At 37.6% G+C, this 51115-nt stretch overlaps 1 pseudogene; it reads left to right on the top strand.

Moving 5' to 3' along the window:
* Positions 1 to 29037: 29037 nt before the first annotated feature.
* Positions 29038 to 31455, top strand: LOC112860425 (non-receptor tyrosine-protein kinase TYK2 pseudogene; annotated as a pseudogene).
* The last annotated feature ends 19660 nt before the right edge of the window (positions 31456 to 51115 follow it).

Raw genomic sequence — 51115 nt, 5'->3', positions numbered from 1 at the left:
GCTGTATTTATGAAATATTTATGAATATATTTATATTATATTTGCAAAGTTGTAAAAGAATTCGCGCATGGGAAAAATGGGTAGAAATATGGATAGTATAGGCAAATTGTATTCAGTCCTATTCATTATTAAGTATTATTTCAAAAAAAATATGTAAGTGATAATCATGCAGTGGCAATTTGGCTCTTAGCATTTGCAGTTCACATACCTTCTTTGGTGCCACATAGTTGCACACTGTCCTTGTTTTCCATATCATGAACAATTGTTGAACCTCTTTTCGTCCTCCCAGCACCCAGATCTCACTTGTGTCTCAACTTTGGGAAATATATTTGAATATTCACATCGTGTAATAATTTGCAGCATAGAATGCTTTGGGAAACAGCTATGTAATTCTTTTTTAAAGCTGGTGATGTCATAACCTTACTGGAAAAAAATGAAGGCAACTTCTGGGTTTGTCCTAGCAACATGATTTACTATGCAGTGATGCATGACCCCTTGAAGAAGGTTAATATGGAAGATCACTTCTGGCTGACAACATGATTCTTGTCAGGAATCATTGACGTTTGTTTCTGGTTAGAGCATCTAGAGCATCTAACTGCCTCTGCAGGCGGTCATAGGTAGAAAGCCATGATGGCACAAAGAAAACTTGGGAAGGACAGGTCATTTCAAACCACATGACTGAGATGCTAAGCAAATATGTGAAATTGGTGAGTCTTACTTTTATCAAACTAATAAGCGTTTGGCCGTTACTTATCTATTTTACTTTTGCTACCCCACTGCAATAGTTTCTTAGGGCTGCCATGATGAAGTACCACAGACTGGGTCACTTAAACAACAGAATTTTATTTCCTTGTGGTTCTGGAAGCTGGAAGTCCAAGAACTAGGTGTTGGAAAAGATTTCTTCTAAAAGCCTCACTCCTTGGCTTGTAAATTTTCTTTCTCCTTGGCTTGGCCATTTTCTGTGTCTTCATATGGTCTGCCCTCTGTGCTAATTCCTCTTCCTTGAAAGACACTGGTCATACTGAGCCCACTCACAGGGCCTCTTTTTACCTTAACTCTTAAATGCTCTGTCTCTAGATACAGTCATATCCTGAGGCACTGGTGATTAGGATTTCAAAATATCAATTTTAGGCAGACACAATTCAGCCCCTAATGGCCAATATATTTAAAAAATATATTTGATTTCCAGTAAATGAGCAAACAAATGGGAAAAATGATATAGAATGGAAATAATTTCAGGCACAGTAGGAAACCAGAGTGATATAGTGAAAAGAGGTCTTTTGGCGCTCATAAACTGGGATTATAATGGGTTATCTTTTAGACTAATCAATACTTATAATATCTTCCTTTTAATTTTTAATAAGCAGTCCCTGGCCTTCATTTAGGAATTAATCAATGTAAAAAAAGGCTTAGAATTTACATGGAGAATTTTGTCCATTAGTAATAATCATACATAACTTTTTAATTACATTACATGTTTACCGTTACAAAAAATATATATGTACATATTATATGTTACATCTGAATATAATATACATTTATTTTAAATGCAACATTTGTGCTAAAAAAGTATTAGATCAACACATAAGAATGAAACTGTGCTATACTAAATATAATCTAAAATTGCCCTGTACCAAATTCTATCACTAACTGGAAATGTACTATGGAGCAAACACCTTTGCCTCCATGTTTTACTCTCTTTGTAAAATTTATCTGTTGCCCTTCGTGTTATCTAGGTTTCTTATGAAATTTCTTGATACTTAAGTTCTAGCTACAATTATAGGAAGTCTATTAAATTGTTTACATATTGATTACATAAATTTTTGAGAATCATAAAAATCTTTAAGATAGAATGAACAAAAATCTTTGAACTATGGATTTGATTACTTACTTTGGCTTACCATATACCACATCAGGAGAGCCAGGCAAACATTTCTTAAGACATAATGTCAAAATGCCTCAGCAAGACAATGGTAGAGGTGTGCATAGAAAGAGAGAGAAAAAAATATTGGAGCCCAGATCCTGAGACAGAGAAGGAAAACAAGTGACAGGAAGAAAAGGTTGGAAGGGTGTGTCAGCCTTTGTCTTTAAAAGGAGGACATTTTCAAAATCCTTGGAAAAGTTTTAGTAACTTAAGGTATTAAAATGTGAATTCTTTGGGCACCTGGGTGGCTTGGTTGAGTGACTGATTCTTGATATCGGCTCAAGTCATGACCCCAGGGTAGTAGGGTTGGTCCCCGCCATGGGCTCCGTGCTGAGCTTGGAGACTGCTTAAGATTCTCTTTCTCTTCCTCTGCTGCTTCCCAGCCCCTCTCAAAAATAAAATAAGATAAAGTAAAATGGAAATTCTTAAGAGCAGGTGTAAAAATGCGAGCATATTTGAGGTGGGAACCAAAGTAAGACTAGGTGTGAAAAGAGTTACTAAGATGTCAGTAACATTAGTCTGCTTCCTAAGCAAAAAGAGTGGGAAGGAGATAATTTTATAAACTCATGTTTGAAAATTTCTCTTGACTCCTCTGCTAATTCATAGTCTACCTAGCTACACAATTGTCATTTAGATTTTAAAAAATATTTTGAAGATGTGTTCTATCATATTCTGGCATCCAACCACGCTGATGAAAAATAAGGGTAAATGTATCACTCCCTCATTTTATGCAATATAAGTTTTTTTGTGATGATATTCAGATTTTTTTCTTTTCCTTTTTGTTATTAAATTTCACACCAACATGTCAAGGTGAGTCTTTTGTCATTCTCAAGACTAGACACCCAGAATGTTCTTTCAATATGGAGCCACAGATCCTTCAGTTTTTGGAGATTGTCTTGTATTAATTCTCTGATGCATTCCTACCCTGTGTTTTTTCTTGTTGACTCTTTGTGGGATGTTTAATAGTTGATTGGAGGCACTGGGTTTAAGAGTTAATTGCATTATTTTTTAACTATCACTTTCTTATACTTTATCCCATTTTCATGATTATCTTTCCATCTTCGTCTTCCAGTTCTTTTTTTCCTTTTTTTTTATTTTCGTCCTTCCAGTTCTATTGGTAAACTTTCTAGTGATTTTTTTTTTTTTTTCTGATTTCAGCAGCTTGTTGCTGTGTTTTTCTGTTCCGTCTCTTTCCTGTTATTCTGCTCTTGTTTGTAGATAGTTTGTTTCTTTACTCTTTACTATAATGTTAATTTTACTACTTTCTACAGTTTTTTTGGTAAATTTTTTCTCTGAAATATATGTATCAAATAGAGTAGGGAGAAAGAGAGACATAGACGGATATTTTAGTTTATTCTATTTTGATTCAGGTCTCATTCTAGTTTTTTGCCATATTTGATATGTCCAAGTCCTGACACATTTCGAGACTGTCATGAGAAGACAAGTTCTCAACTGTGCTACAACATTGGTTGTCTAGTCTGCAATTTTATACTTAGTTTCATTCATCACCATTTCATTAGCCATCCAATAGTTTGCCCAAAATGCTGATCGGATAATAGACAATATGCCATTCTATTTTATTGTGGCAATGCACACACACAAACATGCCCACAAATAATTACATATGTGTAATCTACGAATATTTTTTCTATAAATACTATATATATATTATTTATAAATATGTATTCCCTTATCTTTAAATTATTTAATCATTATAACTTTTTGTCTCAGTATGAAAGGATCTTACATATATAAATGCAATCAGTCATATTAACCAAAAACTTTGAACAGACAACTGATCATTTTTTTCTCTTATATTCATTGTTATAAAACAGATTTGGTTTATATATGTACACATGCACACACATACACACAGAAACATATATGCAATCACATGGTTGATAATTCCAATTTGCAGTTAGTTTTGGACCTCCACTTAATTCCTTTATTCAAGTCCCTTATATTTCTTAGTGTAATGGATTTTCATAAACAACCAGTCAGACTCACTACATTTCTGAAAATGACTTAATCTTTAATAAGAGTTTAATTGTATTTTTTAAATTGCACTTTAAGATTAAAGAAATAGAAGGTAAGAGTGTCCAAACAACTTGTGCAAAACCAAAAAATAGTAACCTAATGGGTGCAAACCTCTTCAATTATGAAGTTTAAGTAAATCTACTCTTGGTTTCTATTCTGCGGTTCTTTCCACTGTTTTTCCAACTCCTATGCTGTTATATATTATATTTCATCGATGAATGTAATTACCACAAGTTTTTGGGAATTCTGGACCATATTGAAACATATTATTGTACTTCCTTACAAAGGAGAAAGAACCTAGGCATCATTGATTCTCATGTCAATATCTTAAGAACCAGGGTTTTAAGACACAGTAGTATCCTACAATTCAGTAAAAATATTATACCATTGAAAATATTCATCTATCTTACCAAGAAACAATATATTTACAGCTATATCAATTTGTACTTATTTGTGAACATCCACATTATGGTCTGTGTACTATTCTGGCCTTAACTTTCCAAAACTTTTTGATCCAATTATGTCTATTTTCCCTTCTTTTCACTATTGTACACCTTAGTCCTTATTATCACTTAAATTTCCAATTTTAAATGCAAGTTACCTACGCCTCTTCCAATCCATCATCCAGTAAACATGGTATTTGCTTTGATTAAAAATTCCAATATGCTGTCCTTGAAAATTATCTGAGGCAATTAGCAGTCCTCTCTTTCTCCTCTGTCAACATTTTATTTTCTTTTTTATAAATTATTTAAGGTTTATTCAACTTTGAGAGAGAGACAGAGACAGAGACAGAAACAGAGACAGAGACAGAGCGTGAGGGGTGGAAAGGCAGAAAGAGAGGGAGATACAGAATCCAAACAAGGCTCCAGGCTCAGAGCTGTCGGCAGGAGCCCAATGCAGGGCTTGAACCCCGGAACTGGGAGATCATGATCTGAGTAGAAGTCTGACGCTTAACAGACTGAGCCACTCAGTGCACCTGCTGTGTCAGCATTAAAAAAATATATATGATAACAATATCAGAAAGAGCTGCTAATCACTGAACATATACTCTACCAAAATACATGCTACAAACATTTAATGCTCACAGTAACTTCATGAGTTATTATCTTTATTTTACATGAATGTAAACTAAGCTTAGATGTTTATATTTTATATAAATTATATATATATAAATATTTGTTCTATTATATTGATCTGTTCACACTATATATTCATAATCCTCATTTCTTTTTTTTTCTTTTTTTTAATTTTTTTTTTTTAACATTTATTTATTTTGAGACAGAGAGAGACAGAGCATGAACAGGGGAGGGGCAGAGAGAGAGGGAGACACAGAATCCGAAACAGGCTCCAGGCTCTGAGCTGTCAGCACAGAGCCCGACGCGGGGCTCGAACTCATGGACTGTGAGATCATGACCTGAGCCGAAGTCGGACGCTCAGCCGACTGAGCCACCCAGGCGCCCCCATAATCCTCATTTCTAATTCTCTTAACCTCTTCCTGATAAACTCTTTCATTACATCACTATTTTACTGTTGAAATAACCTTTTTACAAAATAAACTTCTAAAATTACCGAGGCAGGAAGTACCTGGGTGGCCCTGTCGGTTAGAGCCTGGAGCCTGCTTTGGATTCTGTGTCTCCCTCTCTCCCTGGCTCTGCCCCACTCATGCTGTGTCTTCCTGTCTCTCTGTCCTCAAAATTAAAACATTAGTTTTTAATGATAAAATAAAATATAATCACTAAGGCCGTACAGAAAGCTCCCATGTACTCCACACCCAACCATACTAATAACACCTTATATTAGTTTGGTGCATTTGTCATAATTAGTGATAATATTCACACCTTTTTATTGAAGTTCACACTTTAAGAGTTTTAAATTTTTGCCTAATGTACTTTTTCCTTTCCAGGATCCCATATTCCATCGCACATTACATGTCGTTATCAGGTCTCTTTAGGTTTTTCCTGGCTATGATAGTTTCTCAGATTTTTCTTGTTTTGTTTTGTTTTTAATAAGTTTGAAGTCTTGAGAATTACTGGTCAGGTATTTTGTAGAATATTCCTCAATTGGTCTTTGTCTGATATTTTTCCCTCATGATTGGACTGGTTACATGAGTTGAGAGGAAAACCACAGAGGTGAAGTTCCACTCTCATCGCATCATATCAAAAGAACACAGTATCAAAATGCTTTACTACTGTTCATTTTAAGCTCAATCACCTGTCTGAGGTGGTTTGTCAATTTCTTCAGTTTAAATTATTCATTTTTTCCCAAATCCCATATTATACTCCTTGGAAGGAGGTCACTGTGTGCAGCCCACAGTTAAGAAAGTGCAAAGTTCTGCTCCACGTTTTGAGGGGGAAATTATCCACATAAAATGTTTGGAGTTTTTCTGCATGGGATATTTGTGTGTCCTTCATTTATTTGTTTCACTAGCAATACAGAGGTGGATATAATGCTTTGGTTCATAGTCCCACACTACTTTATTTATAAAACGATTTCAGTTAGTGTCTGTGCCATTTACAAATCCTCATTACTGCTTACTTTTTGTTTTGGTTTATTTGTCTGTTTGTATGTCTTGAACACTTTCTTACTTTTTACCACTACAAACTTCAGGCTCATCTTGTATATTTCTAGCCCTTGATCTAGAATCAGCCTTTGCTCCAAAAACCTTGCTTCCTTTGGTTGCAAAATTATATTGCAGTCAAAGATGTGGATGTTAAGTTGCTCCATATATATATATATATATATATATATATATATATACACATATATATGTATATAGCCCTTATATATAGCCTATATGTATGCATATAAATGGCCTTCTCTCTCACTTATATGTAACTTCTTACTCCAGCACTGAAAAACGTGCTTTCCAACATTTGCTATTTATTTACTTAAGTGTTCAATTCCAATACATAAGTATAGTTTGTCAGAATTGATAACCCATATTCTTGGTTATTAAAACAGAATTATTAGAGTTGTTTTACCTTTAGTCTTGTAGACCCTACTCATTTCCAGGGTGACTTGGGTCCCAACCTTTTCACCCCTACTATGTTCAGTAAGTTTATTCTACCCATTTGTTAAACAGATTATTTTGTCACACTCTTCATTCAATCTTTGGATCCTCTGTCTAAAACTATTTTGAAATTTTTCATATATTAAGGTTTATTTTTGCTGTAAAGTTCTATAGATTTTGACAAATACATGGTCTTTTGTATTCACCATTACAAGCCCATATAAAATAGCTTCACAAATTAAAAAAAAAAAATCCCTTGTGTTTCTAAATACTTAACAGCTTCCTCCCTGCCTCCTGGAAGCCACTGATATGCATACTGTCTTTATAGTTTTGCCTTTCCCAGACTATCACATAAATGTAATCATGCAATGTATAGCCTTTTCACACTGAGTTTTTCACTTAGCAACATGGAGTTAAGGCCCAATCCTGTCTTTGTGTAATATATATATATACATATATACATATACATATATATATATATATATATATATATATATATATATAATAGCTCATTTCCATTTGTCTCTGAATATCATTCCATTTTATGGATGTACCACACTTTATCTATTACCTACTGAGGGACATCTTGGTTGCCTCAAGTTTTTTTGCAATTATGAACAAAGCTGCTATAAATATTTGTGTACAGGTTTTTGTATGAACATAAATTTTTCAAATCACTTGGGTAAATACCTAGGAGTTCAATTGTTGGGTTGCATAGTAAACGATATGCTTTTGAAAGAAGCTGCCAGAGTCTTTTCCAAAGAAGTTATGCTATTTTGCATTTCCCCCAGCAATGAATGAAATCTTCTCTGCTATTCATTCCTAACAATACTGGTATTAATTTAGATTTTAGCAATTCAATGCAGTGGTATGACATTTTTTAAATTTACATTTCCTAATGACAAATTATATTTAGCATCTCTTTATATCTTTATATGCCATCCAAATCATTGGTCTTTTTTGGTAGGGTGTTTATTCTATTTTTTTTTTTTTTTGGTCTAAATTTTTCATTGTTTCTATTTCTTTTCCTAGTGTTTGTTTTTAAGAGATCTTTGTGTATTTTGGATACAAATCCTTTATGAAATATACAAATATTTCTCCTAGTCTGTGGCTGGCTTTTTAATTCTCTTAAAGCATCTTTTACAGAGCACATTTAATTTTAATAAAGTCTAATTCATTATTTTTTTCTTTCATGGGTGATGCTTTTGTCATCTTATTCCAATGTCATCACCAAACCCAAGATCGCTTAGATTTTCTCTTATGTTTCCTTTAAAAAGTTTAATTATTCTGCATTTTAATTTTAGGTCTATAGTCAATTTTGAATAAATTTTCATAAAAGCTAGATTGTGTGTGTTAAATATATATATATATATATATATATATATATATATATATATATATATGCTATATTTAGAATATAGACTTTCAGTTGTTCCAGCACACCTTGTTAAAAAGTCTATCTATTCTCCAATGAACTGTGTTCACCCTTTGTCATAAATTAGATAATTGTATTTGTGTGGGTATGATTATGGATTCTCTTCAGTTTCATTGATCTCTGTGTATACTCTTGCAAAATTAAGCTTATTTGATGACTATTACTTAATGTAAGTCTCGAAATCTTGGGGGTGTGAGTATTCCAACTCTGTTCTTCAGTGTTTACTATTCTAAGTTTTTTCCTCCTTCTATGAACTTTAGAGCCAGTTTGTTTGTATCTACATCTAGCTTTCTGCGATTTTGATAGAAATTGCATAGAATCCATAGATCAAATTGGAAGAATTAACATCTTAACAATATTCAGTCTTCCAATCCATGACACAGAATTTCTCTCTTTTAATTTAGATGTTCTTTGAGTTTTTCATAATGTTTTTGCAGTTTTCTGCATACATTTCTTGTACATAATTTATTAGTTTATATCTAAATATTTATTTTCTGTGTTTTATAACTAGTACTTTTTAAACTTTAAAAGTCTCATTGTTGCAGATATGTAGGAAAGCAATTGAATTTTGTTTAAATTGAATGTGTATTCTGTAATCTTGCGATATTTGCTTATTACTTCAGGAGTTTTTTCGTAGATGATATGGATTTTATACATAGACATGTCATATTCCAATAAAGGAATTTTTATTTCTTCCTTTCCAATCAATATATTTTTTATTTATTTTTATTATTTTATCTGCTAAGCATGTCACTGTGATGTTGAACAACCATGGTGACAACAGACATTCTTCCCATGTTTCCGAATTTAGGGGTGTGTAACCATTGTGTAATGCCAGATAAGTATTTTTTAAAGATTTTTTTTTTTTTTACCAAGTTGGGAATATTTCTTTTCATTCATGTTTGTTGAGATTTCATTTCATTTTATTTTGTTTATTTTTTTATTTTAGTTAATTTTTTTATTTTTTTTTTGTTTCAAGTTCTTATTTAAATTCTAGTTAATATATAGAGTAATATTGGTTTCAGGAGTAGAATTTAGTGATTCATCACTTACATATAACACCGTTGCTCATCCCAACAAGTGCGCTCCTTTAATGCCCATCACACATTTAGCCCACCCCCACCCACCTTCCCTCCAGCAACCCTCTGTTCTCTGTAGTTAAGAGTATATTATGGTTTGCTTCCCTCTCTTGTTTTCAAACTTCCCTTATGTTCATTTGTTTTGTTTCTTTATTTCACATATGAGTGAAATCATATGGTATTCGTCTTTCTTTGACTTACCTATTTTGCTTAGCATAATACACTGTAGCTCCATCCATGTTGTTGCAAACCGCAAGATTTCACTCTTTTTGATGGTTGAGTAATATTCCTATTCATATATGAATATATGAATTATTATACACACACACACACACACACACACACACAACACTACTTCATCCATTCATCAGTCAATGTGCATTTGGGCTCTTTCCATAATTGGGTTATTGTTGATAATGCTTCTATAAACATTGGGGTGCATGTGTCCCTTCAAATCAGTATTTTTGTATCCCTTCATATTTGCTGAAATTTTAAAAATCATGAATGGCCGTTCGGTTTTGTCGATTTTTTTCTACATTAAATTTTCTTTATCAAATTACATTTTTTTGTTAGCCTATTGATATGGTGGGTTATAATGATTAATTTTTGAATGTTGAAACAGCCTTGAAACTTAAATACATCATACATGTTTGTGGTAAATACACATCATCCTCATATCAAAACCAAAATTGTCATTAAAATATAAGAAAAATACAAAATCTTAAATAAATGTTAGCATATAAAATTTAATTATACATAAATTATAATAGCCTTTTTCTCCCCCTTACTTTACGTCATTTCTGGATTTGATATTGGGGGTAATGTTGGACTCATATAATAAATTAAGTATTATTACTTCTTCATGTCTATTCTGAGAAAAGATTGTGTACGATTGGTATTATTTTTTCCTTAGTTCTTTGGTAGAATTCTCTTGTTGTTGTTGTAAGCTTCTTAATTATTAATTTAATTAACTTAATAGATACAGTGTTATCCCGGTTTTTTTCCCTTGTGTGAATTTGGGTAGAGTACAATTCTGAGAGAGAGGGAAAGACCATATTCACACAATTTCTATTACAGCGTATTGTTAAAAATGTTTTTATTTTGGTATTGTTTTTGTTAGTCTCATACTGTGCTTCATTTATAAATTAAACTTTATTATAGGTATGCATATACAGAAAAAAACAGTTTTTATAGAGTTTGGTACCATCTGCCGTTTTAAGCATCCCTTGGGGGTCTTAGAACATATCCCCCATGGGAGGGGAGGCTACTGTATCCATTTTATCATTCTGATATCTATGTATCTGTAGTGATGAACCCCCTCCTCTCCTTTCTGATATTTTCCATTTGTAGCTTCTCACTTTTTTCCCCCTGATTAGTCTGGTTAGAATTTTGTCAATTTTATTGATCTTTTCAAAGAACTAGGCTTGTTTTTTTGTGGGGTGTTTTTATTCTCTATTTCTACTTTTAAATTTCATTGATTTGTGTTCTATTTTTAAAATTTTGATTCAGTATAATTAACTTACAGTTTCATGTGTATAAGGTAGTGATTCAACATTTCTATACATTACTCAGTGCTCAGTACAATAAGTGTACTCTTAATCCTCATCACCTATTTCATTGATTCTTGTCTTTCACTTATTTTAAGCCTAAAGAATGTTTTTCCATAGTTCTCTAAGAGAAAGCTTTAGTTTTTTTTATTTTGGATCATTTCCCTTTCTAATATATACATTTAATATATTTCTCTCTACACACTGTTTTCACTACGTCTCTTAAATTTTGATAAGTGGCATTTTGTTTTCCTTTAGTCCAAAATATATATTTAATTTTTCCTAAAACTTCTTCAATACATGTACTACTTAGAAGTGTTGCTTAACTTCCAAACATCTGAGGATATTTACATTTATATTTCTATGACAGATATATTTCAATTACATTGATGTTCAACTGAGAACATTTTCATGATTTAAAAAAAATGATTAATGGGGCGCCTGGGTGGCGCAGTCGGTTAAGCGTCCGACTTCAGCCAGGTCACGATCTCGCGGTCGTGAGTTCGAGCCCCGCGTCGGGCTCTGGGCTGATGGCTCAGAGCCTGGAGCCTGTTTCCGATTCTGTGTGTCCCTCTCTCTCTGCCCCTCCCCCGTTCATGCTCTGTCTCTCTCTGTCCCAAAAATAAATAAAACGTTAAAAAAAAAATGATTAATGTGTGTAATACAGATTTAAAAAAATGAGTGAAGTGTGTATTACAGCCCAGAATGAGGTCTATACTGGTGACTGTTCCATGCGACCTTAGAGTAATGTGTATTTTACTCTATCTGGATGGAATATTCTATAAATGTCAATTAGAGAGTGTTGATTGATAGTAATGCTGAAGTCATTTATATCTCTACTGATTTTCTTCCTGCTTTTTCTAACATTAATGAAAAATGAAATGCTGAAGTCTCTGATAAAATGAGTAGATTTTTTTTCTATTTTTCCTTTAATTTCCATTAGTTTTTGCCTCATGTCCATATTTAGTGTTATAGATTTTCTCAGAGAGTTAACTCTTTTTTCAATGCTGGGTAAATCCCTTCTGTATCTCTGCTAATACTCTTTGTTTAGAAGTATACTATGTCCATATTGAGATAGTTACTCCAGCATTCTTTTGATTAATATTAGCATGGTATATCTATCCCTATCCCTCTACCATTTCCCTCTTATCATCTTGGTTTAAAGTAGATTCCTTGTATATATCAAAAATAATTGTGTGTGTGTGTGTGTGTGTGTGTGTGTGTGTTTAATCCTCTCTGATAATGGCTAACCTTTAGTATGTTTAGAACGTTATCCTGGAGCCCTTACATGTGGTGGGAGGTGTGGAAGATGGGGAATGTTCTATAATCTTTTAATCTCAATGTTTAATGAGACTGTCTCAAGTCTGAGACCTTCATCAGTATTTGTTCAGTTTCATAGCTTTTTTTTAGATCACCTGCTCCATGCCTTTCCGTGTTTTACCATCTAATTTTTGAATGTTTTTAATTTGTTGCATGAAAAAAATATCCCATGCTGTTATATACTTGCATATATTGTTGCTATCATTTTCTCCATATAAAAATATATAGTTAATATAAGGAACCATATTTGCACTTCACTGAAATAAACTAGAATAAAATTTAATGGATGAGACCTTAAGAAAAAAAAAAAACATTTGAGACATTTAATTCTCATATTTCTCCACATGAATTTTTAAATGTGATTGCTTATGTGTGTGTGTGTGTGTGTGTGTGTGTGTGTACCCTTGCATACATACACGTCACTCAAAATATTGCGAATGGTATATCTATCATTTCTAAATCCAACATTTATAACTGTTATATGCATATTTATTCAACTACAACAATATAGCATATCAAGTTACCATTTAGGAAGGTAATGTGAAGATAGTCTTTTTTTTTAAACAAGTCATTAAACTGATGGACACAAAGAATGAGCAGAGAAAAAGTCCAGCCTTTCCTCATTATAGTTTATAATAAGAGTTTATTATAACATACCTTAAATTCTTGAAACAGTGAAAAGGTCATATGCAAAATAAAATGATAAAAATATTTTAGGTTTCCAGCATATGAATGTTCCAGCAGTAGACAGAGAAATGGAGAGAAATGTGAAATCGTTACCTTAAAATTCTGGTTCATTATGGCATCTGTAAAGTAGCTTGATAAGATAAAGTCACATTCAGAAAGCATATTGCAGATATACTTAAATCTACTGTTCTTAAAAGGATGTTACATTTTGGCTCAGATCATTTGCTCTCTTACAAATATTACAAATACAAATCAAGTAATATGAGCAATTCACAAAGCTTAGGGAAACCTGTAGAGACATCATGCAGTTCTTCAATTAAGAAAACTATTTAGACATTAGTCTAATTCTTATTTCCATATGTATATACACTAAAAGAAGATCTGAATAAACATTTAGTGGTAACAGAATGTGTTTCAGTCACAGCTTTTTGTCTTCATATCTTTCATTTTATCCACGCAATCCCTATGAAATTATTGCCTCTCATTTTTTTTTATATATGAAATTTATTGTCAAATTGGTTTCCATACAACACCCAGTGCTCATCCCAAAAGGTGCCCTCCTCAATACCCATCACCCACCCTCTCCTCCCTCCCACCCCCCATCAACCCTTAGTTTGTTCTCAGTTCTCAACAGTCTCTTATGCTTTGGCTCTCTCCCACTCTAACCTTTTTTTTTTTTTTTTCCTTCCCCTCCCCCATGGGTTCCTGTTAAGTTTCTCAGGATCCACATAAGAGTGAAACCATATGGTATCTGTCTTTCTCTGTATGGCTTATTTCACTTAGCATCTCACTCTCCAGTTCCATCCACGTTGCTACAAAAGGCCATATTTCATTTTTTCTCATTGCCACGTAGTATTCCATTGTGTATATAAACCACAATTTCTTTATCCATTCATCAGTTGATGGACATTTAGGCTCTTTCCACAATTTGGCTATTGTTGAGAGTGCTGCTATGAACATTGGGGTACAAGTGCCCCTATGCATCAGTACTCCTGTGTCCCTTGGATAAATTCCCAGCAGTGCTATTGCTGGGTCATAGGGTAGGTCTATTTTTAATTTTCTGAGGAACCTCCACACTGCTTTCCAGAGCGGCTGCACCAATTTGCATTCCCACCAGCAGTGCAAGAGGGTTCCCGTTTCTCCACATCCTCTCCAGCATCTATAGTCTCCTGATTTGTTCATTTTGGCCACTCTGACTGGCGTGAGGTGATATCTGAGTGTGGTTTTGATTTGTATTTCCCTGATAAGGAGCAACGCTGAACATCTTTTCATGTGCCTGTTGGCCATCCGGATGTCTTCTTTAGAGAAGTGTCTATTCATGTTTTCTGCCCATTTCTTCACTGGGTTATTTGCTTTTCGGGTGTGGAGTTTGGTGAGCTCTTTATAGATTTTGGATACTAGCCCTTTGTCCGATATGTCATTTGCAAATATCTTTTCCCATTCCGTTGGTTGCCTTTTAGTTTTGGTGGTTGTTTCCTTTGCTGTGCAGAAGCTTTTTATCTTCATAAGGTCCCAGGAATTCACTTTTGCTTTTAATTCCCTTGCCTTTGGGGATGTGTCGAGTAAGAGATTGCTACGGCTGAGGTCAGAGAGGTCTTTTCCTGCTTTCTCCTCTAAGGTTTTGATGGTTTCCTGTCTCACATTCAGGTCCTTTATCCATTTTGAGTTTATTTTTGTGAATGGTGTGAGAAAGTGGTCTAGTTTCAACCTTCTGCATGTTGCTGTCCAGTTCTCCCAGCACCATTTGTTAAAGAGACTGTCTTTTTCCATTGGATGTTCTTTCCTGCTTTGTCAAAGATGAGTTGGCCATACGTTTGTGGGTCTAGTTCTGGGGTTTCTATTCTATTCCATTGGTCTATGTGTCTGTTTTTGTGCCAATACCATGCTGTCTTGATGATGACAGCTTTGTAGTAGAGGCTAAAGTCTGGGATTGTGATGCCTCCTGCTTTGGTCTTCTTCTTCAAAATTACTTTGGCTTTCGGGGCCTTTTGTGGTTCCATATGAATTTTAGGATTGCTTGTTCTAGTTTCGAGAAGAATGCTGGTGCAATTTTGATTGGGATTGCATTGAATGTGTAGATAGCTTTGGGTAGTATTGACATTTTGACAATATTTATTCTTCCAATCCATGAGCAGGGAATGTCTTTCCATTTCTTTAAATCTTCTTCAATTACCTTCATAAGCTTTCTATAGTTTTCAGCATACAGATCCTTTACATCTTTGGTTAGATTGATTCCTAGGTATTTTATGCTTCTTGGTGCAATTGTGAATGGGATCAGTTTCTTTATTTGTCTTTCTGTTGCTTCATTGTTAGTGTATAAGAATGCAACTGATTTCTGTACATTGATTTTGTATCCTGCAACTTTGCTGAATTCATGTATCAGTTCTAGCAGACTTTTGGTGGAGTCTATTGGATTTTCCATGTATAATATCATGTCATCTGCAAAAAGCGAAAGCTTGACTTCATCTTTGCCAATTTGGATGCCTTTGATTTCCTTTTGTTATCTGATTGCTGATGCTAGAACTTCCAGCACTATGTTAAACAACAGTGGTGAGAGTGGGCATCCCTGTCGTGTTCCTGATCTCAGGGAAAAAGCTCTCAGTTTTTCCCCGTTGAGGATGATGTTAGCTGTGGGCTTTTCATAAATGGCTTTTATGATCTTTAAGTATGTTCCTTCTATCCCGACTTTCTCAAGGGTTTTTATTAAGAAAGGGTGCTGGATTTTGTCAAAGGCCTTTTCTGCATCGATTGACAGGATCATATGGTTTTTCTCTTTTTTTTTGTTAATGTGATGTATCACGTTGATTGATTTGCGAATGTTGAACCAGCCCTGCATCCCAGGAATGAATCCCACTTAATCATGGTGAATAATTCTTTTTATATGCCGTTGAATTCGATTTGCTAGTATCTTATTGAGAATTTTTGCATCCATATTCATCAGGGATATTGGCCTGTAGTTCTCTTTTTTTACTGGGTCTCTGTCTGGTTTAGGAATCAAAGTAATACTGGCTTCATAGAATGAGTCTGGAAGTTTTCCTTCCCCTTCTATTTCTTGGAATAGCTTGAGAAGGATAGGTATTATCTCTGCTTCAAACGTCTGGTAGAACTCCCCTGGGAAGCCATCTGGTCCTGGACTCTTATTTGTTGGGAGATTTTTGATAACCGATTCAATTTCTTCGCTGGTGATGGGTCTGTTCAAGCTTTCTATTTCCTCCTGATTGAATTTTGGATGAGTGTGGGTGTTCAGGAATTTGTCCATTTCTTCCAGGTTGTCCAATTTGTTGGCATATAATTTTTCATAGTATTCCCTGATAATTGTTTGTATCTCTGAGGGATTGGTTGTAATAATTCCATTTTCATTCATGATTTTATCTATTTGGGTCATCTCCCTTTTCTTTTTGAGAAGACTGGTTAGAGGTTTGTCAATTTTGTTTATTTTTTCAAAAAACCAACTCTTGGTTTCGTTGATATGCTCTACAGTTTTTTTAGATTCTATATTGTTTATTTCTGCTCTGATCTATATTATTTCTCTTCTTCTGCTGGGTTTAGGCTGCCTTTGCTGTTCTGCTTCTATTTCCTTTAGGTGTGCTGTTAGATTTCGTATTTGGGATTTTTCTTGTTTCTTGAGATAGGCCTGGATTGCAATGTATTTTCCTCTCAGGACTGCCTTTGCTGCGTCCCAAAGCGTTTGGATTGTTGTATTTTCATTTTCGTTTGTTTCCATATATTTTTTAATTTCTTCTCTAATTGCCTGGTTGACCCACTCATTCGTTAGTAGGGTGTTCTTTAACCTCCATGCTTTTGGAGGTTTTCTAGACTTTTTCCTGTGGTTGATTTCAAGCTTCATAGCATTGTGGTCTGAAAGTATGCATGGTATGATTTCAATTCTTGTAAACTTATGAAGGGCTGTTTTGTGACCCAGTATATGATCTATCTTGGAGAATGTTCCATGTGCACTCGAGAAGAAAGTATATTCTGTTGCTTTGGGATGCAGAGTTCTAAATATATCTGTCAAGTCCATCTGATCCAATGTGTCATTCATGGCCCTTGTTTCTTTATTGACCGTGTGTCTAGATGATCTATCCATTTCTGTAAGTGGGGTGTTAAAGTCCCCTGCAATTACCACATTCTTATCAATAAGGTTGCTTATGTTTATGAGTAATTGTTTTATATATTTGGGCGCTCCGGTATTCGGCGCATAGACATTTATAATTGTTAGCTCCTCCTGATGGATAGACCCTGTCACTATTATATAATGTCCTTCTTCATCTCTTGTTACAGCCTTTAATTTAAAGTCTAGTTTGTCTGATATAAGTATGGCTACTCCAGCTTTCTTTTGGCTTCCAGTAGCATGATAAATAGTTCTCCATCCCCTCACTCTCAATCTAAAGGTGTCCTCAGGTCTAAAATGAGTCTCTTGTAGACAGCAAATAGATGGGTCTTGTTTTTTTATCCATTCTGATACCCTATGTCTTTTGGTTGGAGCATTTAGTCCATTTACATTCAGTGTTATTATAGAAAGATACGGGTTTAGAGTCATTGTGATGTCTGTATGTTTTATGCTTGTAGTGATGTCTCTGGTACTTTGTCTCACAGGGTCCCCCTTAGGATCTCTTGGAGGGCTGGTTTAGTGGTGACAAATTCCTTCAGTTTTTGTTTGTTTGGGAAGACCTTTATCTCTCCTTCTATTCTAAATGACACACTTGCTGGATAAAGGATTCTCGGCTGCATATTTTTTCTGTCTAGCACACTGAAAATCTCGTGCCAATTCTTTCTGGCCTGCCAAGTTTCAAAAGAGAGATCAGTCACGAGTCTTATAGGTCTCCCTTTATATGTGAGGGCACGTTTACCCCTTGCTGCTTTCAGAATTTTCTCTTTATCCTTGTATTTTGCCAGTTTCACTATGATATGTCGTGCAGAAGATCGATTCAAGTTACATCTGAAGGGAGGTCTCTGTGCCTCTTGGATTTCAATGCCTTTTTCCTTCCCCACTTCAGGGAAGTTCTCAGCTATTATTTCTTCAAGTACCCCTTCAGCACCTTTCCCTCTCTCTTCCTCCTCTGGGATACCAATTATGCGTATATTATTTCTTTTTAGTGTATCACTTAGTTCTCTAATTTTCCCCTCATACTCCTGGATTTTTTTATCTCTCTTTTTCTCTGCTTCCTCTTTTTCCATAACTTTATCTTCTAGTTCACCTATTCTCTCCTCTGCCTCTTCAATCCGAGCCGTGGTGGTTTCCATTTTGTTATGCATTTCATTTAAAGCTTTTTCAGCTCCTCGTGACTGTTCCTTAGTCCCTTGATCTCTGTAGCAAGAGATTCTCTGCTGTCAGCTATACTGTTTTCAAGCCCAGCGATTAATTTTATGACTATTATTCTAAATTCACTTTCTGTGATATTATTTAAATCTTTTTTGATCAGCTCATTAGCTGTTGTTATTTCCTGGAGATTCTTCTGAGGGGAATTCTTCCGCTTGGTCATTTTGGATAGTCCCTGGCGTGGTGAGGACCTGCAGGGCACTTCCCCTGTGCTGTGGTGTATAACTGGAGTTGGTGGGCGGAGCCGCAGTCAGACCTGATGTCTGTCCCCAGCCCACTGCTGTGTCCACAGTCAGACTGGTGTGTGCCTTCTCTTCCCCTCTCCTAGGGGCGGGATTCACTGTGGGGTGGGGTGGCCTGTCTGGGCTACTTGCACACTGCCAGGCTTGTGATGCTGGGGATCTGGCGTCTTAGCTGGGGTGGGTAGGCAAGGTGCACAGGGGCAGGAGGGGCAGGCTTAGCTTGCTTCTCCTTAGGTGTTCCACTTCAGGAGGGGCCCTGTGGCAGCAGGAGGGAGTCAGATCCGCTGCCGGAGGTTTGGCCCCGCAGAAGCGCAGAGTTGGGTGTTTGCGCGGAGCGAGCAAGTTCCCTGGCAGGAACTGGTTCTCTTTGGGATTTTGGCTGGGGGATGGGCGGGGGAGATGGCGCTGGCGAGCGCCTTTGTTCCCCACCAAACTGAGCTCTGCGTCAGGGGGCTCAGCAGCTCTCCTTCCCTTTGTCCTCCAGCCTTCCCGCTTTCTGAGCAGAGCTGTTAACTTATGACCTCCCAGACGCTAAGTCGCGCTTGCTGTCGGAACACAGTCCGTCAGGCCCCTCCGCTTTTTGCAAGCCAGACTCGGGGGCTCTGCTTGGCTGGCGAGCCGCCCCTCCGCCCCGGCTCCCTCCTGCCAGGCCGAGGAGCGCGCACCGCCTAGCCGCCCTTCCTACCCTCTTCCGTGGGCCTCTCGTCTGTGCTTGGCTCCGGCGACTCTGTTCTGCTAATCCTCTGGCGGTTTTCTGGGTTATTTAGGCAGGTGTAGGTGGAATCTAAGTGATCAGCAGGACGCGAGGTGAGCCCAGCGTCCTCCTATGCCGCCATCTTCCCTCTCTCCTTATTGCCTCTCATTTTATAATGCAAATACAATTTCTGAACCTAATTAAACATACCTGTAGTCACATTGCTTGTAAGTGACAGTTCTGAGGAGAAAAGTAAAACCAAGTAACAACAGCAACAAAAACAATGGTTAAAAACCTTCCCAATTTCGTACCTTGCAACGAACTATTTCTACATAAATGTAAAGAGATATATATGCTCTCATGTCTGTTTTTTTTTCAATATTAAAGATGCTTGACTACTGAAGTAGACCATTCTGTCAAAAGAATTCTAATCTTCGAGAAAATCAGTACATTAGAAAGTAGACCTTTTTCCCCCACAGATATCATGTCACACCTAGTAGTTCTTTCAAAAGGAGAATTCATTTTCATCAAATTTTTATTTATAACATTTGAACCTTTTTTTTTTTTTCACATGTGAAAACTGAGGCACTGGGAAGTTATATAATTTCCCATGGTCTCAAAGCTAATAATTTTCAGAACTCTGATATGGACATTTGTTAGACTGACTTCGATGGTTAAGCTCTTTCCATATCATTTCTCTGTCTCTCCTTGACATACCTAAGCTTGATAATCCTTTACTTATCTCCAGCCTATTTCATTTTCCATTCCGTATGGAAGTTGTTTTAAAAATATCTGCTAAGTTCATTTCCAATCACTGCCACACAGCACTTCTCCTCCTACATATCTCTGCAGAAATTCAAGCTTCCAACTTTTTTAGAGTGACTATTAATTCTCTTCGTTCCACATATTTTCACTCATTCTTCTTCCCTTATCTCATATCTTACAGGCACTATTTACACAATTTTCAGGAATGCTAATACTACAGTGCCTTGTTTAAATGCATAATCTTTGCGACCTACAAGTGTTCTGGAATTTGAGGAATGAAGTTCCAAAGAGTACAATTTTCAGGTCAACATACATTTTATAATTCTTTTTCTTATACAAAGTGACTTACTTATCTTTTGTTTTCTTTTGTCTATTATCAAGTTGTCAAGAATTTCAAGCCACTCTAAGCGATGATAATACACGTTTAGAGTCTCTTGAGTGCCTTCATTGTCATTCATTCATTCTTTTAAAAATATTATTAATTGCGGACCTAATTTGCACCACTTAGTAAAAAAGCTACATGACAAACTTTATACTTACATTTTGTTTTTTATATAATTTATATAGACAAGGACAGATAGGTTATAACAACTTTTGAAAAAAATGTCTTTAATTTTTAGAGGTATTCAGCCCCCCATCATAATTAATATATATCCAATTGTGCATTCTTTAAATTACCACATGGTGAAAAATGAGCCATTAAGACACGCTTTAATGTAACCCTCTTTATTTTCTGAGCTGTCAGGGTCTGGCCATTATGATTACTTAATAAATGTCACTAGAGCATTTAAAAATAATTTTGTTCTTGGATTCATAGTAAATTGTTACAGTCTGCACCAGAAAATTCACTGTTTTCATAGTTGTATAAAATGATGGGCTCACTTATCTAACCAGATGTTAAGTTCATTTTCAAAACAATCTACAGCAGTGTAATAATCTTTTAATTTAACCATTTTATTTTTATATGATGCAACATTTCATCCAATTAGTTGGCATCTTTATTTTTGTTATTATTCAAAATTCATTTATCCATATGAGAAATATTTGTTGATGATATACTCTGGCTACACACTACACTAAACATTGGAGAAATAAAGTTGTGAGAACATTCACATTCCCTGATTTCTGGGAATTTAAATATATGTATATGTATGTATATATGTATGCACACATACACACACACATATATATATATATTCACACATACACACACATATATATATGTATGCATCAAATAACTATATAAAACTGGCACTCTTCTAAGTTTGGAGACTTCAGAAAGGGAGATTATCTATACTTTATTTTCATGATAACTTGATCAATTGCACATTTTCCTGTATGCATAGGACATCTGCTTAGAATACGTAAGAGGTAAATTTTAAGCATCATGCAATACAATCATTGTTTATGAATCATATCATTGTATAATTAATGGGTTCCAATTTCAGTTAATTTTTTCAGCCATGAACTTTTTTCTTTCTTTCCATTTTTTGCTTATTACATATATATTTTGGTAACCCTTCCATTCGGAATATAGTATACATAATATCAACTCATATTATATCCATTAATGAAAAAGAAAGCAGATTTTAGAAACACAAATAAAACAACTGTCTGATAACTGTCTTCGTCCTTAGATCCAAACTTTAACAGATTGGACAAATAGCAAACAAAGCAGTGGATTTTGACAAGAATATCTGAACAGGAAATTACGAGACTACCCTATGAAGAGAGTTTGATATCTGATAGCCCCTCAGTTCTTCCCAGCATCCCAGCAATTTCCCTTTCCTTGTGTTTTGAGAAATTGCCCAAGAACTTTTATAGTGGTAATATTTTTGATAAAAATATATTTTTTGTTCAATGAAATTTTGAATTTTAAAAAGTTGATAGAAGGGTGCCTGGGTAGCTCCTTGGCTGAGCATTTGACTTCCACTCAAGTCACGATCTCATGGTTCATGAGTTGCAGCTCTGCATTGGATTTACTGTTGTCAAAGTCGAGCACGCTTTGGATCCTCTGTCCCCCCCACCTCCCCGTCAGTCCCTCCCTGGCTCTCTCTCTCTCAAAAATAAATAAAACATTTTTTAAAAAGGTAAGTAGAAGCACCTGTTCAGCCTAAGACAAAGTAATCAACTTTTAGTTATAGAATTGCAGGTACCAGTATGCTGGGTGTGTTGAAGAGGTGAAAAATTTTTCCATAATAGTAAGAAAGGATTTCCTGGATCCCTGGTATGTGATAAAAAGCACTTTTACTGACTCTGCATGAAATGTCTATAATGGATGAATCTGGGAAATTGTAACAGTAATGACACCCACTGACATACGCATCCTTAGATCCACACCCTGGACATTGTCTGGGTGTGACTCACATGTCTTATGTGACATAATGTCACCATTTGGAAGTTTAAAATGTAATGTAATCTGGGACTTGAAGAGTACTTAAACATTGGGACATACTGTTTTCTCTTGTTGCCTTTTGAATTGGTCACCATACGAAGATGCTTGGGTTGGTCCCCTGAAAACATGTGACCAGTAGCAAAATCACCAGTTTGATAAGAAAGACTGTCATGACCACCTAGTTCAAGTTGAGTCTTCTGAAATTGCAGTCTCATGAGTGACTGCAGGAAACCATTTGAAGAACCACCCAGCTGTGCCCAGGCCAAATTGCTGACCCACAGAATTGTGAGGAAATAAAATGTTATAAGCCACTACATTTTACAGGAGTTTGTTATGTAGCAATGTATTGCAAAGATTTGCATTTAGATAGATTGAGTCACAAGTTCAATGTGACTAGCGTGGGATAAATGTTATACTAAATAGCATCTGCACATCACTTTATATGTAACACGTCTTCACGGTAATTGTTTTATTTGGCCCATGACCTTCTAAATTCTTATTGTGTTTTGTTGATGGTGTTCATTTGTTTCCTGCCACAACATAGTCCTAAATAACTAAATACAGTGTATCACAAAGATAGAAAAAGTACGAAGGGACCACTCAGCAGAATCAAAGATATGTGCTAGGCTTCAATAAAATAAACGCATTTATCATTTTTGGCAGTAATTAGAAATCCTTTTGGCAAATCATTTGAATTATTTGTAGGATGGTGTTTGAGTTCGTTGTGGGTAATAAAAAAAAAACAAGATGTTTTAATATACAGACTAAAGGTATTTACATATGTCAACACTCAGATATTTGATAATAGCTCTTAGCTCTTGTGGTATGCTGAAAAACGTTCCCCCCGAGGTATTCCTAGACTAATCTCTGGCAGCTGTGAATATTATCTTATTTGTAAAAAAAAATTTGCAGATACGATTAAGCTAAGGATCTGGAGATGGGGGCTGCCCTTAAATGCATTGACATGTCTCGTCATAAAAGGCAGGCAGTTGCAGATCTGAAAAACACAGAGGAGGAGGCTATCTGCAGGCTGGCTATTTGAAGATGCCAGCCTTAAAGATTAGAATTATATGGCACGGGCAAAGAAATCAGGAAGCAACCAGAATTGAGAAGATGAAAGGAACAAGTTCTCTTCTAGAGTCTCTAGACTAGAGGGAGTGCCTAGACCTTAATTTTGGCCAAGGGAAATTAATTTTAGACGTCTGAACTCAATAACTATAAACAGAAATTTTAGTTGTTTAAATCTACCAAATTTGGATAATTTGTTATAGCAGCTATGGAAAACTAGCGGAGTTATGTTCTATTAAAATAATTAATCAAACTTTGAATTATCTTTCAAATTTACATATAAAATTTCCAAAATGGATTCAACCAATGATTTGTTAAGGTAAGTAAACAACAGCTTGTGAACATAAAATGTTAATAACCTGGATTATTCACTATTGTTTTAGTGTATATATAGAAAATGTATGTGAATGTCTTAGGTTCCCTTTCAATGCCTATCAGTAATAATAAGTTCTGAGTAAGAGACACATTTAGGTGGTGAGTCCAGTGTGAGATGAATTATAACCACAATATTATTACTATAGATTTTCAAAAGTATTTTCAGTGCATGGGAAGCAAAAATCAACTGGAAAGCTTTCACTGGGAAATATTTTATTTATGTTTGGAAAATTTACTATGGCTGGTAAAAGGAAAGTATTCTATAAGCAAAGAGTGGAATCAGGGAATATAATCAGGAGATTGTTATTTTAGACCAGGTAAGAATGATATTACATTTAATGGATATACCATGAATAGTATTTGTCTCCAGTTGTTGAAAACTTGGGTGATTTCTGTCTTGGGGCTATTAATAAAGCTGCTATGAACACTACTTAAAAACCTATTGGGTTCTCTGTTTTCATTTATCTTGGGTTAATCAATAGAAATGGTAAATCATAGGGTAAGCACTTTTTTAATTTTATAAGAAACTGTCAAATAAATTTCCCAACGATTATATTACTTTAAACTCCTAATACTCCTTCCCTTCTTTATCTGAGATTTCATTAAAAAAGCATAATAGCCGGGGCACCTGGGTGGCTCGGTCGGTTAAGCATCCAACTTCGGCTCAGGTCACAATTTGTGAGTTTGAGCCCTGTGTCGGGCTCTGTGCTGGCAGCTCAGAGCCTGGAGTCTGTTTCACATTCTGTGTCTCCCTCTTTCTCTGCCCCTTCCCTGCTCATGCTCTGTCTCTCTCTGTCTCAAAAATAAATAAACATTAAAAAAATTTTAAAAAAAGCATAATAGCCATATTTTTGTCCCACAGTTCATAAAAGTTTATTATTATTATTATTATTATTTCCACTTTCAACAGTTTTTCTTTCTGTACATCAGTTTGGAAGATTAACTCTTTCTCTGACTTCAAGTTTATTGATATTAATAGTTTTAGTTTTTTAGTGTTTGTTTAACCCACAGTGTTTGAAGTTTTCTTCAGGGCCTATATCTTCTCTCAAGAAATTTCAGTAAACTTATAAATTATTCAGGAAATTAAATTATTCACTGGGAATTTTACTTATTCCTACTTTCCATTTCCCAATTGAATTATTCTACTTTTATTTTTTTATATTTAAAAAAATTAAAACCTGATCACATTTTAATGTGATAGCTTTTTTTATGCTAATTGCACCATATTTGTCATTTCTGGACCTTTCCCTATTGCCTGGTCTATCTCCTGGTTATAAATCAAATTTTCCTGCATTTTTAAAACTTTGGTTATTCTGATTATCTGCTGAAGTTAATGGATATTACATTTTTATGTCTAGATTTTGTAGTCTTCTTTAATAGAATATTGAGTTTTATCACATTATTCATTTAATATATTTGCAGACATCACATATTTTTGATGCTCATATTTAGACTGTTAGGACGGGCATATTGCCTTTACTTCAAGACTAGAATAGTATACTTCTAACCCATGTTATTTCAGGGGTCTCTACTGAATATCTATGGTTTCCTAAGTGTCTCTTAATTCTGACTGCATAGAACTCCAATATTTCTTTCTTTTTTTTTTTTGAATTCAAATATTTCTTAGCCTTATACGAGTTCCACTGGTGTACAGTTGAAAGTTACCCAATAATGTTCCCTGGCGTAGTTTTGTAAAGCCTTAACTGTGTACACACCGTTTTGTGTTGTAAAGGCTGAATGGGACTCTTTTTCAGATTCCTGGAAATCTTTCTCTCTCAACTACCTTTTATTTGGTACTCTGACACAAATTTCCCTTTATTTCCATTCTATGGCTTCTTAATGCCTTCTTACTGTGTTCTGCTCCCCAAAAGTGCCTCTAAGCAGAAAACCTGGATGATTCAGGAGTCTACTTCATTTTGTTTTCCTCCCGCAGGGAACATAGGCTTACTTCCTTTTTCCCCCCCTTCTGTCTGAAGATAGTAATTTCTCACATTTTATCTTGTTTATAGTGGTTTATGGAGGAGGAGGAGGGCTCATCTGGTGCCAGTTATTCTACTGTGGCTGAAATAGCAAGTCTCTGAAATAATATTTTTGAACAAGTAACAAAGAATGGATCCTATGCATGGGGAAGGGGTTAGCCTTAAATAGGATCCAGAAAGACTAATCCAGAAGTTTTGAACACTTACAAAACCCAGCATGCGATATTTTCTTATAATCCTCCTCTCCTTTCTTTTTCTGTTTTGTTTTGTGTTGTGTTGTTTTGGGGGATGGGATGGGTCATCTACTGTTCCATGCCACAAGCCTTCTGACAGCAACACTAACTTCCTACCTTTTTTGCCTTCCCTTTCAGATCCAGTATCCAATTGTGTAGATATCTATGTTCTTAATCTACCTGCCACTTTCCTTGCTTTTCATTGCAACTGTATGAGCACAGGCTGTCATTACATCTTGACTAGATAATATATAATAAACTCTAACGTTTTCACTTGCTTTAATATTCTACTAACAAAGGTAATGACATTAACACAATATATTAGTCTGTCCAGGCTGCCACAACAAAATACCACAGACTGGGTGGCTTAAACAACAGAAAATCCTTTTTTTCACAGTTCTGGAGGCAACGAGTCCAGTCAAGTTAGTTCTTGGTGGAGGCAAGTTTCCTCATTCATTGTTCTAGTTCTAGCCTTACATGGCCTTTCCTCAACACCTGTATGGACAGGACAGTGGGGGTGTGGGAAGAGCCAGTTTTTGATATGCCATTTTCCATAGAGACTAATCCATCAGATCAGGGCCCCATCTTTAATTTTTTTTAACGTTTATTTATTCTTGAGAGAGAGAGAGAGAGAGCAGGGGAGAGGCAGAGAGAGAGGGAGACAGAATCCCAAGCAGGCTCCAGGCTCTGAGCTGTAAACACAGAGCCTGATGCAGGGCTTGAACTCATGAGCAGTGAGATCATGATATGAGCAAAGTGGGAAACTTAACCCACTGAGTCACCCAGGTGTCCCCAGTGCCCTACTTGAAGACCTAAGTAGCTAACTGGGGTTAGGTCGCCAACATATGAATAGCGGGGGTGGGCCCAATCAGTCCTTAATAGACTACTACTAAAATTAAATGTATAACACCATTAAAAATATCAATTTAAAACTAATATTAAGTATTAAGACTTTCAACAATGGCTGTATATATGAAAAGCAAAACCCAAAGTTTCTTCCAATCTGTTCTATGATATTCCTTTACAGTTTAATTTACTGATTGGTAGCCTAACAAATCATTTCTTCCTACAGATTTGGGACATGGTACAATACTTTCATTTTGCAAATCCACCTAGTAGACATGCACATACACAGATAGATATAAGGATACATAATATAAAATCTTAGATATATTAGTTATATACATTAGATACCAAATATGTAATTTCTGTGTCTCTATATATCATTACCAGAATAATAAACTGATTAGGCTCTAACTTTCAGATAACATTGGGAGAGGTAGAAATTAAATTATCTTTCCATGTTTACAAAGTAAAGCCTTATAAATTGACATTCATAATCAGAATTATTTCTGCATGTTTCTTGTTACCTGAACTCTGTGATAGATTATTACTAACTGAATGTGATGGACATCATCTGAGTTCTACATAATTTATCATTGCCTAAAAATTCAAGGGCATAAGAGAGGAAGGTGCTGAGAATACAAAAATCAGGCGTGTGCTTATCTGGCATGGGTCTCATTTTACGACGACAGGAAACATTTTATAAAACCAGAAGTATATAGCATTTTGTCAATAAAAATTTATAAAATAGAGAAAGGAAAACATTAAGGGACTTAGAAGAGTATCTCAAGGAATATATTGAATTCTAACCATTAGTTTAAGAAACTATGAAACTAGAAAAAAGTACAGAGATTGATAATGAATGAATTTTATTTTAATTCCCATGTAATGTATTAGAATAACGACAGCTGAGGAGTTAAGGAAACAATCATGATTAATCGCAACAATTTATTCAAGAAGTCATAAACTTCATAGATAACTTCGTATTTCATAATTTTACATTTCCACTGAGATTATTTGTGATAATTATAAAATCACATGCTATATATATAGATCTTGATATATTTTATGAAGTGGTAATAATGTGATTTACACAGGTGGGAGTATGGACCCCCCAATACATGTATTATCTGAACTATATATCATATACAGAAAGAGAGAATGCAATGGTTAATAAATGCAACTGAGGCTAATTAAATGTGTTCTTCGCACAAAAAAACCTAATTCTCAAACTATCATTTATTCTCTTTAAAATACTGATATATTATTTAGCTGAGAGCATTATATAAATTTTAACACTTTACAAACTAATAATATTACATTAACATGTTTTAAATTTTGATCATTATTTGCAAATGCTGATTGTCGTTTTCTCCTTATTCACCATCAAGTTATTAAAAGCAAATCAGCAGGGCGGTGGCTGCCTGCGGCTGGGGGCGGAGTCTCAGGAGCCAGGGTCCCCAGGCTGTGCTGAACGCGTAACGTGCAGAACTGCTTAGAGATGTCATAACCATCTTTTCATGGCAATGATCTCTGCATCTCCATTTTCCAGTGGGGAAACTGAGGCCCACTGAGGTCCAGGAAGAGCCAAGATTCACCCCCTGGTCTGTGTGACCACACCTGCCTGCCTGGTGATTTGGGGAAACCTAGCCAGCTGTCAAGCGCATGCCTCTGTGCCCTTGGGGTGCCACCACCAGGGACAGCAGGCCTGATGGGGTTGGTGTTATGGAACCTGGTCTGGATCTCCCAGTGGAAGAACCAAGTGGCACTCGGAGATCTTGGAAGGCAGGAGGTTTATTTTACCCCGTTGGGCTTAGAGGAGATCGGTCTCCAGAGGTCTGAGTCCTGAGCATAAGCAGAGGGGACAATTTATTATTTATTATTATTTTTATTTATTTATTATTTATTTATTTATTATTATTTTCTTATTATTATTTTCTTTATTATTTATTTATTTATTATTGTTTTATTATTTATTATTATTTATTATTATGATTTTACTTCCTCATTAGTAGTAAATTGGCACCCTCACAAGAGAGGTGGGAAGAAAAACCCGGAAAGGGAGTCTTGGGGCAGGGACTGGGATGCCCCTATCAGTCCTATGGACCATCTTACAACAGATTTTTCCCTCTCAATGGAGCTCACCCACTGCCATCAGGGGAGGCCTGAAGGTCCTTCTGCACTGGGCTGGCCCTTACAGCGGAACCCCAAGGCCACCTTCGACGAGGCCACACTGACCGTAGAGGCGGTCTAAACCCACATCATGCACACCGTTGGCATCACTCCAAGTTTCTTCAGTCTCTGCTCTGCCAGATGCCCAGACCCAGATCTGGCTGCCCCCAAAACCCATCTTAGAGTTTTCCGAAGACCTGGCAGTGTACTTCCCCTGAGGTTCTATTTCTGGAACCGGCTTGAATCCTTCGGAGCCTGCTGTGTGCGGCTGTGAGCCTACAGAAGCCAAGTCTTGCTCAGAACCGGCAGAGCAGGGGTGCGGCTCCTGAACCCAGCCTCCTCTGAGTGACTCTTTTGGCAGGGAAACCGGGAGTTTGTGAACGACCTCCCTTCTGTGAATGCGTCACTGTACGAGCTGTCCAGCCCAGAGGAGATCCACCATTTTAAGAACCAAAGTTTGGGCGTGGCCTTTCTGCACCGATGCCGCCTCACTGTCTGAGACGGGGTCCCCCCTGGAGAAGGTGGCCAAGAAGTTTGCTTTCAAGGACTGCATTCCACGCCCCTCCGGCTGCACATCCAGCCGCACCACGTGTGGACACCGCCGTGCCTGTGCAGCATTTCCCGCAGGTTTGCGTGCGTCCTCCAGCCAGGCAGTGCTTCCCAGCAGGTCAGGTCATCAGGGTCAGGTCCCTGGCCACACCGCAGCGGGTGGCACCCTGCTTTGGCCCGGAGCGTGTGCCTGCGTGCCACCTGGAGCTTGTAGCCCCGGTAGCAGAGGAGAGCCCGTCCACATCCAGGACAGAACCTGGACCTGAGTTGGCCACCAGACTCCCCCACTCGTGAGGTTCCAGAGACAGGCACTGGTGGCATCCACTGGCAGCCAGTACTGGCAGAGGGTCCCAGTGGCAATGGCAGCAACAGGAATCCCCATGCTGGCCCATGGGGGAAGGTCCAGGAGGTGGGTGACAAGCCAGTGGAAAGGCCTCAGGAAGTGCCAGAGACCTATTTCTGTGACTTCCAGGATGTCACCCACACGGTGCTGAAAGAAAGCCACAGCAGCATCCACTGTCCGGACAAGGGCCTGGAGCTTCCTGGGCCGTGGCCCTGTCCTCGCTGTCACCGGTACACGGCTCTTTCCCCCGACAGCCGACCCCAGCCACCACCTGTACTGTGAGGTGGCTGCTCCATGGCTGGAGATGAGCGTCCAGGACACTATCCGTGGACCCTTGGTGGAGCCATTCGCACTGGCCAAGCTGCGGCCCAAGGATGGCCTCTGCTTCATCCACTGGAGCACCATCCGCCTCGCCTGCCTCATCCCACGGTGGCCCAGGGTGACCAGGCAGCCGACGTGCAACACTGGCACCTGCGTATGCTCCCCATCGAGCTGGGGCTGGGACGGGTCCTTCCCCAGCTTGCAGGAGCTGCCAGCCGCTCTGCAGGGCTGCTTGTTGCGGGCCGGTGACAACTGTTTCTCCCTACACTGCTGCTGCCGGCCACGGCCAGGAGAAATCTCCAACCTCCTCATTGTTCCAGGGTCTCCGGCCCACACTAAGCCACTCAACCTCAGCCAGCTCAACTTCCAACGGGTCTGCCAGGATGACATCACCTGTCTGTCCCAGTTGGGCCAAGGCACAAGGAACAGTGCATATGAGGGCATCTTACGAGTGGGGGGGGCAGAAGCCCCAAGGAGGCCACGGCAGATGGTGGGGATGCCCCCATACCCAGTGGGGGCCATGGGCTGGAGCTTCAAGTGGAGTCAAGGTAGCCCCCACAACATCGCCTTGGCCTTCTACAAGACAGCCAGCCTCATGAGCCGGGTCTCCCATGTGCACCTGGCCTTTGTGCATGGCATCTGCAGAGGCAGCTATGAGAACATCCAGCGTATGTGGAGTATGGGTCCCCGGACATGTGGCTGGGGTGGAGTGGGGCCACCTGCCCGTAGCCTGGAAGGAAGCAGTGGCCAGCACCCTCAGATACTTGGGTGGGTGGAGCGGACCCCCTGGATAGCCCCCGAGTGCCTGTCTGGCAGTGCCAACAGCTCAAGCATCGCAGCTGACAAACGGGGCTTTGGTGCCACCTACCTGGAGCTCTGCTTCCATGAGGAGGCCCCTCCAATGGACTGTGGCCCCTCTGAGAAAGAGTGTTTCTACCGGAAGCAGCACTGGCTTCCTCAGCCCTCACACCCAGAGCTGGCCACACTCATCACCTAGTGCCTGACCTAGGGACCGGCTCAGTGGCCCTCCTTCTGCACCGTCTTGCACAGGCTGTGGGCCCAGAGTGAGCCCCAGCCCGTCACTGGGACCCCTGCTTATGCCAGCGCTGTGCACTGAAGTTTCTGCACAGTGAGTGAGCGTGGGTGCCCGTTTTGAATTCACTTACGAATGCACAGATGCCTGTGCTGTCCTTAATGTTTTACTTGGGGAGAGCTATGACCTCTTTGGACAAATTAGGCCCTTGCGATTTATTTATTTATGTATTCATTTATTTTTGCTTTTGTTTTCTCTCTTGATGAAATACCCTTTACCCAATCGAATAAACAAGTAAACAAATAAAGCAAGCTAGGAGTAAAATGTCTAAATGAAGATCACTACATCTAGAGACATGGCACAAATGTGTTAGATAAGAAAGACCTTGAGGGCCACCTGGATGGTGGAGTCAGTTAAGGGTCTGACTCTTGATTTCGGCTCAGGTCATGACGTCATATTTAGTGAGCTTGAGCCCCACATTTGGGCCATGCTGAAGGTGCGGAACCTGTTTGGGATTCTCTCTCTCTCTCTCTCTCCCTCCCTCTGTGTCCCATGCCTCTCACTATTCTTCTCCCTCACTCTCTCTTTCTCAAAAAAAAAAAAAAAAAACAAACAAACTTGCATTTTCATTAAATTTCTAAATTTTATCTAAGCGCTTACATAACAAAATGCCTAGTCAAATTTACATATCTATTGTAATATCTAAACTAAAATGGGACTCAAAATAAGTAGATACAATACAAACGAAACATGTCATGTAGATATTTATTGGATGTGTCATTTTTTATGCAATGGAAATGTTGTAAAGTAACAGCTTTCCTTTGTTTACCGACATCTACTTGTTTGTAAAAAATTGTTCCTTGTCTTACATACCTTTCTGTCCACCAAGATTCATGTAAACATAGATTCTAGTTTACAAGAAATGACAAAAATATTTTACTTGAGTTGCTATTAAGCAAATGCTGAATATATTTCCTCATACTATTTTTTATGTTACTTTTATATAGATGCACACAAGTACATCTGTTCTTGGTGTTGATAATCATGTCTGGTAATGTCACATTCAGAATTACCTATGATTTAAAGAGGAACAACGGCTTTCTTCATACTGTCATATAGCAGTACTTATATAATATTTTTCCAAAATCATGCAATTCCAGAGAGATTGTACGTTGATTTCCCCACCTTGTACCCTTTTCCTCTTAGAAAATTGCTGTGCTTTGCTTGTGAACAACTCCTTCCAAATGCTCAGTCCACTGGTTTAGGTGTTGCTGACCACATCATATTCTATCAATGGCCATGCCATCCAGCTGTGACTAATTGGTGAGCTCACATTCCCATGCAGATTGCTGGAAGGTTGGGGACAGACTAGAGCCGCGAACAAAACTATTCTAAGACTTTTGTCAGAAATTTTGAAATAAAAAAAAAAATTATTCTTGCGTTTTATGTGATAAAGCTCTTTGTAGGGCCACGGAAGTTGTGGAAGCAAATGACAGCCACGTAGTCACCATGGAGCAGGAGATCGCCTGCCCACAGAACCCACAAAGAAAAGCCACACAGAGATAAAGAAGCAGGGTTGAATCTTGATGCCATTTTGGAGTCTCTAGACTTATTAGGAGCTCATGATGTCTTTGGATTATTTATTTTAAGAGCCTATGAATTTTCTATTTTGCTAAAAAGATTATGAATTGGGATTTTAGAACTTTTCTGTAAGGGAAGAAATTTTAGATTAACCAAGGTACATGATTTGTCTTTTATCAGTGACAGGGTTTGTAATGAAACTTTTGCTTTTTTAGACCTTCTTCCATTCATGATTCTAAATGCTGGTTTTAATTGCATTAATAGATAAAAGTTATATATGTGGATGTTAAAGGGAATTGTCACCTCTATAGCAAACCATTGACGCAATCAAAAAGCTGTTTCAGGGGCGCCTGGGTGGCGCAGTCGGTTGAGCGTCCGACTTCAGGCAGGTCACGATCTCGCGGTCCGTGAGTTCGAGCCCCGCGTCGGGCTCTGGGCTGATGGCTCAGAGCCTGGAGCCGGTTTCCGATTCTGTGTCTCCCTCTCTCTCTGCCCCTCCCCCATTCATGCTCTGGCTCTCTCTGTCCCAAAAATAAATAAATGTTGAAAAAAAAATTAAAAAAAAAAAAAAAAGCTGTTTCATTAAATCTAATATTTGTGTCGTTTCTCCCTATTATTTCTCTAAAATATTAATTTGAATTTCCATGTGATTAGGAATTAAGTTATATGGAATCTAAATTTTGCTTTATGATATTATGGTTACTAATAGACTACAGAAACTTTTTTTTTTATCATTTGAAATGGTTTAACCCTTTAGTCAAATCAGAGTGAGGATAAGAGTCAAGTGTTTTCAGTACTAATGACAGCTATCTAGTCCTGTCACCTTGAAGTAAATCAGCTAATGATTTTGGACTTCTACATCTAAATGTAAAATAAGGAAGAATGACCAGAATGCTTGTAATAGAATTTGCAGTTTTATTAAGTTGAGTATTAAAACCAGCGTGTTATTAAGACACATACACAGCATTACAATAAACTGTTTTGCTCCCAAACTGGACATATTTTATTTGGTCTATGATGTAGGGCCTTTAACACATGTTTGCCAACATTTAACAATTTGGAGATTTCATGTAGAATTTAAGGTTTTGCACTGCATTAAAAAAAAAAAAATCAGAAATCTGGCTGCAGCGGGTGGGGCGCCCGAGTGGCTCAGTTGGTTAAGGATTGGACTTCAGCTCAGGTCATGATCTTATGGTTCATGAGTTTGAGCCCCGCGTTGGGCTCTGTGCTGACAGCTCAGAGCCTGGAGCTTATTTCGGATTCTGGGTCTCCCTCTCTGTCTCTGCCCCTCCCCCACTTGCGCTGTTTTTCTCTCTCTCTCTCTCAAAAATAAATAAACCTAAAAAAAAAAAAAAAAATTTAAAGAAACCTGGCGGCAGTCGAGCAGCGTGACCATATGTGAAAAATTAACTGAAGCTGAAGAGCAGATGTGCCATTTAGTTAGGTCCTACGTTCGGAGTCACGGTTCGCGCAAAGCCATATATTTTTGAACGTACTGATTATTAACAGGGTGTGGAGAGTGGCCATTTTTCAGCCTAAGTATTTCACTAACTTACTTTATTGCCCAGATCCTGAGGACATTTATATTTGTGACCCCTTCGATATACATTGATAAGTATGGACAGCGTTTTTTATGAATGCAAGAACCAGGCACATTGTTGCAAAATTACATTCCAAGTCAAAATACTGAGGTTTGATCAACTTTCAACATTAAAGCTGTGCGTTGAACAGTTTGCAGTGCAGCTGCAGGGTCTAATTATGTGATGGAAATGGACAACACTGATTCAAAGCCGTTTACAGTTTAGAAAATTAGATGTATTTGACAGTAAGTGGTGTGGGCAGAAGAATGCACGGGGCAGGGGGGTGGGGTGTGTGGCATTATATTATGTTGATGTAAACTATAGAGAAATAACAGCAACAAAAGAGACCTGCTGTGGTCTAGAAAAGGGAGATTAAGCAGAACACAAAATTATATGTATGATTTGATTACAATTGTGTTTCAAGTACTATACTAAGACTGTGGCAGAAACAGAAAAATCAAAGGATTTGATTTGTTTGTATGATTTTATTTATTATTTTAAATTTCATTTGGGCCTCCTGCGTGGCTCAGTTTAGCGTCTGACTCTTGACTTTGGCTCAGGTCATAATCTCGTAGTTCTTAAGTTCGAGTCCTGAATCAGGCTCTGCACTAACAGTGTAGCGCCTGCTTCGGATGCTTGCTCTTTCCTTCTCTTTGCCTTTCCCCCATGCTCCCTCTCTCGCTCTCTCTCTCTCTCTCTCAAAAATAAACTTAAAAAAAATAAATTTCATTTAATATTCTCTATTTTATGATAAAAGTGATCAAATTAAAATGATAAAGTACATAATCTGATTTGAGAATAAATAACCAACATTATATTTCTGAAGTATAACATACAATGAATTTCATCCATTGTGTAGAATATTATAGACCTGCTATATCATACACTTGAACACACTTTCATGACTCAAAGACACATGCAACAAAAATATCTCAAGGTGGTTCATGTTTCAGAGCAGTATTTTCCAAAAATATTTATATCATGAATAACACAAAAAAATGTTATATTTGTAGTTTAAAAAAAAAAAAAGAACAGTATGCATCCACTTGTAAATTATAAACTTGCTTTGCAGTTAATTTATCGATAAAATATTTGTTAAACTTAACATTTATTTCTTAAGATTACAACTACATATGAGAAGATCTAATAGTGTATTTATATTCACAGACTACTTTTTTAGGATCCCCAGACCTACCATGGAAAGGCATGTACAAAACTGAGAATGTAGCTGAGGAAGATAGATATAACTAAGGAATTGCAAGAAAAGTAGCAAAGATTCCATGCTATGTAATACAAAGTCTAAATCATTTATGTGGTGGTATTTGAATAGGCAAATAAGACATTTTTACTTCATTCAAGCTCATAATCATTTCAAACATATAAGGGAAGTGGAAATGTTATAATTTTTATTACGGTGAAATTATTTTATCAGTAATGCGAGGTGGGTTCTGAGGTTTTTTTGTTTTGTTTTGTTTTGTTTTAGCAAGAATTCCAGAGACATTTGGATAAATGACCTTTCTTTTAATCTACAAATCCAAGTCCACAAATAAGCTTTGGACTTGGCTTTGCATTGGCCTGGGGAATCTAAAGGATATACATGCACACAGAGCTCATGCCCGGGAGAACTGCTAGTTTTCTGTTCAACAACATTTCTTGTTCCTTACAATGGAAGCCATGTGATTTCAATATTGGACACATTAATTCTGAGACCCATTATTGCTTAGTTTCCAATTTTGTCAAATTTTCAAACATTTGATTAAAATTTGATGTGCTAAAAATTTAATTGTGTCTACTGTACATCACTGTATTTGTTTGTTTAAAGGAAGACTATCTTATTAGCTGAAGATAGTTCATATTCAGACATAATCTAGGCATATGAAGGACTCTGAAAGATACTGATACGTACTACAATAGATGTGAATTAGGAACCAGATTACTTTTCTTAGGAAACTGGTAAGTCAAGAAGAGCAAAGCGGATGTAGGCTTGAAAAAACTAGGTTTTATTTCCTAATCAAGAAAGCAGAGGAAAAAGGGAAACTTCTAGTAAGATCAAGGCAGCAGATCATTGAGAGGGGAAAGCAAGGACTTTGAAGCGCATGCACATGTGTGTGTATAGCTATACATATAGACAGACTGTGTGAGTGTGTGTGTGCGTGTGTGTGTGTGTGTGTGCGCATTTCAGGGCTAGACAAGAAGCTTATACACATCCAGTCAGTTCTAGGTGCCATGCTATGCACTGGCAGGGCTCTAATTCATTTACAAGCATTTTATCATAGAACCTGCTCAGGGGTTCTGCTCAGGGTGACTTTTTTTTGGGTCTGTCTTTAAGTGCAAGTTGTGTTACATTATTTATCAACTTATTTCCGTTCCCTTTATAAACTCTGCATGACGATAATCTGGTGTTTATTTAAGTAGCGGCCAAGGACCAAAAGCTTAAATGGAAGAGAAATATGAATGAAGTGGCATTATTTTGATAGTAGAAATAATCTTCATTTGACAAGAGCAGTGATAAATAGACTTCCAGGAGCTAAGACATAAGACCATCAGCACAGAGGACTTCAAAGCTCAGTTAAGCAATAAGAATATTAAATCTGATCACAGTGAAAGTTTTCTGTTCTTAGCTCATAATTGAACATCACGCTGAAGAATCTGTCATTAGTAAATTATACTGTAAAAACATTCAGAAAGCTATTCTCCAAAATAGTTGTAGTACTGAAATGTAGACGTTTCAATATATGGTGTAAGTTAAAATACTTACACCAATTGGAAAGGCTGTATATATCATGCATACATTACATTTTAAATAAAATAAATAGCATGCATCCAGTTATAAATTATAAACTTGCATTGCAGTTAATTTAAATATGAAATGGTAGTAAAACTCAATCCTTTCTTGCTTAAGATTAAAACTTCATATAAATAGAAAATCTAATAATTTTGTGGATTGTTTTGTTTTCTTTTTTTTTTTTTTTTTTTTTTAAACGTTTATTTTTGGGACAGAGAGAGACAGAGCATGAATGGGGGAGGGGAAGAGAGAGAGGGAGACACAGAATCCGAAGCAGGCTCCAGGCTCTGAGCCATCAGCCCAGAGCCCGACGCGGGGCTCGAACTCACAGACCGCGAGATCGTGACCTGGCTGAAGTCGGACGCTTAACCGACTGCGCCACCCAGGCGCCCCTGTTTTCTTTTGTTTTTATTCATAGACCATAGTTCTAAAATCCAGAAGACCCACAATGTAAAAGACACATAAGCAGCTTAGAATCCAGCTGGGGAAGACAGTTATGGTCTCTTAATTTGTAACTGACGAACAGTACAAAGAACGGAAGACAGTGGTTGAGGTTACAATTGACTTGCTAAGAAGATGAACATTTTCCTGGATAGGCTTTTTTTATGCTTGGCTTACCATTTTTACCCTTTTGTTGTGTCCATTCCCCAGCCCCCATCTCTTTAAAACTTTATGTCTCATAGGAGTGATTCATTCTCAGATGACTCCAGCATCCTCCTTCTTTATTGGGTTCAGCTATTATTATTATTTATTCTTAAAAAGAGAACTCTTTGTTAACCTCAATTAGATTTGCGAAAGAAATCATGTATTTAAAAAAAAATTTTTTTTTCAACGTTTATTTATTTTTGGGACAGAGAGAGACAGAGCATGAACGGGGGAGGGGCAGAGAGAGAGGGAGACACAGAATCGGAAACAGGCTCCAGGCTCTGAGCCATCAGCCCAGAGCCCGACGCGGGGCTCGAACTCACGGACCGCGAGATCGTGACCTGGCTGAAGTCGGACGCTTAACCGACTGCGCCACCCAGGCGCCCCAGAAATCATGTATTTTAAACACTGCTACAATAAATAGCTCACCTCTCATTTTGTGTAAGTTGAAAATGGTATCACCTGCTTACATATTCATTGTCCATTAGCATCAACCTCATTTGGTGAATATGCACTGTTCTTTATATTTACTTTTTATCTGGTTCTTCAGCTTTTTAGGGAAGGGCAACCCTTCTGTCAGAGATTGTTCCTGAACAAATTGTGACATAAGGATTTGTCATCAAGAGCAAATCTCCCCAAATAGTTTCTTTATAAGGAATATTCTGGAATATATTTTCTTACAAAATGTCATGGCATAATACTTTGGTATTTAGGAAGTATTTGTTGAGATTTTTCATTATAAATGATCCTGTATTACTTTGTCTTTTATTCTCTTAATACGTTGTGTTTCATTAAATAATTTTTTTTTTAATTTCTTTTTCAACGTTTTTTTATTTATTTTTGGGACAGAGAGAGACAGAGCATGAACGGGGGAGGGGCAGAGAGAGAGGGAGACACAGAATCGGAAACAGGCTCCAGGCTCTGAGCCATCAGCCCAGAGCCTGACGCGGGGCTCGAACTCACGGACCGCGAGATCGTGACCTGGCTGAAGTCGGACGCTTAACCGACTGCGCCACCCAGGCGCCCCTCATTAAATAATTTTTAAGATATAAACCAACCTTGGATTTCTAGGGTTAAATCCTTCCAACGTTATGCAATCCTTGGGCAACTGAAGAATTCCCAATGTTCTTACAAAGATTCAACACATAAAATATATTCAAATACAATATGCAGCAGCACGCACACCACAATTCTTATACAGAAGTGTAAATATAAAAACCTGTATGTCACAATTGTCACTTTGCTACCATTCACTGTCTCATGTAGAATGTAACTTTTTTTAGTGATGTTCAAATTATTTCATAAAATATACTTCTTTAGTAGGCTGAAGAGACACATTAACTTTCTAGATATTTTTCCTGAATATGACGTGAGATAGTAAAAAAATATATAAAATGATTTCAGGGTCTGACTGTACCTTTTTATTCACAGCAGCATTCCGAATCCAGCATTTTCACATTGCTGAACTGAGGTAGAATTTTAAGAGGTAATGTGCCAGAGTGGCGCATACCTCACTCTGAATTAATTGAACAATAATTTGGAATACCTTGTGGTAAGGCAATAGAATAAGTGTTAAATGTTCCAGTTTCGCTCTTGTATAAAATGTCTTCTATTCTATGTTTAATCGTAACTTTAGATGTTTACCTGTTTTCGATATTACCATCATTTTCCATTACAAGGAAAAAGAGTATGCTATAAAATAAGGTGTTATCTTTGTAGCATCAAAGAATGAAAAGTATTCCTTTAGGTATTAAAAATGTGTCATATAACAATATTGCAATATTATAAAGTACAATATGGCACAAAATGTAAATATCGAGGGAAATAGGATGTGCTAGAAAGTTAGTGGAATTTTGTGAAATTAATTCTGCAAGGAAATTGAGTGGATGCAGCTGCTTATTTGCTTGATTACCAACCTTATGGACTTTTGAAGTATTAACGTGCTTCAAAGCCAAGCCTCATCAGTTACTGGGTTCATGATCAAGGAGCAGAGTTGTTCTTTGGTTGCTTTTAAGTTACATCAAACATCACTTTTGAAGGAATGGAAAGCAGAGAGTGGCTAAGTCCTGGGAAGATGCATATTTTGAAGTTTACCTGGGTTAAGGAAATCTTCCATTACTACACTGAATCAGAGAAGCCAGAATTTGCAAGACACAAAGTAGAAACCGACGACGGATTCCTTCTCTAGTGGAAAAGAATGGAGGAAGGAGGCAGGCAAACTGGAAGAAAGAGGGATGGCTTAAAGTAAAACTTTGGAAAGGAACCAAACTATGAGATATTGAAAGGACTGAAAAAAAAAAAGAAAGATTGAGAAAGGTTGAGTGCGACAAGGTATGCAAATGAGAGATCCTCCAAAGGTATCAGGTGTAAGGCTAATCTTTTTCCCTTATGGTTCAATGGAGAGATTGTTAGATACCGCTTTGCTTCCCACTCCTGATACATAGTAATTTTGCAAAATTTTAGCCTTTCAATAATGACCTATTAGGTATGCTTTTAACCTGTTTATAAGTGTCATAGTAATACACAGAAAAGTTCCAAAACCTGGTTTCTATTCATGGGGATTCTTGCCCGATAATTGAGGAAGGAAACAGACTATCACCCAGTAATCTTTGAGCCAGAGAGACCAGCAAAAAAAATCCCCCAAATGAGAACAATATGCTTATTGCACAATTACTGTCCTAAAAATAATATAATTTGTGACGCCATGATTGTTGAGATGAGCACCATCATAAAATAAATATATATTTAAGAATAACTAATTTACGTACATAGCACATCATTTGTAATAGCAACTCCTAATGAAACTCTTGATGTATGGAACATTTAAATTTTATTTTTCTTTATTTTGAGAGAGAGAGAGAGAGAGAGAGAGAGATTGGTGATGAGGTGACAGAAGTAGAGAGAGAGAGAGAGAGAGAGAGAATCCTGAGCAGGCTCCCCCTTGTCATCACAGAGCCCCACGCGGAGCTCCAGCTCATGAAGAGTTAAGATCATAATCTGAGTCAAAATCAAGGGTCGGACACTTAACTGACTGAGCCACCCCCAGCGCCCCGATATATGGAACATTTTGATTAGAGTACTGAGAATATGCAGTGACTCAAATTTGAACCCTCACCTTTGCTGTGGGCAAAAGAGACAGGCCTTCTCTGTAACTAGAATACTGATTTCTTAAATCTAACACTAAATACACTGGCTTTCTACCTTTTTAAAGCATGTTTTGGACTCAAGATCCAAGGAACTAATTTATTTTGTTCATGTGTTCATGAATACTCTTTTGTATATAAAATATTAATACAGAGTAGTGTCATTTATTTTTTTAATTTTTTAAATGCTTATTTCTTTTTGAGAGAGAGAGAGGGACAGGGCATGAGCAGGGAAGGGCCAGAGAGAGAGGGAGACACAGAATCAGAAGCAGGCTCCAGGCTCTGAGCTGTCAGCGCAGAGCCCCACGCGGGGCTCAAACCCACAAACTGCGAGATTGTGACCTGAGCCAGAGTTGGACGCTTAACCAACTAAGCCATGCAGGTGCCCCACAATTGTTGTTTTTCAAACCGTGGGATGTCCAAAATTATGACAGAATGTCCTAGGTATTGCTAAAGTTAGTACTTTCAGGCCACTGAAATCTAATTCATATAGATTTATAAGTTCCAGATTGCCATTGTTTTACTGCTTTAATCTGCCATTGTCCAGCTTTTCCACTGTATTTTTTTTTTTTTGCTAATAATTATAAATTTCCTTCTCTCTCTCAATTTTCCTGTAACGTCTGGAGTTTGGTTTGTGCATGGTTCATTTTCATCCATTATTCTTCTCTTATGCAATTTTCTCTTCCAGCGAATAACACAGATCTTGCTGTAATAAAATTCATTTGCTTGGTTTGTACAACATTCCCAAATACTCTGTCCAAAGTTTATTCACTCTGTTTTCTGAAATATGCTCTATCTCCAACACAAAACTTTTGACTGATACCTGGAAGTGTCTCACTCAGTGCTACCTCCCTTGCCTTTGCTGGTTTCAGGCCCTCTTTGGGTGCTCAGCCTGGGGCAAGCTAGCATCTATCCTCCAGAAACAACTTTAAGCATTGATGATAATTCAGGTATATAAACTACCCCCCATGGGTTTCTTCCTATAATATGTTGTACAGGTAATTTCCTGAAGGGATCAGCATGATAAAATTATTCAAAAAAGCACAGCTCCAACTTTGTGGTTGGATCATCTCTTCCTGATATGTGAATCTGTCCCATTGGTTGCAGTGCTATGATTATAACTGTCTCCAATACATCCTTTTTCTGAAAGAAGAATAATCTAGACACCATTACTGCTTATGTCCTATTAACATTCTCAGCATTATTCTCTCTAGAATTAGCTGACTTACAGGAACCCCTTACTTGGTTCTATAGAGGGTTTTAATTTAAGTATACCTGGATACAGTGGCAAAGTTCAAGGCACTTGAACTGAGGCAGTGCTCCCATAATTCCTTAATAATGCCATGAAATGGACCAGGACATTTACTTAACCACCGCATTGTCAGAAATCTTACTATGTATGAGATTGAGTGTAAAAAGTATTCAAAGGAGGATACAATGGTTGGCTTGTTTCCATTAGGTCATACAGAGTTCACCTCGGATGGCTCTCTGGCTACCTCCTCTTTGGTTCTTTTTCTAACTTTCTTTTCCCATGATCCCCTAGGTTCTTCGCATTCTACTTTTCCTCCTCCCCCTACCTCCCACCCATGACCTTGGCCCGTCTCATCACTTGTCCTTCTCATTTTTGACCTGTGCCTCAGCTCTATCCTAGCTGAGGAAGGTCAGAAGTTCCTGTATTGTGGGTCCCTGAAGGCCACTCTTATTCCTTCAGATTCTTCAGTTAAAATCCTCTGTGTGCAGAACAAAACATTTTCTTGTTCACATTGTCCATGTTTCCAGCCTCCATCTAATTACCTAATATTGTTTAATTTCTCAGAGAAGGCAAAATGTTGGGTGAGCTAGGAAGGATAAAATGTCCTTCTGTCACATATCCATTTTCCCCATATTTTCTAAAAAGCAAGTAATATGAAAACACTGTAGAAATAATTATATTGACAAAAGCATTTGTGAATGCCTGAAGTTGCCCTGTTGTATATGGAAAACAGATTATTTAAATTAAGTATAATTAGTATGTAGCATAATTAATTATAGAAGTCAAACACAGCGTGTAATTTCTTTTAAAGATCACAGACTTCTTTTATTTTTATTTTACAGAGAGAGACAGCCTAAGTGAGGGAGATAGGGAGGGGAAATAGAGAGAGAGAGAGAGAGAGAGAGAGAGAGAGAGAGAGTGTATCTTAAGCAGGCTCCATGCTCAGCACACAGCCCAATGCCAGGCTCGATCCCAGGACTCTGGGATCATGATCTGAGCCACAATCAAATCAAGAGTTGGACACTCAAACTGCCTGAGCCACTAAGGCATCCAAATGCAGACTTTAATTTTTCTTAAAATTGGGAAAAATATGTCTAGACTAAAATTTATCATCAATTATCAACTTAGATGATGTCTTATGCAAAAAAAAATTAGGAATTCTAATATGCTATCCACTAATTTGCTTTTTTAAATCATTTTTTAAGTTTATTTATCTATTTTGAGAGGGCAAGAGAGAAACAGAGAGGTGGGGACGGGCGGAGAGGGAAAGGGAGAGAGAGAGAGAGAGAGAACCCCAAGCAGGCTCTGCACTCTTAGCACTGAGCCCGATGCGGAGCTCAAACTCACGAAACAGGAGATCATGACCTGAGCCGAAACCAAGAGTGCGATGTTTAACCAATTAAGTCACCCAGGCACCCTAATTTGCTTTTTACTTAGTAACCTTTTATTTACCATTTAATATATAGGATATGCATAAGAATGGTCCTTGAACTTATATCACCTTAAATAATTAATTGAACTAGTGTGTTTTGAATTAGGTGAATATTTTTAAGCTAAAGACATGTCTTTTGGTATCAACACGGTACTCATTTTAAATATAATACATATATATTTTTGAGTTTTATAGCTTCTATTAAGAATATAAAAATAGCATTTCCTCGAAAAATCATTTTATTAACACTGAGGTACAGCAGGTGACTTTATTAAGGAATTGGCCAAAGATTAGAAATTCTCCCAAAAAAGACAAGGAAAAACAAGAGAGATTTATAGTTTATTTTGTTGGACTTTGTGATATATTATGGTCATTGTTTCTATCATATGAGAGATATAGCTTTGTGGGGCACCTGGGTGGTTCAGTCAGTTAAGCACCTACTTCGACTCAGGTTATGATCTCATAGTTCGTGAGTTCCAGCCCACCTCAGGCTTTGTGCTGACAGTACAGAGCCTACTTGGGATTCTCTCCCCCCCACCCCCCGTCTCTTCTCCACTTGTGTGCTCTCTGTCTCTCAGAGTGAATAAATAAACTTAAAACAAACAGAAATATAAACTTTGTTCTGCCAATTTCTTTAGAAGACTATTTTCCTTCTTTTGGTTATAGTATTGTGGGTTTCAGATTAAGTTGCAGCTATGTGATGTGCTGTTACATAAAAATCCCACTTCCAGTAGGTTTAAAATAGAAAGCCATTGCCTGACTCCAGGCTATCTGCCTGGTAATTGCAGAAAGAACTTCGTTAGGTCCATGTAGAATGAATGAGCGCAGGTTCTATGAAATGCTGGGCAGACAATCCATCCAGCTGAGAAAAGACTTTGAAGATGATTGCCTTAGGAATTCCTGAGCACACAGGCTGAAGGAGTGACTCTAATTCAAAGAATGCAAACCTTCTTGATTTTTATGAAGACAACTACTAGAACCACTGGGAAGTAACTACTTCCTACGGGACATAATTGGCATTTTAAAAACATTTCATCTGACTGCGTTAGCCATGCAGGTTGAAATAGAAACCAATTTACACTTGTTGGTGTTTTATAACCACATCTATGTTACATTTAAACATAAGAGATATAGGGATGCTATCCTGAATTGAAAGTTAATTAATAGAATAAGCCAAAGTTAAAAATGCGTGGCCATTTATGTTATGATGGTATGATGTCTTCGCATATTGCATTTTAATCATATATATTTTCAATTTAGATAAATCAAATGACAATAAAAGAAAAGTTTAAATAGTAAAGATTGAAAGACCACAGTTTTCATAGAAACTCATAATTACATTTCAGTCGCCATGTTTCCTCCTTCCTTACAGAATCTTTGATTATTTTTGTGGAGAAGTAGCTGGAGTTGAGGTGGAAGACACCCACAGTTTTCACAACCATGTGGTCAAATTCTGGTTAAGGAAATGTTAGCGGAGGTGGTGAGTAAAATTGCTCTCAAAGGGAAGAGAAATGATTTATCTGTTCTTTTCTCCTCCTTCTAGCTGAATAGTGTGGACTTAATTTTGAAGTTCAGTTTTTGTGGAACTCTCAAGTGGAAGCGATATGTAGAATGGAGTAGTTAAATAAAAGATGCCACGCCCCACCTTCCCTAGATCACCTACTTCAGATGGTTCTGTGTGACAGAGAAACTTCTATGCTATTGAAATTGTGGATATTTTGATTATCACTCACAGGCAAATGTAATCCTTAAGTAATGAAGATTATATGTGATCATGCCCTGCTCTCACTCATTATATTTATCAGTGAATTTTAAAATAAATTTTCAATGGACATAAAATTAAATTGCCTCTTCTATCATTGTTCCTATTTATGGGCTTGATCCTTGACTCTTTGAATACAAGCCTGTATTCCATCACTTTTCTAAATATTCTGTTCAAGAAGTAGTTACCGAGATTCTCCTCAGAACACTTAGGTTCAAATGTCTTAGAGAAAAGGAGTCCAGCACATGATGAGGCTTGAAAAGTAAAACAAAATTACACCAGCTACTCTGGTTGAATGGGATATTTCGTAATGTGATGAATTTTGAAGCTAAATCTCTTCCAGATTCTAGTTAGTAAGACAGAACTACTCTGAGGGAGATATAGTTCACATTTCTCTCTTTCTAGTGAAATCCTCAGTAATCTGTACTACTAATGAAAGAGAGAGAAAGAGAAGTTCAACTAGAGAGCTAACATGAACATGAAGTCATAGGTCTTCTGCAGTTGGAATTTTTATTGAATTAAAATCCAAAAATTAAATGGTTTGTCTTGTGGTTTGATCATGACAAGTTTTCTACACAGCAGTGGTTCTGAAAGGAGCGTGCGACACTTAAAGAGCTTGTACAAACTCCGATTGATGAGCCCTGCCCCAGAGTTTCCATTTAGCAAGTCAGGGTGCGGCCGAAGGATTTGACACATTCCCAGTGTAACACAACCAACATGAGTTCACTCCTTGAGGAACTGCATCAGTCAGTAACTGCACCAGGCTGAGTTGTCACACACAAAAATACTTTTATCTGCAGCAAATAAGGAGATCGCAGGGAATGGCTTCCGAAGCCACGACTCCCCAAAGGAGGGAGAATGGGTTCCTTTTGTTTAGGATTAGGATGGATATTTGTTTATTTACGTATTTTTATTTTTATGTATTTAATGTTTATTTATTTTTGAGAGACAGACAGAGTGCAAGTGGGGAGGGGCAGAGAGAGTGGGAGACACAGATTCTGAAGCAGGCTCCAGGCTCTGAGCTGCCAGCACCGAGCCCGATGTGGGGCTCGAACCCACAAACTTTGAGATCATGACCTGCGTCAGTCAGATGCTCAACCGACTGAGCCACCCAGGCAACCCTAGGATGAATATTTAGATAGGGAAGACTTGTCATCTATGTAGGTGCCAGTCCTTGGGGGTTTAAGTTCAAAAGGTCTGAATGGTCTGGGTCATTTGGAGATCCTGTCAGGGCAGTGGCCATCACCTGAGGGGTGGTTTTCAGTTTCATTCGCCTAGGTTACAGGGTGAGGGGAAAAGAAAAGCTTAAGGAAAAATGTACGGCAGAGGTTAGTGAATACAAGCAGGTGGGCAGTAAATGTCAGGTGTTGGCATCTAGTTGGCAACACCAAGGGATGATGACGATGTGGATCCATGGACATTTTCAGAATTTTTTCTCTAAAGCACTAAGGATTCATGCCTAGTAGCCCAAATGAGTGTAGACTGCAGGATAAGAGGGAGTGCAGTTGTAAATTGGTGGCCCACAGGATTCATATGTTGAGTCCTTACCTTTCTTGTATTTGTGTTAGGAGGTGGAGCAATTGGCAGGTGACTAGGCCATGAGGGTGGAGCCTGAATGGGATTGGTCCCTTCTGCAAGAAAGCCCAGAGAGTTTTCCCCAAGCTCGCCATGTGAGTATACAGGGAGAGGATGGGCTGTGACCCAAGAAGTGGTCACTCATCAGACCCTGAATCTGCTAGCACGTTGACCTTGGACTTCCCAGACTACAGAACTGTAAGAAATAAATTTCTGTCATTTAAGCCACTCAATCAATGGTAATTTATTACAGTGGCTCAAATATATTGGCGTGGGGAAAAAGTATCTGTTAATACTACCAAAGATCACGCTATCATGTTTTGGAAAATGTGTGGCAACAGTGCTAAAAAGGGACTGAATGACACTTAACCCATTTATATTCACAACGAAAGCCTGCGTTTAGGTGCTGACATCAGATAAGACAAAGTCTGAGTAACAACAACAACAACAAAAGTGTGCGATAGACTAGGGCTGCCCCCTGTTGCCGGCTCCTCTGAGCAGAGAGGAATGGAAGTTGAGGCCGACGTGGGGTGTAGATTACTAAAACAAGCCTTCTGTAGAAGAGTGGGTGCTACCCTTAAAACGTGTGGGAAGCTTTGAAAAAATTCAATTTGAAATCCGCACCTAAACCACTGACGGAGTTTACTTTGTGATCTCTGTTCACTTTTATTTATTTATTTATTTATTTTTTTTCAACGTTTATTTATTTTTGGGACAGAGAGAGACAGAGCATGAATGGGGGAGGGGCAGAGAGAGAGGGAGACACAGAATCGGAAACAGGCTCCAGGCTCTGAGCCATCAGCCCAGAGCCCGACGCGGGGCTCGAACTCACGGAGTGCGAGATCGTGACCTGGCTGAAGTCGGACGCTTAACCGACTGCGCCACCCAGGCGCCCCTCTGTTCACTTTTAGATAAGAATGTGCTTTTGATACACATGACCATAGCCATTGGGAAATAATGCTATGGTGAAGGGGGATGGCTTTTAGAGGCAGCCCACAGTACTTGTTTGCTCTCCTTCCTCTTCTAGCAATGGAATCACTCAGAGTTAATACTTCCTGCATCACATCTTTCACTGACCTTGCTTCTCTGATGAGGACTTGTGGTTACATTGGGCCCATCTGGGTACTAAGAGGAAACAAATAAGCCAAATAAAAATGGGCCAAGACTTATGCAGCCCTTTCACATAAGAAACTATACAAATATCTATTCATATGAAAGGATGTTCAACATCATTAGGCATTACGGGAATGCAAATTAAAACCAAAATAAGATAGCACTCCCCATTGACAAGAAGGGCTAAATCCAAAACACTGTTAATATCAAGTGTTGGTAAGAATATGAAGAAACCAAATCCCCCATTTGTTGCTATTAAAAATGTAAAAATGGGGGCACCTGGGTGGCTCAGTCGGTTGAGCGTCCGACTTCCGCTCAGGTCATAATCCCACAGTTTGTGGGTTCAAGCCCCACATCAGGCTCTGTGCTGACAGCTCAAATTCTGTGTTTCCCTCTCTCTCTGCCCCTCTCCTGCTCATGCTCTGGGTCTCTTTCTCTCTTTGAAAAATAAATAAATATTTTTTAAAAAACTAAAAAAATTTCTTAAACACATATTTGTATATGATCCAGGATTCTATTCCTAGGTATCTACTGAAGCAAAATTAAAATCTATATTCACACAAACACTTGTAGTAAATGTTCCCAGGAACAAACTGGAAACAACCCAGTCATCATCAACTGGGGAATGGAAAACAAAATACCGGGCACCAGTACAGTGCTACGCTCAACAATAAAAAGAAATAAGCCACAGATACATCTTGCAACATGGATAAATCTCAAAATCATTATGTAAGAAGGAAATATCAACTATGACAATATTTTCAGGGGTTATTTTGTTTTATTTAAAATATTGTAAGTAATTTTAAATGACAGGTATTAAAAAATTTAGATAAGGAAATAAAAATACATCAATCCACATCAGAAAAGCCTAAAGGTCATAGACTCTACAAAACAATTGGAAGCAAGTTCCCCAGCTTCCTGCTAAGAGAGGCTTTTTCAGGAAACACATTAAGAAGCTTAAATTTCTAATCCTTCAAACTGACTGGGTGCTTGAAATCTGGAAATGCCACAAACCAGCAAATTGAAACTAGTCCTGTATAACATAAAACCCATGGAGAGAAACCACAATTAAGAAAGTAAAAGATTTAGAAGCAAGGCTTATTTTTAACAAGTGCTATCAGGTTACAAAGCTGGCAGACAATGGAAAGAGCTGAACAAAAAAATGTCTTTCGGCTCTCAGGGCTCCTCACTTTTCAATTACAAAAATATTTATTAGAATTAATCATTTTCAATATAGACATACTGTGCAGCTTAGTAAAACTCTTTTAGTTTCATTCCCTCCTAAATACCTATGTTTATTTGCCAATCCCCGTGCTTTGATTTAGCTTGGCGCCAGCCTCATGATGTATGAGTTGCATGACCTGGCATGCCAAGGGATTCAATTCAGATTCAACTAAGTGAACTTAACCAATGCAAATAATAATAATAAATAATGATGATAATAAAATAATAATAATAATAAGCCTCCATTTTCTCATCTACTAAGGGGAATAATAACATTCACTTTGGCATGGTTTTTATTTTGGGATGTTGAAGTGTGTGTTTAATAGTCTTCCCTACAGTATGTGTTTAGGATAGGCAGAATTTTACCTAAAATTTTTTGTTTTGTTTAAAGTTTATTCATTTTTGAGAGAGAGAGAGAGAGAGAGAGAGAGAACAGGGGACGGGCAAAGAGAGGTGGAAACAGAATCCAAAGCAGGCTCCAGGCTATCAGCACGGAACCTAACGTGGGTCTTGAACCCAGGAACCATGAGATTATGACCTGAGCCAAAGTCGAACTGCTTAACTGACTGAGACACCCAGGTGCCCCTAGGGTAGGCAGAATTCTCAAGGTAAACCCCAGGTCCCAAGACTTCTGATGCTTCTTTATTGAACACCGGTGAAATTAAGTGCTGCTTTAAAGGGATGTTACAGATGAAAACAAAGATCCAAGCCAGTTGACCTATAATTACTCATATAATCCAGGTGGGACTGACTCAATTATGTCAACTCTTGTAAAAACAGAATTAGCTTCAGCTTCAAAAAATAGGAGGGATGTGATGCACCATCACTGTCTTGAAGATGGAGGGAGCCAGAGGATAAGGAATCATGTGGGCTCTAGCTGGGAGTGGTTTCCAGCTGGCAGCCATCAGGGATGTTGGGATCGCTGATATCACAAGAATAGGATTCAGCTAACACCTGAATGAGCTTGGAAGTGGATTCTTCCCCTAAAGGCTCCAAGTTGTATGATACTAAACAAAGGACCCAGCGGTGCCTACCCAGACTTTTCAACTATAGGTCTGTGAGATAGTAAATGGATGTTGTTTTAAACCACTCCATTGTGGTAATTGGTATGCGGCAATAGAGAACAGATGCAGTGATTAATAAACTATAGTTCCTCCCTCCCTTTCATACAGGTAGACAGAAACATCGATTAAATGCAACACTCTGCTATGCATGATGACTGTAGACTGATAGGAAGGTTTATCATAATTTCTAAAATTTGTAAAACCCCTTTATAGAGTTCTTTTAATTTCTATATGAAAAATACAACCAATTATAATACTTTATTGCACTGATGAAGTCATTCTTACAATAAGAGTAATTTAATATATGAAGTTCTTCTGGATCCTTATTTAGCTGTTTTCCCACTGGATGGTACAACCTCCACATTTCAGTAAATGCAGTAAATTCAAAGTGGAGGTATATACCCATAACATATTTAGAATCATGGTGAAACAAAATCATAATTTACCTGGCAAGTTTTGAGTAGTTAGAATTGATTACGGGTTAGATAATTTGTATTTGTCTTAATTCAGGCATATGTCCATTATAGAGATACATCAAGGCAGAATACAGCTGTTTCAAATCCATTTCTACTGACTCTGTCTTCCTAT

The sequence above is a fragment of the Puma concolor genome, chromosome A1, assembly GCF_028749965.1.
Source record: "Puma concolor isolate L17-30 chromosome A1, mPumCon1.1.hap2, whole genome shotgun sequence".
In the NCBI taxonomy this organism is placed as follows: Eukaryota; Metazoa; Chordata; class Mammalia; order Carnivora; family Felidae; genus Puma; species Puma concolor.
This window is presented reverse-complemented; position numbering and strand designations above follow the sequence as displayed.